Source organism: Lactuca saligna, chromosome 4, assembly GCF_052625555.1.
Source record: "Lactuca saligna cultivar CGN05327 chromosome 4, ASM5262555v1, whole genome shotgun sequence".
NCBI classification, from domain to species: domain Eukaryota; kingdom Viridiplantae; phylum Streptophyta; class Magnoliopsida; order Asterales; family Asteraceae; genus Lactuca; species Lactuca saligna.
Genome location: NC_136420.1, coordinates 41,940,264 through 42,012,352, shown reverse-complemented (window position 1 = coordinate 42,012,352; position 72,089 = coordinate 41,940,264). Strand labels below are relative to the sequence as shown.

At 31.1% G+C, this 72,089-nt stretch overlaps 2 non-coding genes and 1 pseudogene across 2 annotated transcripts; all 3 read left to right on the top strand.

The window, feature by feature from the left end:
- The first annotated feature begins 13,523 nt into the window (after nt 1-13,523).
- LOC145039522 (uncharacterized) lies at nt 13,524-18,930 on the top strand (annotated as a pseudogene).
- Nucleotides 18,931-44,629: 25,699 nt separating this feature from the next.
- On the top strand, nt 44,630-44,736 carry LOC145044641 (small nucleolar RNA R71). The gene has a single exon (XR_013681588.1). It is a non-coding gene; the product is annotated as a small nucleolar RNA R71 (small nucleolar RNA).
- A 5,285-nt stretch (nt 44,737-50,021) lies between these two features.
- LOC145044591 (small nucleolar RNA R71) lies at nt 50,022-50,128 on the top strand. The gene has a single exon (XR_013681540.1). It is a non-coding gene; the product is annotated as a small nucleolar RNA R71 (small nucleolar RNA).
- The last annotated feature ends 21,961 nt before the right edge of the window (nt 50,129-72,089 follow it).

The following is a 72,089-nucleotide window of genomic DNA, read 5'->3' as shown; positions in this document are numbered from 1 at the left end:
TTGATTTGGTGATTCTTCATGTTCTTATTGATCTTAGTGATTAGAGAGTGTTTTGTGTTCTAGAAGTTGAATTTTTCCTTTATTTGATCCATAATTCGACTTTCTCTCTCTAAAATACTTGTTAGTGTCTCTTTCTCTCTCTTGAAAACTCATTCGAAATTACTTTCTCTCTCTAGAAATCTTCAAGTTTTTGTGATCATGGTGAATTTGCCTTACAATTCTTGGATTGTGACCATTAAAGATATCAAATACAAAGTCAATAAAGATCAATATTATGGGTTGGTGTTAAAAAAGTTGATATATTGGAAAACTATTGTTTCTTATGGAGGATTAAAGGATGATCATGGAAGCTTGAAATTTCAACTACTTTGTGAGATCAAATGGTTGGCTAATCTTACATGGTCCATATCAACTCGTAGTAATGATAAGAATGGAGAAGAAAAATATTTTTTCGATAAGAAATATGTTTCTCTTACTGAAGACCCAAATGATCTTCGTGCTCTTAAGTTTGTTGAAGTTCTTGACAATGGAGTTCAATGTGATGTTCTTGATATTCAAGAAAAAGTTGATTTTCAAGATGAAAAAGTTTTTTACTCAATTGGAGCTCAAACCAATGATATTGTGTGTTCTTATGATTCGTTTGAAGGAATGATTCCGTATCGGAAGCCAATGATTCAAGAAGTTCACAAGTATCAAACTCCAAAAGATGTGATTCAAACTCACAAAGTTCAAGTTGTGGAAAGTGGGTTTGTTCATGAGATCAAGTCTTCAAGATGCAAAAAGATGAGAAAGAAAAAGAAGAAGAAGATTAATCGGAAGAACAAGTGGGTTTATTCACAAAAATCGTTGAATGTTGACGTGAATCCGAAATCCGTGAAGAAAATTTGGGTTCCAAAGCAACAATCTCCAAAGGTTGCATTGAATTTGAATTCAACACCCAAAGTGTTGGTGGTTCTTTTGAAGATGTTCTTAGTTCATTAAGGAACACGAAGAACACAAAGAACGAGTTGTACATTATGCAAAGTGGGTGGTACAATGTTCAAATTGGACATTTTCTCATTCCGAAAAAAGAACCAAGATCTTCTAAATTCGATTCGTTCATTGAAAATGGAAATCGATTCGTCAAAAAGGTATCACAAATTCTTCAATGGATTCCAAAACGTTCATAAATTTAAATCGTGTGTTGCGTTTTCGAATTTTGATCGTTTGACTCATTGGATCAAATTTTTCTTGAAAAACCCATTTGTAGTGATCCAATAATTTTTTCGTTGATCAAGTTCCGATCCAATTTCTTATCAGTTTGTTCGATTTGATTCTTAATTTGCAATTATTCTTTTGAATCAAAATATGACCCAAAACCAAATCAATGATGTTACTATTCATTAATCCATTATGGAGCCCATGTTTTTCATCCGTTTTCGAATTCGTTACTGTTCACCAATCAAGTTAAGCCCAGTATATTGATTTGATATCATTTGCGTAATTGTTAGGGATGTTTTGTTGTAATTATTCGAAGCATACTTTGTACACTTCGTATGAATTGTAATCTATTTTACTAGGGCGCTTTTATTCGAAGCTTTAGAGTTAATGCGTTAGTATATTTTTGTATGTTGTATGTATCCTATAAATAGGATCATTTACTAGAGTTAAACAACTTGAATAGCCTTGTCTATTTTTCTCTGTAAACACACAAAGCGTAATTGAGCTGAAACAAAATCTTATTTACATCTTGTGTTCAATTACTCATTCTTTCTTTCATATCAACTTTGATTAATTTCATACTCGATTCATTGATTCATCAGTTGGTATCAGAGCAGGAATCATCTCTATGATATGATTTTCAATTGTTCAAAAAGTTTTTGAATCAACTTTTTGGTACAAAAGTTTCTGTGCTTTTTGAAATTGAAAAATTATCTTAGATCTAAGATTGTGATTCGATTCTGTATTTTGATTGTTGAATCGAGTGTTTTACTAGATTTTCTGAATCGTTTCATATAATTGTTTTCAAATTCTCATTGTTAATTCAAAAATCACGAAAAACTTCAACTGTTCATCAATTGCGAATTTCAATATCAATTCAGTGACTTCGTTTTCTCATCTGCTTGGATCATCAACCAAAATTCCAATGTTAATTCCTGGATATTATGATCAATGGGTTGATCGTATGCAGGATTATCTTAACGGGATTGATGAAGAGTTATGGACTTGTATCAGTGGATCAGTTCAGCCTCCAGTAAATGTTCAAACTTTAGGTTCATCTAGAACTACTTCTGCTATTGAATATCAACAAACAAGACCGAAGAACAATGAAAAGCGATGCATGAGAGAGTTGAAAGGTGCTTTGCCACATGTTGTTTACAACTACATTCGTGGTTGTAAGACTGCTAAGGAGATTTGGAATACTCTCAAAGAAAAGTGTCAAGGTAGTGAAAAGACTAAGATAAATTCTGTAAAGCAGTGTTTGGTCGAACTGAAGGAGTTTAGATAGAAGGAAACATAAACAATTGAAGTCTATTATGATCATCTGAATGAGTTGATCTACAAGTGCAATCGCTATGGAATTACAAGATCCTTAAGGGAGTATAATCTTACTTTTGCTATGGGATTGAGGAAGGAGTGGAGGCGTGTAAGCATGATGATAAAAAATCAGCAGAGCTTCGACTGTTCATCTTTGAATGATGTTTCCAATCAGCTAAAGACACATGAAAGTGAAGTTTCTGAAATAGTTGAAGAATCGAAGCTAAGTTTAGGAGGACCATTGGATTTAGTTTCGAAAGCGTCTGAGCTGGAGTCTACTGAAAAGGAGAATTCGGATGAAGAAGGTTTTCTTTTGAATTATGATGATGAAGCTGTAGCTTTTTACTCGAATAATCGAGTTAAAAAGTTTTTCAAAAAGCCTTTTAATCCTAAAAGGAAGAAGAGTGAACTGAAAGGAAGTTTTACAAAGTCTGGTGAAAAAGAGAAAAAGAAGTTTGAAAAGTCTGAGAAGAATGATTACAAGGTGAAAAGAAATTCAAAGGGGATTCTGGCATAGACTGTCATTATTGCAATGGTGTGAATCATTTTGCAGTTGATTGTATGATTCTCAAGAAAGAAGAAAAGAAGAATAGAAACAAGGACGAAACATATTATGTGGAAAAATTGGAGGAAGTTCGTGAGAAGGCGAAAGGTTTATCTCTAGTGGCAAGAAGAGAAAGTGAAGATGAAGAAAGTGGCACTTATCAGATATGGTCATCCTGGTCTGATGATGAGGAGATGAGGCATCCTACGCATGGTGCCATGTTTGCAAGTTTTGAGGAGGAAGAAGAGGATGAGATATCTGGACGTTCCTTTGTTACGAAGTCTAGTGAAAAATCTCCTATGACAACCAAGGTATGTTCTATACTCGAATCTTTTTAATATTCCTTTACATATGATTCTGAAATAATTGCTTTTGATGATATTGTTGCTTACTTTGATGCTGTTGTTGTTCCTGCTAGTAACGAGGCAAAGAAACTTAATAATCAATTTCTTGAGACACGAAAGTTGCTAGACACGAAACGTATCAGGGTAGAGCATCTAGAGTTACAGTTACAAAATGTCAATAAAGATAGAGAGAATCTAGACAAAGATGTAAGGATGTTGTTGGCACAACGTAACATATACTATAATTCAGCCAAATGTTTGTATGCCAAATTAACTGCTTTACATCATTCTTCTGACACTAGCAAAGAACAACATCATAAATTGTTACCTTTTCTTGCATTCGAAAGAGAAAAAGTTAATGTCATGTCATATGATTGTGAAAACACAATAGCTGATTTTAACAAAGTACCAGAATAGGTTTGCATATAGCATTGTTATGATAGATGAGTTTTTAAATGCTAATGAATTGGTTAATATTGTTAATGAAAGTTTGACAAAAGATGAGGAAGCGAAAATTTTGAAACAAATTGAACATTCGAAACTTGATTCACAACTCAATTTTGCTGATGACGATGAGAATTCGGATATTCTTAGCGAAATCAGTGAAATTGAAGAAGAAGAAAGTATTGATTGTTCTCAGTTATCTATCATTCATATCACATCTAAGGTCAAAGGTAAAGAAATTGTTAATGATTCGATGGTTAGGATGACATTGGAAAACCCTCTACTTCAATTTTTTTTTGACTTTGATGATGTGGAAGTCCGAGGCAGTCAGACAGATAGTAGTGATGATGATGAGGACGAAGATATAGTTTCGAATGATTGTAAGGTAGAAAAGAAAGTTTTAAGTGAAAATTTAAGTCCAAGAGTTGTTGAACAAGTGTATGGTGACACTGAAAAGTTTGACAAAGTGATGAGTGATAAAGGAGCACATTTTTTTGAAACAAACACAGTTGTATATCCAAATTTTACATGTACTGATAATGTTGTGTTTCCAAATTAAGCCTTCGTCACCATTGGAAAATATAGAGAATATAAAGCCAGAATTCAACAAATTGGTCGAAGAGGACAATAAGCGTTCAACAGACGAAGGATTCTTTGCGAATCAGAACGTCATTGAAAACAACCTCACTAAAAATTCGTATGTTTTTCAACAACAGAAACCAAAACAAGAATGGGTTGTTCAATCTGAAAAGGAAAATGAAGTTGTTACAAAAGAAGTTGTTAATTCAACTCCAATTGTGAAACTTAATTCAAATGAATTCAAAGTGCTTGTTGATAAGTTTTCTAAAGATCATAAAGTTTCAAAGAGAAAGGCACGAAAGGTAATTTTTTGGCAAGTTGTGTCTAAGGAAAAACTTTCTTTAACCAAATCCAAAGTTTCATATGAGAAAAACAGTGTTTCAAAATCCAACTCAACATATATTTCAAAATCAAATAGTTTTCAAAAGCCATTAGTAACAGATAAACCACGAAACACATCTTTTCATCAACCAATGAATGTAATAGACACATTTCCAATTAATCAAAAGGTTTTATATGTTCGAAAATATGATAACATTCGAAAGTATAAGACATCACAAAAGGTTGTGAATGATCGAAAACTTAACAATGTTCGAAAATCAACGAATAGTCAACCAACTTCACACGAAGCTTTCAAATCATCCATAAAATTAACACCATAAAAGCCAAATTTTCCAAATCCTCCAATCACAATACCAACAAAGGTTTCAAGCACAAAAGGAAAATCAAAAGTTCATTCAGTTAATCATTGGCTTGAGGGACAAGGAAAAAGGTTTCAGTCTGGAAAGTTTTCTCAAGGTCAGATCAAAACAGCCTATGAAAAGTATTTGAATGAATCTACAACTGGCACTTTATCTTCTCAAGATTCGAATAAACCAATTCAGAGATGGAAACCAATCAACAAATTAACAAAAATTGAGCAGCCTGAGGTGCAATCTAGTGAAAATCCAAAACTATCGAAAAATTACATTTCAATATCTTTATAAAATGAGGTTGATTTAACTGATAGAATCAAGACACAAGTTCGAACTTGGGCTTTCAGTTCTAAAATTCATTCTTTGTTTCAAAATAATAACCAAAGACCTAAAAAGCCTTGGGTACCTAAAATTTTTCAATAATTTCAGGTACTATGTGACGGGCAATACGATAATAAATGGTACATTGATAGTGGTTGCTCTCGTCACATGACTGGGAAGAAGGAGAACTTAAGAGATTTTCAAAGCTTGAAGAATGCTGGAGGGGTTAAATTTGGAAACAATCAAAAGGGTCAAGTCAAAGGATATGGGAGAATAACGAATGGTCAATTCATAGTGAATCGGGTTGCTTATGTAGAAGGTATTCAACACAACTTGATAAGTGTATCACAACTTGTGGTAGGCACTGGAAATCAAGTACTTTTTAACGAAGAATGAAACATTATTTCGAATGTCAACGCAAAAGAAGTTTTGATTAAATCCCAAAGGAAAGGTGACATGTTTACATTGGAAATCAATCCAATTGTGGGTAAACCTGTTGTTTTTCTACTTTCGAAAGCTACATCAGATCTTAGCTGGCTTTGGCATCAAAGACTTTCACATCTCAACTTTCGAAATATCAACAAACTTGTTGTGTAAGATTTGGTACGAGGTTTACCTGTACTTAAATTTGATAATGACTCTTTATGTGCAGCTTGTGAAGTTGGAAAACAACATAAGCAAGGTCATCCATTCACGATTGATTCGAAGATTGTTGAACCTATGGAGCTTTTACACATTGATTTATGTGGACCATCAACTGTATCTACTCTCAACAAGAAACAGTTCATTTTAGTAATTGTTGATGATTTTTAAAGATTCACGTGGGTTTATTTTCTCAGGTTTAAATCTGAAGTTGCACAAATCATGATTGACTTTATCAAAAAGACGGAAACGACACTGAAGAAGACGGTTCGAAAGATAAAGAGTGATCATGGAACTGAATTTAAGAACAATGTTCTTGATTCATTTTTGGTGGACAAAGGAATTCCGCATAATTTTTCATCTCCATATACACCATAACAAAATGGTGCTGTTGAACAAAGAAATAGATCTCTATGCGAAGTCGTAAGAACTATGTTGGCATATGCGAATCTTCCAGAATACCTTTGGGTTGAAGCTGTCTCCACTGCATGTTTTACTTAAAACAGATCTTTCATCCATCGTCGTTTTAATATCACTCCATATGAAATAATCAATAATAGAAAACCTAATGTGAAATTTTTCCATGTTTTCGGATGCAGGTTCTTTACTATGAATCTTAAGGACAACCTTTCGAAGTTTCAAGCAAAAGCTGATGAAGGGATTTTCCTTGGATATTCGCATAATTCAGTCACCTGTCGTGTGTTAAACAAAAGAACATGAAAAGTGGAAAAAACATTCAATCTTACATTTGATGATTATTATATCAAACAAACTGAAAAACATTTTGAAAATCATCCTATTTTAGAAGAAATTCATGAAGAATCTGAACCATCACAACCATTTGATATTGATTATGTTTTGATTTTTGGAATTTCAGATCATGTTGTTATTGCTGAAGTTAATGCCAATGACAATCATATCTTTGAATCAATGCAGCTCAATGATAGTTCAACATCACATCATCAAGCAATGGACGAAAGTATGCATATTAATCCAGTCGAGGGGGAGCACTTTGATTCGAACACTCTTGTAGAGGGGGAGCATTCTTTCGAGGGGGAGAATGAGAGAGTGAATGTTGATGTTGAGGGGGAGTATCGTGTTGAAGGGGAGCATGTTGAACAAAAAGAAGATTTTCATGATATTAATGATGCAGGTTTAGTACATGATGATTTATACGAAGATGCACCTTTGGAATTTGATTCAGCCTATCCACCAATGGAAAAATGGACAAAAGATCATCCAAAGGAGCAAATAATTGGTAATCCACAAGAGGGAGTACTAACATGAGATCAAAGTCGTGCAAAGAATGAGGTATTAAATACTCATCAAGAATTTCGCATGTTCAATGTTTATATCTCTAAAATTTAACCAAAGACAATTAAGATTGCAATGGAACACTCAAATTGGGTTGTTGTAATGCAATCTGAATTATCTAAATTTGAACGAAATAAGGTTTGGAGATTAATTCGTAAGCCAAATGATGTTTCGATTTTCAGGTTAAAATGGATTTTCAAAAATAAAACCAACAAAGATGGAAACATTGTTCGAAACAAAGTCATGCTTATTGTTAAAGGTTATTCTCAACAAGAAGGAATAGATTACGAAGAAACTTTTGCCCCTGTTGCAAGGCTCGAGGTTGTTCGTATATTTCTGGTTTATGCAGCTCACAAAGACTTTGATGTTTATCAAATGGATGTGAAGTGTGCATTTTTAAACAGAGAGCTTGAAAAAACTGTTTATGTTGAACAACCCCCAAGTTTTATTAACGAAGAACATCCTGATCATGTTTATATCTTAGATAAGGCAGTTTATGGTTAGAAACAAGCACCATGAGCATGGTATGCAACGCTTACTTCATTTTTGAAACAATCTAAATTTAAACCAGGATCAGTTGATCCCACATTATTTCGAAAGAAAGTTGGGAATCATCTAATGCTTGTTCAAATTTATGTTGATGATATAATTTTTGGCTCAATTGACCCTGCTTTGTCTAGTGAATTCGAAAATTTGATGAAAAACAAGTTTAAAATGAGCATGATGGGAAAAATCAATAATTTTCTTGGATTGAATGTTCATCAAAACAGAGAAGGTATTTTTATCAATCAAGAAAAATATACGAAGAATTTGCTAGAGAAGTTTGGATTGACGAATAGCACAAAATTACGAGTTCCGATGGCAACTAGCATAAAGCTGACACCTTCATTAGATAAACCTACAGTTGATCTAACTCTTTACAAAAGCATGATAGGTTTGTTACTTTATCTTACTGCTAGTAGACCTGACATCATGTTTTCTGTGTGTAATTGTGCTAAGTATCAGTCAAATCCACGAAAACCACATACACTGCTGTGAAGAATATATTTCGTTATCTTAAAGGAACAATTTTGTTAGGATTGTGGTATCCTTCGAAAGCTGGGTTCTTTGTTCAAGCTTATTCGGATGCAGAATTGGGAGGTTGTAGTCTTGATAGGAAAAGCACAAGTGGTGGTTGTCAATTGCTTGATGGTAAATTGGTGAGCTGTCAGTCGAAGAAGCAAACATGTGTATCAATTTCAACTGCTAAAGCAGAATATGTGGATGTTGCTGCCTTTACTTCACAAATCATTTGGATTCAAAGCCAATTGCGGGATTACGCAATTAATATGAAAAAGATTCAATTATATTGTGATTCTCAAAGTGCCATAAGAATTTGTCATAATCTTGTGCAGCATTCAAGAACTAAACATATTGCTCTTTGTTATCATTTCATTAAGGATCATGTGGAAGATGGAAATATTGAAGTGCATTTTGTGAAAACAACAAATCAGTTAGCTGATATTTTCATAAAACCTTTAGATGAAAAATATTTTGTAAGAATTTTGGAAGGACTTGGAATGATCGGTGGAAATTCAGTTCCATGCGAAAAAAGGAGAATGATGGTAAAAAAGGAATGGTTCATGGACACGTCATCAAAGAAAAAGGAATGTCATTCAGTATTCAACGGTTATTGTTCATAATCAACTCTTCGAATCCTTTAAATTCGTATATTTGTCATTTTTTTGGGTGTCTAAATTTCGTATGTTTGCAACAACTACATTTTTGTTTTCTTTTTTTTATTTTGGAAAAATCAAAAATTCCAAAAAGATTTTTTGTTTTGTTTTTCAAAAATTCAAAAACAACAAAAATATTTTGTTTCTCTTTTCTTTTTCGTTGTTTGTTGCAGATTTTTGTACTGAATCACCTGGTGTAGTGCTTGCAGTACTAGGGTCAGGTATTTTTCACACACTTTGAACTAGTTAAGATGTCCCTAGAAGCATGCTGCAACATGTTGACCAAAGCCTCTAATTGACTCAATGTGTATGTTCGAAAGCCTTTATGAAAATTTTCATACGAAGATTTCTTCCCAATCAGGCTTGTATTCAGATTAGTCATTTGAGCTACCTGACTCTTCTCACATGAGTTAAGAGTTTACTGTTTGGTCCAAAAATAATAGAGGTACATTTTGTTTCTTATACCAATCTTTTTCATCTCAAAATTCTTACACAATCACACACGAAGACATATGTCCAAGAGGTATCTTATCGAACCAATCGAAACCTAGACATATCACAAATCTGTGTTTATGATCAAACATCATGAGACCATGATGAAAGTGAAACCCAAATCTCTCAACATTTAAGGAATTGACGGGGAACTATGTTCCAGGTTTTAACAAAACATTTGTTTCTGTACCTACATTCGAAACTCCACACCATATTCATTTCTTATGAGTGGTCTTGATCAAACATTCGAAACCCACAATGTTTGTTACCCAACAGGATCTGGTACACAAATTTTCTTGAATATGATTTCAATGCGAGTTTTATCCGAAATTCAATGTCATTTAAAAGTTTTCCAAAGCAAACTTGTCACTGACTACACTGGTCAAACAAGTAATTTCTGTTACACATACTCACCTTATGTTTAGGTTGATATGTAACGAAATTCATTAAGCCACCTCAAAAGATTTTTAAAAGAAGCCCTTTGATACTAATTTACAAGTATTCGATTGTAATTCACGAGAACACACAAGCTGTTGATTATCTCTCTTGATGATTAACGAATCAATCTTTTCCCGGGGTTTTAATTGCCTTCGTGTCAAATTGAATTTTTGACATCACTGAATATCCAATTTTTTTTCTTGCTTCTCATCTACATTCTTTGAAACACTACACATACAAATTCCTTGAGGTTCTGAGTAATACCAACTCAGGCTGATGATTTCAAAAATTTGGCAAATGACTTTACTTTGAAACCCTAAAGTAATAGAGCCAGACTTCCATACGAAGTGTTCCGATGGTTACTATTCCATTAGGGCAACCAAACCAGCCTGTTTGAGGGGACGTTTTGTATTCTGTCCGGGTTTTGAGGAGACGTGATAATTACTTTATCACGCATGGTTACTTTATCATCATCATGACGCGATTTTCTCCGTGACACGTCAAAATTTCATTAAATGCACATCCCACTTTTATTTCAAAATCAAGGGTTACATATAAAAGGGGATTCAAGGGTTCATTATTAGTTTACGCTTTCAAACTCAATAATTCCCAAATACTCTCTGATAAACATCAAGCTTTCAAACCCTAACAATGGCAATTGCTGCTAATCCTGATGCAACTCTTTCTCACACCACTGATGATGTTACTTTTTTGCCGATTATGAAGATTCATGGTACGAATTATCAAGTGGAGGCAAATGTTTCTCAATACCCTAAAGAACTCAAGATGCTAATTGTTGCTTTGAAGAGTTCTGTACTATCAAAAGCTATGTTCAACTCATTTTATGTTCCACTTTCATGGCTCTCTCAAGATGGATCAACTGCTACCAATTCAAAAGCTTTGGATGCAGTTACTTTCAATTTGGTGATTGATAAAAAGGTTAGACTATCCAAGAAGCTTTTTTGTCAGATTCTGGACATCCCTAATTCCTCACTACATGTCAATTTTACCTTTCCACAAATTATACATATGTTTAATGAAATGGGCCATCAACCTCAACTATCAAAGATAAGTGATTTCAAGAAGTCTGGTCTTCCTATTGTTTGGAATTTCTTGTTTGGTATTTTCTTGAGGTGTTTGATTGGAAGAAAAGTTGGTTTAGACAAGGGTAGAATGGAGGTTTATGCCATGGTAGCCGGGCTTTATTATGATCTTCAAGTGGATTACTCTGCTCAATTGTGGAAAGAATTTTTGAAGAGTATTGAAAACAAGAATGCTCTTTATGGCATTTCGAGTGTGAGATACTGGAGCTTGATCTTGCAATATTTCTATGAGAAGGAGGGTATTATGGTTCCTGATGATGAAGAAAAAGTTGTTTTCATGTGTATAGTTGTCCGAAGGATGCAACTAATGATGCTGAGGAGTTTCCAGTTGTAGCTCGTATTCCTGATGCAATGCTCAAACGAGTCGATCAAATGAATACTGTCCTAGTGACTTATTTGCAAACAATTGATACAACTGTTGAGACTGGAATTCTTTTAGCAAGAGAAGAGACGAAGTCCAAACGTACGAAGAAGACTGATGATGGTTCTTCTGAGAAACAAATCAAAGAGTCTAAATCTACAAAGGTTCCAAAGAAGTTACCAATTATTGAAGCAGAGCCAACTATACACGAAGTTTCAGTTGTTGATACACCCTTGACTCAAAAAGAAATTATTCCTTCAAATACCGGTGTTTTTTGAATAATCAAAATGAAATCAAAGCACAAGAGCCGATCTCCACTCACTAATGTTGTCCGAACCATAGGTTACTCATCAAGGACTTCTATTTCGTGAAGTTCCAGCACCTGCTTCACCCTCATCAAAGAAATGAAGGGCTTCTGATATGGCTAAACACATTTCCAAGAAGAAGAAGAAGAAAAGAAAAATAATCATCTCTTCTGAGTCTACAGCTGGTGAAGATGAAACTATTCCAGAGACTCCTGAAGCCAATCTTAACAAAGATACTTCTACTCCTGCACAAAAAACTGTTATACCACCCGAAGATTCGATTGCCAAGTCATTATCTGAGGAGGCCCAAACTTCTGACATTCTTGTAAACATATCTAATACGGATGCAAATGTCATCATGGGTGAGGATGACCCGAAGAAAGAAAACCAAGGTAAATCTTTGACTGTTACCTCAGAAACCTTCGTATCTTTTCCTCCACAAATTACACTTGTCATACCCACTACTTCCACCACTGATTCTCCTACTTTCGAAAACATTATCAAACAACCAATTAGTTCTCTTTTTTCTTCACAATCCACTGATCCACCCACAACCACTTCACCAATTCAAGAGTCTATTTTTATGGAAACTGAGCATGAATCGGAAGGTTTTGGAGGAACTTTTGAGAACTTGGCGTTTGATGAAAAAAAAACTGATTTCCCAGATCACATGCTTAATGAAGTAGTTCAAGATCTCGAATACAAAGCTGAATTCAATTCTTCAATCACAAGCAGATCTTGGGGGAGGTAATTCTATAACAAGTTTAGAAGTTGATGGTTTGTGAAAAGTGTTAGAAGGAAGGATCACCTCAAAAGTTTCAGGCATGATCAAAGATTCTGAGTCTCATCTTTTGGAGAAAGTTGATATTTGTGATCATAACAATGAGATAAGGGTGAATTCTCAGAAGTCTGCATTTGAAGGTGATTTGAAAGAGTTGAGAATGGCAAAAAAAGGAACATCATGTATTGTTCATTCAAGACATTAAGAAGGTGCAAGAGGATGTTAATTTTAAACTTCAAGAGCTTCTCCAAGACATGGAAAAAGAGATTGCAGTTTTTAGCACAGAATTTGCATCTCTAAATCAGAAGGTGGACATAATTTGTGATGTTGTGACAAATTTTGCTAAGTTGTATGAAAGTTTGAGTCCTCAAATAGCTCAACTTTCTACAGCTGAAACAAAAATTTTATGGAAGTCCTCACATTCTTAAAGGAGCTCAAAGCCTTATCATCAAAACTAGCTTCATCTTCTCAACTATCTTCGGATGATCTCTTCCAGAAATTTTCTCAATTCGAAGCTCTACTTCTCCAACAGTTGGCTCCTATTTCCCGTATATCCAGCCTTCTTCCAACAACAAATGCCCCGCCTGTTTTTACAGGGGTGCTAGGGGGAGAAAAGAAGGGTGAAGTTTCGAAGGCTGGAGGTGATGATGCGAAGGTGGTAGGAAAGGTGTTTCCTTCGAAGATTCCAACTATAAAACCACTTATAGCATCTGCTGGTCCAATTTCTTCGACATTTTTAACCATTGTGCCAATTACAAGACCAATTTCGAAAGGAATTGTGAATTGGTAAATCTACTGATGTTGGTGGGAGTGATTCAAAAGTTAAAGAAGTAATAGAAGACTCAGCTTCGAAGGCAAGAGGAAAATCTATTTTGATAGAAAAGTCAAAGGAAGAAAGAAGGCTGAGGTTAAGGCTGAACTAGAGAGGATGAGATTAGTACAGAGTATACTGACTCAAAGAGCAAATGATCCTTCAGGTATGAACAAAGGTGATCCATCAAAGCATTACAACTATGAAACAATTGAAGCCAAGGTTGCATTTAATCACATGTATTCCTTCGAAAAGAAGCCAAAACAGAGCTACATTGTCATGAATACTGATGCAAGCCAATTGGACTTTCCAATCAATGAGATGATGTTCATCATGCCCCAGTTCAAAGCCGAAAGAAAATTCAAAGAGAAGGATGAAGGAACTTATATGAAAATCAGGTTTCATGCAGTTCTTGCGAAACCAGCTGAATGGGTGTGGTCATTGGTAAAAATAAAGAAAGTAATCAGCATAAATAAGGATGTTGTTTTTGAAAATACAGTCCAAAATATGAAGTATGTGGTGGCCAGGGCGAATGGGAATGTTTGTGATTTTACAATTGCTGATTTTCCTTTAATGAACTTGTATGATCTTATACAAGTTGCATTATTGCTGAAGGAAAGATCTTTCTCTTATCTTCAGAATACTGATCCAGATAAATTCAAGCTTGGACTTACTCACATCAAGATCTTTATTGAAAATTATTATGAATGCTTAGCATTAACTGATGTGGAGTTAGCTACAACTAAAGGATTGGAAATTACAGCTCCTATGGCTCCTTCGAAGACTCTAGTAGATTTAAAGAAGTATGCTGATGGTGAAATTTGCTTGAAGCCTTTTGGATTAGTCTTCTCAGGGAAGGACAAGTCTGGAAAATCAAAAAGATTTTTGTTCCAGGCTGGTGAGGTGGAAAGGTACTCAACTTCTCAATATACGAACTTAATCGTTTGTATGAATCATTGTAAGAAGAATAATGAAGGAGATAAAAAGGAACTTAAGAAGATTATCTCATGGTACACTAATATACAAAGAGTGATGTTGTATTCCATTCAATTGCTTACGAATTAAAGTAAAAGGGGGAGATTGTTAGGGTTTTTTTGCTATAATTAGTCGAAGCATACTTTGTATTCTTCGAATGAATTGTAATCTATTTTACTAGGGTGCTTTTATTCGAAGCTTTAGAGTTAATGCATTAGTATATTTTTTTACGCTTTATGTAACCTATAAATAGGATCATTTACTAGAGTTAGACAACTTAAATAGGCTTGTCTATTTTTCTCTGTAAACACACAAAGCATAATTGAGCTGAAGTGAAATCTTATTTACATCTTGTGTTTAATTACTAATTCTATCTTTCATATCAACTCTGATTCACTTCATACTCGATTCATTGATTCATCACATGGATGGAAAAAGCTAACAACTCTGAGCTTCTATAACCCAAAAGTACTTAGATCTGAAGTCTTCTTCGTCCTCAAAGTCACAATACTTGGATTGGCCTTGGAAATGGCCCAAAAGTGACAAAATACAAACTAAGGAGAGGATCTACATGCAAAATGGTCAAGGTATGAGCTTCATACCTTCCAATGGTCTGAAATAGCACACTAACTCTGGATCTACTACCAATTCTTGAATCACCAAGGTTCCTTTCTTCCTCCTAGCTTTAAATCACTCAAATATGGAAAGGATACTTCAATGGAGGCTTAGGGTTTCGAGAGTACGTCAGGAGGGTGATGGAGGTTGGGTTGGAGGCATCAAATGTTCTTTAAATAGGGTGCTGGAACCTGAAATTAGAGTTTCCTAATCCAGACCGGACTCGTCGAGTCAGTCCCTCCGACTCGCTGAGTCGGTCACTTAATCTCGACGTGGAACTCGCTCCGACTTGTCGAGTTATCCCATGGAATCGAAGATTTGACCCCTTTTACTTAGGGTTTTTCTTTCCTTTCTTGGTCTTCCGGATTCCGGGTGTTACCGTGAACTAACAACTGCTGGCCTCGGACGTAGCACCACCATTCTCGCAATACATAGTGACAAAAGTGAGTGATACTGATTCATCTAGAGGGATCACATATATCACAAGTTTCCTGGTCTTGTCTCACCCTTCCTCGATTCAAGTACGAATCCTCTGCTTTCAGTAGTACGGGCCCATATGACCTTCCACATCTATCCGTACTTTCCTCAAGAATTACCTCGACTCCACCAAGTCCCTTCTACTATTACTAATCTCTTCTATTCTCATCGTAGGCTTGACCTACGGCACCTTTGACTCCACCCAAATCAGTCCTTAGCTGCTGAAGGCCTCTTTATAATGCCAATTATCCATTACCTGAATACAATCTCATGCAATGAGGCCCGAATAACCCTTCGAGCAAGGGTCTCATCCCTACAACGGTTAGGACTCAAACAAGAGCTGCGAAATAGGGTCAAATCCAATCCTCTAAGATTATTCAAACTTGATCACATATGACTTTAACGTATTCACCTAATAGCTAACTCCCATCAATCATAGTCTCACAAAGCACAAAGCAAGCAACATTTAGACAAAAGGGAACGATCTCAAGTAATTCTATTCTTATAACAGGAAACTGTACTAGCATACAATTCTAAGCTCATACTATCAGACGTAACCTAAACAGGCTATCCTACTACTGTCTACTCAATACTCGCATGCAATTGTCATAAGCTGAAACACATAAAGCAGGCGCAGAAGGCATCCTTCCTAGATCATTAGTCCTATTCTAGCATGTTGTTCTACTGCAACTAATAAACATAACATAAACTTGTATGAGTACTTTGGGGAATACTTACTTGAGCTCGGCCGGTCGCGCACATCACACACCTTGTTCTTAAAACTTTTAACTTAGCTTTTAGAAAACCATTTTCTTTGTAAAAATATTTTAGTCCCTCAGTTTGTTTGAATCCCTCAAACCAGGGCTCTGATACCAACTTGTAACATCCCAAAATTTCATGTCTAAAAATTTCATTTTTAATTAACAGATTTGCAAAACGTTTGTAAGTAACAATGTGAAATCATGTCATCTCATAAACAACGTATCATGTCTGAAAACCCAAATATTGAAAATAATAACATGTCAAAGTACAATCTCAGAATATCTCATAATGCGGAAGGTAACGAGAGTGAGTATGATGTGCAACTACCGCGCCAGCTCCTTCCTCTTTGCTAAAGAGGTACCTGAAACCAAAACTGTAAACCCTAAGCACTAAGCTTAGCGAGTTCCCCCAACGTACCACATACCATACAATCACATAGCATACATACTGTCGGACAATTCTTAGGTGCCCGACCTACTCGGTACGACCATTCTGGGGTGCCGACCTACCCGTGTCAAGCCCTTCTGGGATGCTGACCTACCCTTCAATCCTAACAACCGACCCTCGAGGACTATTTCACCCCTACTGCTACTATCACATATATCATAACATAAACATACTGTCAGACATATCTGGGGTATCCGACCAACCCTTCGGTCCTAACAACCAAACCCCGGGGACTATTCCCCTCCTAGTACTACTATCACATATAACATATCATGCCAGCATCTATCTTTTTTTCATCTTTTGATTTTATAAAATTGTAGAGTGGAACAGGGTTCTCAACTCCTCTAACAACATCATCAATGCTACAATTCAAATCTCCACAAGAATTGTTTTGAATTAAATATATTCAAACAAAAAGCTGACATAGATGTTATGGGTATCATTTTTTTTGTAAGTTGGTTCACATCTGAAATCTAGCAATTTATCCATTTTCCATAAAAGAGCCAAGGTTGTATGTCTTTTTTCAGTCGACTTAAGCATTACTTGAAGTATTTTCGAGCAGATAATATTGTAAATGATGTTGAATTTATTAGAAAACATCTTGTTCCTGATGCTGCTCCTTGGAAGCTCTTGGGCTACGTATGAAAAAGATGAAAATACCCTTTTTATTAACAGGTTATATTAGCAAATGACACCTCACCTCTTTTGTTTTGTTAATAGAGTTTTGGTGGTTTTTGTGGAGTGACATATCTAAGTTTTGCACCTCAAGGGCTAAAACAAGTCTTTTTGACTGGTGGGATTCCACCAATTAAAGATGGATGCACAGTTGAAACTGTGTATAAAGCTTGCATTGACCCTATTGTCCTCCAAAATGAAAAATATTACAAAAGATACCCTCAGGATATTCAGATCATTCGTGATGTTGTAATCCATTTGGCAGAGCCCGAAGGAGGCGGGGTAAGGGTATTTCCGTAAATAAATAAATAAAAACTTTGAATCTTAATTATCTAAAATATAACTAATCGCTTTTCACCTTCACTGTGTGTTTTGTGTGTGTTATTATTATAGGTTCCTCTTCCATCTGGTGGTATATTAACCCCGCGGGGCTTTACTGGCTTAGGTGCTAGCGCAGGCTTCGAGCGTTTGCACTATTTGTATGTTTGACTATTAATCATATATCTAAAAGACTAAAATGCCCCTGTCATATTATTGTTTTTGTTTTAATTATAGGTTTGAAAGAGTGGGATCCGGTAATAGTTCCAGGGTCAATGAAGCAAATAAGCTATTACTTCTTAAATTGTGTAAGAAATTTTTTTCCTCTTAACATATATATTTATGTATAATGATAGAATTGCCCCTATGAAAACCTTAACATCACTTTATAAAATTAAAATATGCAGTTTGAGAGGTGGCTATCTTTCGATACAAATCCACTATACGCCCTTTTGCATGAATCCATATATTGTCAGGTAATCTAATCGTTTCAATTTCAAGTTTCATCATAAAATAAACTCAAAAAATAAATAAAATTTAATTTACATTAAGTTTTAAAAGGGAGCTGCATCACAATGGGCTGCTCACAGAGTAAGACTTGAAAATGAAAGTAAACTTGATGCAGTAAAAGCCGCTAAAGAAAACCCGCCCTGTTTTTCTCACACGAGAGGTAAATATTCCGATTAAGTTTTTATTTAAAAAAGTGAAAATGTTTCTATTTATATTTAAAAATAATAATAATCATGCAGATGGTGTTCCCATGGATGTTTGATGAAATTCATGCATTGAGGCCAATTAAGGAGGCAACGAATTTGTTGGCTGAGAAAAAAGATTGGCCTCCTTTATATAACAAAACAACATTGAATAATAACAAGATGTGTTTTAACTTTTAATTGTATAATGTCAATAAAAAAATATAATGAACATATTTTTAATAGTTTATTTTTTTTTAAATAGGTGCCTGTTGCTGCTGCGGTTTATTATGAAGATATGTTTGTTAATTTTAATGTGACAATAGAAATGAGTAAAGAGATTGGGGGAATAAGGTTATGGGTAACTAATGAATACATGCACTCGGGTCTTGGTGATGGAGCAACTCATGTTTTGGATCATTTGATGGGTTTGTTAAATGGTAAGAAGCCACTTTTTTGACATTGCGACTATATTTAAAAGTTAAATAGTTTTTTTTTTTTTTTTTTTTTTTTTTTTTTTTTTTTTTGATGTTTGAGGATTTATATTGTTATATTTTTATGTTTGATAGTTTTGGTAGTGTTTTGTTAAATGCTACGTTAGTTAGTTATTGGATTTGGAAAATTTTATTTAGTTTTTGGGTTTATAATAACTTTTTGGATATACTAATTTAAATATTAAACACCTTGATGTGTGCAATATTTTGAACTATAATATATTTTATTCTCATATCCAAAAATCTGTTTCCGCTACGACTCATATGGTAAATGTAAATCATGCATCAACCCAACAACAAGATCACCAATAAGATTCATATGAAAGCAATTAGTTGGTTTATGATGAAATTACAAGTGTTTGTTATTAAAGATAAATGTTATTGAACTTTATGGTAAATGTAAATCATGCATCAACTCAACAAAGATATGATCACCACTAATATTCATATGAAAATAATTAGTTGGTTTATGATGAAATTCATAAGTGTTCTGTTATTCAACATAAATGTTACTGAACTTTGTATTAGTTTCTAGATTCATTTTATATAAAATTTGAAGTGTTTACTAGCAAATCTAGATTTTGTTTGTTTATCGGTATGAAATTTACAGAAAAATAATATATATATATATATATATATATATATATATATATATATATATATATATATATATATATATATATATATATATATATATATATATATATATATATATAGGGTTAAGTTCATGTGAGACGGCTTAATTTTGTGAGACCGTAAAACGTATTTTTTTTATTTTTTTTTTTAGTTAATTCAAGTTCCGAAAATGATATTTAAAAAAAGAATTTTTTGATTTTCTCATTTATTTTGCATTTTAAAATTATTTTTAGAATATGTACAGTGTAATATTCTATTTAGAATATTTCACGTATTTTTCAAAAAAAATAGGATTTTTTTTTATTTTTTTTATTTAATTCAAGTTCTGAAAATAATATTTAAAAAATGAATTTTTGGATTTTTCCATTTATTTTGCATTTTAAATTATTTTTTAGAATATGTCAGTTTAATATTCTATTTAGAATATTTCACGTATTTTTCAAAAAAAAAAAGGGATTTTTTTTATTTATTTTTTATTTTTAAAATTTTTTTTTAGTTAATTCAAGTTCCGAAAATAATATTTAAAAAAAAGAATTTTTGGATTTTTCCATTTATTTTGCATTTTAAAATTAATTTTAGATTTGGTCTCACGGTCTCACAAAATTAGTATGGTTTCAAATGAACCTGAATATATATATATATATATATATATATATATATATATATATATATATATATATATATATATTGAAACTCGTAAGACTATTCAAATTATACAATTTAATTTATGATTAATTGAAATGTTATGATTTGTAACTCCCAAAACTCTTCAAATAATTTTATTTAATTGATATGTTAAATGAAATATTTAGTCTATATAATAACATTGTAGCTTTCATATTTCATTGTAGCTTTAATAACAAAATGATAGATTATTTTGCTACGGTTTGAAGATTTATGCGAGTGGTTCTATGGATGTAAGAGAACAATCGTAACTTTCCAAATATAAATTCAAGTAAATTCAAGTTGGGATCATATAAAGAAAAATTGCAACTATTTATCGGTTGGAACATTTAATGTTGTCAACATGTATCTGTCTTTATGTTGTCTTTCCTTTTATGTCAAGACAATCTATTTTTTTAATCCAAAATATTATTATTCAATATGTATTTTATGCTATTAATTACATATTATGTTAGTTTCTATCGCTTATTTTGTTATAAATAACATCGATAGAATTTTTGTTACATGATTTTGATAAAAAGAGTTTACAATTATCATTCCAAATTATTAGTGATAATGGCTAATTAAAACGAATGATTTTAAGTATGATATGACTTTATTGCTAAAAAACAATGATTATTTATGTCTTATAAAATATACATTCTTTATGTGCTCGCAAAACTAATATGAATGATGCACGCATTTTTTAAATATTTTTATAACAATAGAAATAAGTAATCTACTATATCGTATTACATTTATTAATTTTATTTTTTTCCATTCATTTCTTCATCGTAAAGAAAAAGTAAAATATGGTATGATTTTATTGATAAAAATCAAGGATTATTTATGTGTTATAAAAATATATTTTTTTTATGTTTTCGCAAAACTAATATGGATGTACCCATTTTTAAAATGTTTTTATAATATTAAAAATAAGTAATCTATTATATCTTATTAGTTTTGTCAATTTCATTTTTCCCTATCAATTTTTCACTTTAAAGAAAAAGTAAAACAAAAAAATATTAATACTTTCACAAGAAAAATATAAATGATAAAAATATAACTCAAATGTAACACTTTCTCTTTCCCATAACCTACTTTTAACATGCATTTTTCTTAAAGATTTGTCTTAATACTTGACAATTACTATAACTTTGCAATTCAAATCACTATTTTACTTGGACAATTTATTCCCTTCAAATACCACAAAGACTTAAGGATAAAAATAAAAATACAATAGTAAAATCAACAGTTTTATTTTAAATATAATAATGAAAATTTCCAAACATGTAGTTTTTAATTAAGTAAAAATAATAATAGTTTAAAATAACATAAAACTAAAAAACAGATTATATTATATTAAAAATGATCGTTATTTGAATAATATAATAATAATGAATGAAGTATAAAATGTTCAAATAAATTATTTTCTAAATTAATTAAAAATACTTATAACTAAAAAAATATTAAATCAAAAACTTTATTTAATTCAATTTAAACACAACTTATTATACATACTTAAAAATTATAGTATTAGTTGTGACTTAGTATAAAAATCATTATTTCAATGATAAATGTCGATAATATTGTTATTTTAATATATAATTGTGAGTATTCATATTACATTATTGTGCACAACTCATGAGTTTGAAACTCCTATTACATCTTAAGAGTTTTCTAATTTGAATGAAGTTATAATTTCAAATTTAATGTAATTAGTCATGCCTTTTTATTTTCAACTACATTCAAGAATTTTTTCCAACTTATGGTTATTAATATGTAGTTCATTTTTATTTTCTACTTATTTATACACATTGTAGATATATTAGTAGCATATAAGTAAGTTTTCATAAATAAAATCATATGTTTGAAATTTTTTGTGATTCAAATATGAAAGAGTTGAAAAAAACGAGTTATAACCCATCAATGGTTATTTTAACATCATTTTTAATAACAATCTTTTTATATATCAAGGTATGTTGATTTTTAAATATTCATTTTGAACGATTTATAAGTGTTTAATAAATTTCATTTGATGTAAACATTATAGTATATGTTGTAGTGTTTTTATGTTATTAAAACTTGTAGTATTTTCCAATACTATTTGTTATTTGTTTTATATACAAATCAACTCATGTTTTACATATAATTTACACAACTTAAATCGGTCTATAAAATCCTCAAAAGTTGTAGTATTTTTTTTTCATACTACTTTGCATTTGTTATATATAGAAGTCAACGTACGTTTGATATACAATTTACACAACATAAAAAAGTATATATAAAATCACCAATCTTTATCATTATCATACATACTTATAAAGCTAGCATTTTTTCTTGAATCTCATGCACTTGAAACCCCATTTTTTAACTTTCTCAAACCACATTCATTTGAAACCCCCTTTTTTAACTAATGCAACTCAAAAGTTTTCTTAATTATGATTTAACACTCAAAAGTTTTATAGCTTATATTATGTTTAATTAACATTTAGTGAAAAGTTTACTATAAAAATGTCAATCTTTTGTGTCTTTTGTGTTATATAAAATCTTACATGTAAGAAGGATTTGAAGATCTTGTGATTCAAAAGTTTTCATATAGTTGAAGCATTTACGATCCAAATATGATGATTTGAAGTAATGAGTTATGTCGCATCGATTGTAGTTGTAATATGATTTTTTTTTTCTTTCAACCAAAACAACTGAAGTTTTTCTATTATTTCTTTATAATCAGTTTCTCATTTAATCTTTATATGTGATTTGTGTGTATTGCTCAATCTTGAATGCGACTCTCCAAACATCAATGTTTTGCTTGGAATATCTTTATGATTCTTCTTTTTCAAGAAAAATATTTTGATTGCAGGTTAGTGAAGAATTATTATCAAGTTTCTATGGTTGAATGGTGTTAAATGAAGAAAGAAGATTCACAAAATGGATATAAGTTTTTTTGTTTGAGCACAGTTGACGAATGTTATTTTTTCTTTTGATTTTAATGTATCTTGATGTAACATCTTTATTTATATATTCAACCACTCAATGCTCTTCTTTATTTGATTGTAGTTTTTCTATTTTGATTATGTTTATTTTATATTATTTTTTTGTTGGGTTATCCTACACAACATATTTAAAATACAATATTTAAAAGATAACATAATTTTGAACATTTCATGTGTAATTATGATAGACTCATAATGATATGTTCTTTATAATAAAGTAATTTATCTATATTACTATGACAAGAATTATATATAACATTTACGAAAATATATATATATTATATGTGATTTGTTTAACATGTATATGCACCTATGTATGTTATAAATTTATAATTAAATATCTTTATGATTAATAATTGAAGGGATTAAAATGATGCATCAAAACCAATTATTAGACGAATAATAATAATAATAATAATAATAATAATAATAATAATAATAATAATAATAATAATAATAATAATGCATTTCCAAGTACCGTATTCATTTGAAACTCATACTACAACTCAAGAGTTTTCTAATTTATGTATATTTATTAGTTACAAGTCAAAAGTTTTTAACTTATGATTATTAATTAGTAATCACTAATAACTTTTTGTTTTCCTTTCTTTTATAAACGTTGTAAAGTTTTGCTCATTAAAAACATTAATGTATTTGAAGAGATTTGTGATTTAAATATGAAGAGTTAATATCAATGTTATAATAGATATTTTAGTGTTTTTATGTTCTTAAAAGTTATAGTTTTATTTTTCATATTTTTTATTATTCGTTATATATATATATATATATATATATATATATATATATATATATATATATATATATATATATATATATATATATATATATATACATTTTTTAATACAAATGTTATAATAGATATTTTTATATTTTTATGTTACTAAAACTTGTTGTTCATATTTTTGTTCATACGTTTTGTTACCCGTTATATTATCATTCATTTGATATATAATTTACACAATTTTAAACGGTTTATAAAATTATCAAATAATTGTATATATAACAATGTCTTAAAAATTAAATTATAATGTTTAATAAAACTAATATGTTAACTATATGCTTGATTTATTACTAACATTTTGTTTCAAACTAGAAATATTAAATAATAATTTGATAAAAGTTATTATTTTAACTATATAATCCAATTCTCGCACAACGCGCATGTATTCGCCTAGTATACTTATAAAGGAAGAATTTTTCCTTTCACCACATTCATTTGAAACTCTCATATATTTTTCCTTTCACCACATTCATTTGAAACCCCCATGACTTTTCAATTTCTTTCTAATAATAATTATAATTTAGTTAATTAGGTTAAATAAATATCAAACCTAAAGTGTAATCATATATAAAATGAATTTCAATATTAAAATAATATCTTTACTTATACTTATAAAGTTATGTTTTTTAACTTTTAACATATTATACTTAATTTATTAGTTTTAATATATTGTTGGATGTAAACATGACTTTTCAAAGTCTTTCTAATAATAATTATAATTTGGTTAATTAGGTTAAATAAATATCAAACCTAAAGTGTAATCATATATAAAATAAATTTCAATATTAAAATAATATATTTACTTATACTTATAAAGTTATGTTTTTTTTTTAACTTTTAACATATTATACTTAATTTATTAGTTTTAATATATCGTTGTATATAAACCATTATCATTTGTATCAAATACTTAAATTATTAATTTAAATACAAGTTAGAGGGTCAACTTAAAAATAAATTTTAGTTTAACTTAAACAACTCAAAAAATATTTTATAAATAGTTAAACGTAATAAATTGTAATGCCTTTCTAATAATGATTATAAGTTTGTTAATAAGATGAAATAAATATCAAACCTAAAGTGTAACCATAAATAAACTAATTTCCAATTTTAATATAATATTTTTACTTCTACTTATAAATTTAGGTATTTAACTTTTAACATGTTATACTTAATTTGTTAGATTTAACATTTGAACAATTTGGACAAAATACTAAAAATTTTAACTTAAATATAACATTACAATGTCAACTTAAATATAAATTTCCGTTCCACTTCAAAAACCAAAGAATATTTTGTAAATAGTTAAAAAGTGATAAATTGTATTGATAAATGCAAAAACTAAATTGTAATTTCAATTTAACTAAAGGATTTCCTAAATGTATTATTATAATCATTAAAAGTTTTCAAATAAATGACTTAAAATAACTTACAATAACAACAGATAAAAAGAACTCTATATAAATAATTATATCATTACTTTTAAAATCAAAAAAATAATGTTTGATGTTATAAATAATTATATTGATAGAAATTAAAATATTAAGCAAATAAATTTTAAAAAATTAATTAACAATAATAATAACTATAAATAACATAAAACCATATATTATATTTAATTTTATTCGTGAATAAATCGCGGGTAAAAGTCATTCAAATGATTAAGATTATGAAATTATAATATATATATATATATATATATATATATATATATATATATATATATTATCATATAATTCAAAATAATCAATATATTATATTAATTTAGTATACAAATTATTATATCAAATTTAACAGTAATGTTGTTGTTATATTTTAAAAAATATATATTTGTAAAGAGTTCAACTATATTGTTTCTGCGCATTACAATGTCAACTTAAATATAAATCTCAGTTCCACTTAAACAACCACATAATAGTTTGTCAATAGTTAAAACTAATAAATTGTAGTGATAAAGTGCAAAAACTAAACTATGATCTTAATTTAACTAAGATATTTCCTAAATATATTTTATAATTATTAAAAGTTTCCAAATAAGTAGGTTAAAATAACTTACAATAACAATAGTTAAAAATAACTCTATATAAATGAATATATTGTATCTTATAAATCAAAAAATAATGTTTGATGTTTTAAATAAATATAATGATAAAAATTAAAATATTAAGCAAATAAATTTTGAAAAATTAATTAACAATAATAGCAACTATAAATAACATCAAACCATATATTATATTTATAATTTTATTCATGTGGAACTTGCGGGTAGAAGTCATTCAAACGATTGATATTATAAAGTTATAATAGAGGTATATATTATCATATAATTCAAAATAATCAATATATTATATCAATTTAGTATACAAATTTTATATAAAATTTAACAAAAACGTTATTGTTATATTTAGAAAAAACATATATTTGTAAAGACTTCAACTATATAGGTGTTTTTGCGCAACTCACGGGCATTCGTCTAGTATACTTATAAAGGAAACATTTTTTCCTTTCACCACATTCATTTGAAACTCTCATGATGCATTATACTCAAACCATATTCATTTGAAACCTCTTATTTGAATGAATACCACTCAAAAGTCTCTCAATAATGATATACCATTTAAAGGTTTTATAACTTATATAATATGTTTAATAAGCAATTAATGGATAGTCTACCATAAAAGGCTAATCTCTTTGAGTAGACACACAAATACCAATCACATATAAAATTCACAATGAAAACAAGTCTAAAGGTTATTGCATTGGTTTGAGGGGTTTAGACCATTTTTCGAGCCATGTTATTATGTTAATGTTTTTAATTTGTAAGTTTGTTATATACTAATTCTTTTTTTTTCTTGGTTTAAGTATTCTTTTAAGACAATCATTGTACAATGTAGTTGAAATTTTAATGTAAATTAAATTAGATTAATGTTATTGATCATATGTTATGGAATGTGATATTTATAATATTTAATTAAATATTGTATATATGATTGTGTGTTTGTGTTGCTTCAAAGCAATATTTGATTAAAAATCATGGATATGTCATATTATCCATATAAGTCTCTTTTAAATGCAAATTGTCTATCTTATCACTTTATATTTTAGTATATGTTTAGCATTTTAAGTATAATAATAAGTGCTTTTTAAAAGTTTCATTTCACTTATTAATAATAATAAGTGGTCTTAAAATTAACAAATAATAGTTATAAATAAGAAAATTAAATTATAAAAATCATGGATACGTCATATTATCCATGCATGTCTCTTTTGAAATGCAAATTGTCAATCTTATCACTTTATTATTTGCATATGTGTCATATTTGAATAATAATATTAAGTGTTTTTTAATAGTATTCTTTAACTTAATAATAATAATAAGATGTTTAAAATTAAAGAACAACAATTTTAAATGATAACAACATCAAATTGTAAATTAGATAACGTTAGCTACAAATAAATTGTATTTTAAATGAACATCATTAATGAAATCTTTATCTTTATATACTTATAAAGGGAACATTTTTCCTTTCACCACATTCATTTGAAACTCCCATGATGCATTTTACTCAAACCATATTCATTTGAAACCTTTTATTTGAATGAATACCACTCAAAAGTCTCTTAATAATGATTTATCATTCAAATGTTTTATAACTTATATAATATGTTTAATAAGCAGTTAATGGATAGTCTACCATAAAAGGCTAATCTCTTTGAGTAGACACACAAATACCAATCACATATAAAATTCACAAAGAAAACAAGTCTAAAGGTTATTGCGTTGGTTTGAGGGTTTTAGACCATTTTTCGAGCCATGTTATTATGTTAAAGCTTTTAATTTGTAAGTCTGTTATATACTAATTCTTTTTTTATTGGTTTAAGTATTCTTTGAAGACAATCATTGTATAGTGTGGTTGAAATTTTAATGTAAATTAAATTAGCTTAATGTTATCGATCATATGTTATAGAATGTGATATCGATAATATTTAATTAAATATTGTATATATGTTTGTGTGTTTGTGTTGCTTCAAAGCAATAAATAAAAATCATGGATATGTCATATTATCCATTTAAGTCTCTTTTAAAATGCAAATTGACTATTTTATCACTTTGTATTTTAGTATATGTTTATCATTTTAAGTGTAATAATAAGTGATTTTTAAATGTTTCATTTCACTTATTAATAATAATAACTGGTTTTAAAATTAACGAACAATAGTTATAAATAATAAAATCAAATTATAAAAATCATGGATATGTCATATTATCCATGCATGTCTCTTTTGAAATGCAAATTGTCAATCTAATCACTTTATTATTAAGCATATTTCTCATATTTGAATAATAATATTAAGTGTTTATTAAAAGTATTCTTTAACTTAATAATAATAAGATGTTTAAAATTAAAGAACAATAATTTTAAATGATAACAACATCAAATTATAAATTACATAGCGTTAGCTACAAATAAATTTTATTTTAAATGAACATCATTAATAAATCTTTATCTTTATATACTTATAAAGGAAGTATTTTTCCTTTAACCACATTTATTTGAAACTCCCATGATGCATTTTACTCAAACCATATTCATTTGAAACCTCTTATTTGAATGAATACCACTCAAAAGTTTCTTAATAATGATTTACCATTCAAAGGTTTTATAACTTATATAATATATTTAATAAGCAGTTAATGAATAATCTACTATAAAATGCCAATCTCTTTGAGTAGACACACAAATACCTATCACATATAAAATTCAGAAAGAAAACAAGCCTAAAGGTTATTGTGTTGGTTTGAGGGTTTTAGACCATTTTTCGAGCCATGTTATTATGTTAACACTTTTAATTTGTAAGTTTGTTATATACTAATTATTTTTCCTTGGTTTAAGTATTCTTTTAAGACAATCATTGTATAGCGTGGTTGAATTTTTAATGTAAAGTAAATTAGATTAATATTATCGATCATATGTTATGGAATGTGATATCGATAATATTTAATTAAATATTGTATATATGTTTGTGTGTTTGTGTTGCTTCAAAACAATAATTAATTAAGAATCATGGATATGTCATATTATCCATGTAAGTCTCTTTTAAAATGCAAATCGTCTATCTTATCACTTTGTATTCTAGTATATGTTTAGCATTTTAAATATAATAATAAGTGTTTTTTAAAAGTTTCAGTTCACTTATTGATAATAATAAGTGGTTTTAAAATTAACGAACAATAGTTATAAATAATAAAATAAAATTATAAAAATCATAGATATGTCATATTATCCATGCATGTGTCTTTTGAAATGCAAATTGTCAATCTTATCACTTTATTATTTAGCCTATGTCTCATATTTGAATAATAATATTAAGTGTTTTTTAAAAAGTATTCTTTAACTTAATAATAATAATAATAATAAGATGTTTAAAATTAAAGAACAATAATTTTAAATGATAACAACATCAAATTATAAATTAGATGACGTTATCAATAACCATATAAACACATAATTATATATTTTTAACTTGCGTCACGCAACGTACGAGTATTCGTCTAGTTAATTGTATAAATAACCAAGGATATTAGCTTATGAATTACAGTTAATAAAACTAATAGGTTAACTTGATGTTTTTGTTTTGCTACTATCATTGGTTTTCATTTATAAATATTAAATCAGAATTTGTTAAAAATTATTATTTTAATTAAATAGTTATATTCGCGCGCAATGCGCACGGATTCGCCTAATATCTATATCTATATCTATGTCATCATTATCATGATATGCTTATAAAGGAAACATTTTTCCTTTCACCACATTCATTTGAAACTCTCATGTATTTTTCCTTTCACCACATTCATTTGAAACTCCCATGACTTTTCAATTTCTTTCTAATAATAATTATAACTTGGCTAATTAGATTAGATAAATATCAAACGTAAAGTGTAATCATAAATAAACTAAATTTCAATTTTAAAATAATATATTTTTACTTACACTTATAAAGTTACGTCTTTAACTTTTAATATATTAGACTTAATTTATTAGAATTAATATATATATATGTAAACCATTATTAGTTTAAAGCTACAACTTCTGAATAGTTTAGACAAAATACTTAAAAAATTGTTAACTTAAATATAACATTACAATGTCAAATTAAATATAAATTTTTGTTCCACTTAAATAACCAAATAATATTTTTAAAAGTGATAAATTATAGTGATAAATGCAAAAAAATAAATTTTAATCTCAATTTAACTAAAATATTTCCTAAATATATTTTTATAATCATTAAAAGTTTCTAAATAAGTAGCTTAAATGAACATACAATAACAATACTTAAAAATAACTCCATATAAATGATTATATTGTGACCTTTAAAATCGAAAAATAGCATTTGATGTTTCAAATGATTATAATGATAGAAATTAAAATATTAAGCAAATAAATTTTAAAAAGTTAATTAACAATAACAACAACTATAAATAACATTAAACGTTATATTATATTTAATTTATTAATGTGTAACTCGCGCGTAGAATTTATTCTAATGATTGAGATTACGAAATCAATATATTATATTAATTAATATACAAATTATTATATCAAATTTAACAACAATGTTATTGTTATATTAAAAAAAACATATATTTGTAAAGACTTCAACTATATAAGTGTTTCTGCATATTAAATGTCAACTTATATATAAATTTCAGTTTCACTTAAAAAGCGAAAGAATATTTTGTAAATATTTAAAAGTGATAAATTGTAGTAATAAATGCATAAACTAAGTTGAATAGGTGTTTCTACGTATTAAATGTCAACTTATATATAAATTTCAGTTTAACTTAAAAAACCAAAGAATATTTTGTAAATAGTTAAAGGTGATAAAATGTAGTGATAAATGCATAAACTAAATTGTAATCTTAATTTAACTAAATTATTTCCTAAACATGTTTTTGTAATTGTTAAAAATTTCCAAATAAGTAACTTAAAATAACTTATAATTAGAATAGTTAAAAATAACCCTGTATAAATGATTATATTGTTACCTTTAAAATCAAAAAATAATTTTTGATGATTTAAATAATTATAATGATAGAAATTAAAACATTAAGAAAATAAATTTTAAAAAATTAATTTACAATAACAACAACTATAAATAACATTAAACCATATATTATATTTAATTTTATTCATGTGTAACTCGTGGGTAGAAGTCATTTAAACGATTGGAATTATAAAGTTATAATAGATTTATATATTATCATATAATTCAAAAGTTGTCTGTAAGTCTAGTTCGTGGTTCACGGGTGAGGTTACCTGGATAGGTGGGCATTTCCTATCAGTGGAGCTAAGACACCTTCGAGAGATATAGCTCTAGCTTTTGATGGCACGGGCAAAACAGTTCATGAATGAATGACGATTTTTCTATTTACTAGAATATCTTTCCTGCGAAGGAAGCTTCTTTTTAGAATTTCTTGCATGAAGAAATTGAATCAACGACATTGAATGCAAGCTCTGATAAAGTTTGATAAATAATCAATATATTATATCAATTTAGTATACAAATTATTATATCAAATTTAACAACAATGTTATTGTTATATTAAAAAAACATATATTTATAAAGACTTCAACTAGATAGGTGTTTCTGCGCAATGCGTGGACATTCGCCAAGTATACTTATAAAAGATGCATTTTTACTTGCACCACATGTATTTGAAACCTCTATGACTTTTCAATTTCTTTCTAATAATTATTATAAATTGGTTAATAATATTAAATTAATGTAAAAACTAAATTCTAATCATGAATTAACTAAACTACAATATTAAATTATCATAATTTAATTCTATTTATAAAATTATGACTTCAACTTTTTAACATATTATAGCTGTTTTATTAGCTTAAATATATTGTTATATGTGAACAATTGTCATATTAAACTCACTATTTTTGTATAATTTATGATTTAATGCAAAATAGTTAAATTATTATTATCAATATAATGGTAAACGGATAACTTAAAAAAATCCAGTTAAACATAGAAATTTCGAGAGACTATTAATAGATAAAAGTTATAAATTATAGTGTTAATATTAATTTCAATATAATATTAAACAGTTAATAACAAGCCATGAACTATTTTTAATAATCATTAAAAAATTTCAAATAAGTAGCTTAAAAGTAACTTACAATAAAAATAGTTAAAATTAATATTATATAAAAAAATATAATGTTATCTTTAAAAACAAAAACAACGATTTGTTGTTTTAAATAATTACACCCAAAGAAACTAACCATATTCATCGAATAAGTTTTAAAAAAGTTAAACTTCTGGAACCAAATGAAAATAATTAAGAGTTTTCAAAGATGTCATTTTAAATAACCTACAACAATAATAGTTCAAACTAACATTATATATTAAAATTATATTGTTCCTTTAAAAACAAAAACAATGTTTGATATTTTAAATAATTACAATAATATAAATTAAAATTTCAAGCAAATAAACTTTTTCAAATTAATTAATCATAACAACTGTTGGATTAGGTGTTTAAGCCCATAATTATTTTTGGTATATTGATGTGTATAAAACGCACTAGTTTTAATCCTATTACTTCAAACACAAATTAAACACACTAAAGGCAGTGAACCTATCGATTAATAGTATAGTTAAAGCAAGTACGGTATCGAACACAAGGAACGGTAACAATCAAATTAAGTACTAGTATTACCTAATTAAAATCAATTAATAAAAGAGGGGGGTTTTCTCTTTGCAAGACTAGAAACTTAATCAATCAATTAACTTTCAAACAAAGACAATTAACAACTAAGAAGAACAAGAAAGGACAATTAGATTCAATGATAAAAGAGACTTCTGTTTTGATTTGATTCACTTATTTCTATGGTTGATTTCGTGGCAAATGCAATGAATTAATATGTTAATGGTTACCGATTCCTAATATGATTTGGTTCATGTTCATTATTACCAATCCTTTGGTAGACAAGTTAATTCAAACAGTGATCAAGTGATTAAATTAATAAGTTTCCTAGTGTTCAGTTCGTATCAAGCAAGACTTATAACAATAGTTAATCAAATTTGTTCAATTCAATCAACTCATATATGGTTGTTCATCACACATGCTCACACTTTGATTTACACATTTTATGGTTAACCCTAGTTTCATATTCACTATTCCTAGGCATACAATTTTATATTCATAAAACTATACGAATCAAGCAACCAAGAAGATATTCATGCAACTCAATCACTTATTTGTTAACTAAAAACATTTATCATCAATACATAAGGATCTTTAATAAGCTTAAAAAGATGAATAACCAAATTAATATCAATTCAACCACTTAATCAAACCATGTTCATAAGATTATCTCATCTAAACAGAAGTAAAAAGCTTTTAGCTCATATATACAGCAAATAATAACCTAACTTCAAAACCTAATGATTCAAACATGGTTCAAAACAAAGAGTAATAAAATAAGAATGATTGTTTGCCTTTGATTCTCTTTGAAATTGTCTCTTATATTGAAATCTCGAAAATAGCAGCTCCAAGAACCCTTCTGATCTTTAAAAGTCGCAGCTAGCATTCAGAAAAATTAGGTTTCCACGCCTAGAAGTTATCTATTTATAGTTACCAAAAATCGATCCAACTCGTCGAGTTTTTTAGAATAACTCAACGAGTTTCTTCAATAATTCGCGTATACAGCGTGTATGGGAAGGCATCCTTAAATCAAGAATATTATAACCAACTCGTCGAGTTCCTTCTTTTTTTCAGCTTCTTTCTTTAACCTTCAATCTCTAAGCTCCCAATCACTCAATCCTCTTCCTTTTTCACCCAAGCATGTCTTTTATTGCTAAAATTGAAATATTAAGCTAATTAAGTACCTTTTGTCCATAAAATGCTATAAAATCAACAATAATTAATAAGATAATGAATGATTTCTATGACTAAATAAGCCCATACCAAAATACCCCACACTTGACTTTTGCTTGCCCCCAAGCAAAATCGAATTTTAGCACGCTAATATCACATAAGACAATCCCAATCGAACCCAACCATTATGCTAAGACCGCAACGCATGCATTTGTGTCTAAAATTTTCCTAAGGAACCTCCTCAATTCTAAATACTCAAAATCCTCATAAACATTCGCCCACTTCTTTTGAACAACGCTCATTTTATGCATCCCTCCGAAACCATCCCCAGAAAACTTTCTTAACCTCAAGTCATTTTTGGTTAAATCCCCAAGCATACATACGATAAAATAACCTAGAAAAGAAAATTACAAATAAAAAACAAATATAACTTTTGATTGATTCTTTTATACTTTGTAGCTTTTCTTCATGATATTCCTCTTTGTCTTCATAGCTTTGTAGATTCTTTATTCAAACACTTCATCACTTTTTTTTTCAACCTTTTTTTTTCAACGCACTTTTTCCACTCAAAACTAAAAACCTAGAAAAATATATGCTTAAGCAAGGGAATTTAACTTCATCCTTTATTGTTTAAGGCATTAGTCTAGTGTGAAATGACTACTTGAGCTTTCCTGAATATATTTCTGATACATGATGCTAAACATATTGCGATCCTCAAACTAAGCGACGTTGTGTTTTTGTCCCATGATTTCACTAGAATAAAGGGGGGCACAAATGCACTATAACGTATGTTGGCTCAACTAAACATTTGGGTCATCATAAAATCATCAAGCACAATACTAGCATGGAATCCTAATTGCTTTTACCATAATTTTCTAAAATTAACCCTAGTACTTTTTATGCAGTTTTTTTTCAAACCAAGCAAGGATTCTAATTTTAACCAAATGTAATCAACCCCCTACCCCACACTTAATTTATGCAATGTCCTTATTGCAGGTTAAAACAATTAAAGAACACAAAAGTAAAGAGAGAATTAGAACAGACTTCCCTGGGATAGAAGTTGCGAGGTTGATATTCTTCATATTAAGCTCCATCTTCAGTTGACTTTGGACATGGGAACAGCTCATCCACGCATTGGGTGTCAAATCTCGTGTGGTTATGCTCTAAAATATAGAGGAAAAAGATCTTGTAAATGCTCGGAAAATAAACATTGATAGCACAACCAATTGCCTCCTTAGAATGTAGTCACATCACCAACTCAAAGGTAAGAGAAAGAGCAACTCGTCGAGTACAAAGTGAACTTGTCAAGTTTAGTTGCTAAAACTGGCACAATCGGGCTTCTTCGACGGAACTCGTCGAGTTTATTTAAGGAACTCGACGAGTTTTGTTTACTGAAAGAACAAAATATACCCCAACTTCATTTTTCGTTTCTGGTTTTGAAGGGAATGATTATGACAATATTTACTTTCATTCTTCTTCAGCAAAAGCACATCTTTTCAGTTCTTTTGTTCACCGCTCTTGCGAATACACTTAATTCTCTCACTCTTCTCGTTTTAGACTCGATCTCACGTCATACCCCTCACACTATATTCTTTCACTCTTTCCCTCAACTTATATTCTGAAAACAACAAAAGAAACAAAAACAAAGTAATAAAAGGAAAACACACTAATAAAATCCTAAATTACTAGAAGTTTAAACATCAAACAAAAATAAACACACCAAACAAACAAACAAAAATAAAAAAATAATTCAAACAAGCCAAACAAAATAAAAGATAAGGAAAGGATACTTAATCTTCATCTTCAATTTCTTCTCCTCCAAACCAGCTTCCTTCGGCTCCACTTTGAGGCATACTCCATCTCTCGCTCCAATTCCTCACATATGGATAATCCGGTTCATCTTCCATCCTTGGAATGTTCAAATGAGGCATCATATGAGCCAAATTCCTATGTCCATAATTCAAGCTTCTTGCTAAATCATCTTGAAACACCCTTTTCTCAACATTATAAGGATCCATGGAAGCTTATCATTTAATGGAGTGACGGGAGCACCTTCTTGCATATGTGCTTATCGTGAACGAACCCGTCTCCCTGGTTGTTCTGGTAATTCCGCATCATCCACTCCTGGATTACAAACATGGCCCCCGCCATAATCTACAATAATTTTAGCCCTTCTATAAAGAAGATGACTAAACGCAGGTTGTGGCACCATTGTTAATTGATTTCCAATCCTCCCTTCAAGGATTCCATAAGACCTTGCCAATTTAGTTATGAACATTCCACCACATATTCTTGAAGTTGATCTTTCCTTTACCCCACTTTCCGCCAAGTACTTTGCTAAGCAATATGGGATATTACAAAATGTGTTAGGTGTAAGAATACACCATAGAAAGAACACATCTCGGCTTGGCACTTTATCATCATCTCTTATCATATTGATGGAGCTTGCGATGAGGCGGTGAATAAGACGATGGATAGGTGATCGGATACTTGCTTCTTGAGCCGTGGATGGGATATAAACTCCATTGGCAATTGTGTTCCACCACTTCGCTGCATCCTCACTATTTGGAAAATCCTTGTGACATGCTTCCAAAAAAATCCCAAAAGCTTCCATCATTGCCACATTCCGTTCATAAAAACCCATTCGCCATGCTAGTTCCCTAATACTACATTCCTTAAACTCACCTCCAAGCATAAAAGTAAGAGCATGTGTATCAAAATAGTCTTCACCCCCACGGAATTTAATAGTAGAATAAAACTCCCAACATAATTCTTGGTATACCGGCTCTTGCAATCGAAAAAGTATCCTCCATGCATCACATGTAATTCTAACTCCATCATGGATGAAAACCTTAGTGAGATAAGGATTCATCTCTCCAACCAACCCCTATTGCTCTAGACAAGACCAATCTAGTTCATTTGGCAAGTAGAACTCCCTCTTTTTTTGTTTCTCCAATTTCCTTTTCCATGCTAATAGTGTGGATTTTGAACCAATTTGTGGAAAATCAAGCCAAGGACAACTCCATTGACTTCCTTGAGAACTTTGGCCCCTATTTCTTGATATGATTCTGAAAACCAAAAATCACAAAAAACCAAAAAAACATAGAGAATGTTAAAAAAAAATCTGCATCACAGGCTCATGAACTTATCGAGTTCATACAGAACTCGTCGAGTTCATACAGAACTCGTCGAGTTCTGAAGCAGGTCCGAAAAAATATCCTGATTCGATCTCCAACTCTATTTAACTCAAAGATTACTTAAGGGGTTTGTCTGAGATAGAAAATTAAGCAAGAATTCACGGAAAGAACTAGCAAAACCATCGTAATTTAGTCTAAATTGAAACCCTAATGTTTGTATGAAAACTCAAAATCGAGTCTTTAAATCAAATTGGGTCATGTATCTACTAAAAATTGGAACTTTAACAAGAATAAGAAGAAAAAATCTTACCTTGAGAAGCGATTGGGAAGAAAAAGCACAAAAAATTGAATAACTTGCTTGGGAGGTTTTTATCGGCCGATGAGGGGAAGAGGATGAGGGGGAAAATTTTATCTTTTAGGGTATAAACCTTATTTCCAGTAAAAATATTTAATAATTTATTTTTTTCGGTGATAATAGAAACTCGTCGACTTTTCATAGGTTTGACTGAAATTGCGCGATTTTTAAGATGGACTCGTCGAGTTTTTTTCTTGGAACTCGACGAGTTTTGCTCTCTGTATAAAAACAAAATTTGATTTCTGTTGAAAACAACACAACACCCTAAACTCAACTTTGATAAACCTCCCAACAATCATTTAAGTAAAATTTGAAGATAAAGACTCAAAACACAAAATAAAATAAATGACTAAAAGGAAAAAAAAAAAAAAAAAAACAAACTCAATTGTCGGGTTGCCTCCCGCAAGCGCTTCTTTTTTAGGAGTCTTTAGCTGGACTCCTTTCCGCCCTACGTTGTAGTGGTTGCCTCTAAATCGAGTCCTTCTTCAATTTCTGCTTCCTTGGGCCTGCCCTCCTCATATCTCTTAATCCTATGCCTATTTACCTTAAAACTTATCCCATCTTTATTCCTCAATTCAACTACCCCATATGGAAAAACATGCTTAATTGTGAAGGGTCCGATCCAACGAGTGCGTAATTTTTCCGGAAAAATTTTGAGTCTTGAATTATATAAAAGTACTTTTTCCCTTCTACAAACTCCTTATTGCCCTTCAATCTCGCATCATGCCATTTTTTGTCTTATCCTTATAAATCAATGAGTTAGTGTAAGACTCGTTTCTTAATTCCTCCAAGGCATTCATGTGTAAGAGTCGATTGGTACGCAACTCATTGGGGGAAAAATTACAAGTTTTCAAAGCCCAATAGTCTTTGTGCTCCAACTCTACTGGTAGATGACAAGTTTTTCCATAAACCAATCTATAAGGTGTGGTTCTAATAGGTGACTTGAATGCAGTCCTAAATGGCCACAATGCATCATCTAACTTATCTGCCCAATATTTCCTATTACTGCCTACCGACCTTTCCAAAATTCTTTTGAGGTCTCTATTCGTTATCTCAGTTTGCCCATTCGTTTGCGGATGATAAGGTGTGAAAACCTATGGTGTACACCATATCTTTGCAATACCTTTGCTAGTTGCTCATTGGAAAAATGGGTGCCCCTATCGCTTATCAACGCCCTTGGTACTCCAAACCTAGAAAATAATTTCTTCAAAAATTTCACCACCACCCTTGCGTCATTTGTTGGTAACACTTGCGCCTCGGCCCACTTCAATACATAGTCCACCGCTACAAGTATGTATTTGTGACCTTTTGATGACAGAAATGGCCCATAAAATCTATACCCACACATCAAAAACTTCACACACTTGGATGCTTCTTTGAGGCATTTCATTCCTTGCAGAAATATTTCCTGATCTATGGCACGCATCACACTCTCTAACATAGGTAGCAACATCCTTGAAAATTGTGGGCCAATAGAATCCTGCATCAAACACCTTCTTAGTAGTGTATTGAACCCCATGATGTCCTCCTATAAGCCCATTATGGCAATGATCTAGAATGTCGCGGATCTCTTTGATAAACACACATCTTCTGATGATTCCATCTGCACAACTCCTAAAAAGATATGGATCATCCCATAAATAATATTTAATTTCTGAAATGAGTTTCTTTTTCTACTGATGAGTTAGCCCTTTTGGAAGAAAGTTCCCTGCTAAAAAGTTTGCAATGTCTGCATACCATGGTTCTTCTCCTATGATCACCATCAAATATTCTTCTGGAAAACTATCCCCAATATCCTTTTTGTCTGACTCATCCCTTTCTGGATTCTCCAATCTTGAAAGATGGTCGGCCGCTACATTCTCCATTCCTTTCTTGTCCTTGATCTCGATGTCAAATTCTTGAAGCAATAACACCCACCGGATCAACCTTGGTTTCGCGTCCTGCTTAGCAAACAAAAATTTAATTACAGAATGGTCAGTAAAAATAGTGGTTTTAGACAATATAAGATAAGGACGGAATTTATCAAAAACATAGACCACGACCAATAATTCTTTTTCAGTTGTGGTGTAGTTTTCTTGGGTCGGGTTCAAGGTCTTGCTAGCATAATAAACTTGTTGAAAATGTTTATCAACTCTTTGACCATGCATAGCACCCAAGGCAAAATCACTTGCATCACACATTTCAAATGGTAAATTCCAATTCAGCGCGATAATGATCGGGGTGTTAGTTAATTTTTTCTTCAATATTTTAAAAGCATTTAAACATTATTTTGAGAAATTAAAAGGTGCATCTTTTAAAAAGTAGTTGAGTTAAAGGTCGGGTTATTTTAGAAAAGTCTTTTATAAAACGACAGTAAGAACCCGCATGACCTAAAAAACTCCTAACACCCTTCACTTTAGTTGGTGGTGGTAATTTAGCAATAGTGTCAATTTTCGCTCGATCCACCTCAATCCCCGCCTTGGACACTTTATGACCTAACACAATGCCTTCTTTAACCATGAAGTGGCATTTTTCCTAATTCAAAACTAAATTGGTCTTTTCACACCTAGCAAGCATTAAATCAAGTTTAGTAAGACAATTATCAAAAGAAGAACCAAACACAGAAAAATCATCCATGAATACTTCCATAAACGTCTCCACCATATCGTGAAATATTGCCTTCATGCATCGCTAAAAAGTAGCAGGCGCATTGCATAACACAAAAGGCATGCGTTAGTATGCAAATGTTCCATTAGGGCAGGTGAAAGTGGTTTTCTCTTGATCATTCGGGTTGATTGGTATTTGGAAATAACCCGAAAACCCATCTAAAAACCAATAATAGCAATGATCGGATAATCTTTCAAGCATTTAATCAATAAAGGGCAAAGGGAAATGGTCTTTGCAAGTAGCATCGTTTAGCTTTCGATAATCGATCCATACTCGCCAACCGATTACCGTTCTTGTAGGAATAAGCTCGTTCTTTTTGTTCTCCACGACTGTCATCCCTCCTGTCTTCGGTACTACTTGAACGGGACTTACCTATGGACTATCAGAAATTGAATAAATGATCCCCTCATCCAAGAGTTTTACCACCTCCTTCTTAACCACCTCTTGCATATTTGGGCTCAATCGCCTTTGATGTTGCACCACTGGCGTTGCTCTTTCTTCAAGATTTATTTTATGAGAGCAATAAGAAGGGCTTATACTCTTTATATCGGTGATTTTCCATGGAATGGCGTTCTTCCTTTTCTTCAAAATCTTGACTAATTGATCTTTCTCGATTTGGGTAAGATCTGATGCAATGATCACAGGCTTCTGCTCACCCTCCTCAATAAATACGTATTCTAAGTGTTCTAGTATAGATTTTAGCTTCATTTGTGTGCTCTGAACACTAAACACGTCGAGTTCTAGAAGAAAACTCGTCGAGTTTAGATCAAAATTTTCCCCAAATTGCGATTTTTCGTAGCAACTCGTCGAGTTATTGCTATTAACTCGTCGAGTTTCCTGTTCAGCAGATTTTATTAGTTCTTCATATTCTGATTCTTCGAGAAGTGTTTCTAACTCCTTCAAATCTCTCTCAGCATCAAAATCATCTTTTGGAGCCAAAATGTGTTCACTTGTTTCGTCTTCTCTCCATTCTTCTAATAGTTCTTCCAAGACATCCACCGAAAAAGTAGTATCATCACTAAACTTCAAGTGTTTCATGGCTTGGTCCATTCCAAACATAACTGAGTCTTCTCCCACCCGAAGGGTAATCTTTGAGTCCCGTATGTTGACTATGGCACCCGCGGTATTAAAAAATGGTCTTCTGAGGATTATTGGCACTTGATGGTCCTCCTCCATATCTAGCACAATGAAATCCACCGAGAAGACAAACTTATCAACTTTTACCAATAAATCTTCACATATGCCTCTCGGGAATGTCACTGTCTTGTTCGCTAAGTGGATTGCCATTCAGATTGGTCTCGGTTCCGGAAGGTTTAGATTCTTAAAGAAAGAGTGTGGCATGAGGTTCACACTTGCCCTCGAATCGGCCAATGCATAGCTAGTGGCTGAATTCCTAAATTGGCAAGGAATGGTTAGGCTACCCGGATCACCCATTTTCTTTGGCAGTTTGTTTAACATTGCGGCTGAACAGTTCTCATTTAGGACCATCTTGGATGCTTCCTCCATCTTATTTCTATTTGTGAGAAGTTCTTTTAGGAACTTGGCATATTTTGGCATTTGCACGACTGCTTCGATGAAAGGGATGTTGATTTGCAAGGCCTTTATGTGCTCCAGGAACTTTTGGTAGTCTTCATTCTGCTTCTCTTGTCGATCTCGGCCCGGGAATGGTAATTGTGGCTTATATGGCTCAACTTTTGACTTATTTTTCTCATCAGGTACGGAACTCGTCGAGTTTTTGTCTAGAACTCGACGTGTTTTTTCTGCTGGTTGCGATTCCGGGTTTTCTTGATCTTTTTCTTGTGCCTCCTTTAGATCTGTACTTGGTATTGGAGTGAGGGGTGTGACTATCTTCCCACTCCTTGTTTTCACTGATGGGTTTTGAGAATTCTAACACTTCCTAAGTGTACATGGAACCCTAATAACCTTGGATCTATGTTTGTCTAATAATCATGCAAAGTTGTTTTCCAAGGTTATGAACCTATCTAGCATACATGGGGTACAATTTTCTTTGTATAAAAGATAGAACTACATACCTTGTTGTTGAAAGTGTTCCTTGAAACCTTGTGAGCCTAGCACCTCAAGTGTGATGCTTCAAATGCTTCACACAACACCAAATGCAAAGAATAAACTTGAGAGAATACTCTAACACATGCAAAATCGGCCAAGCCCTCTTGTTTCTTAGTGTAGCCGATTTTGGGGAGAGTTACATTGCTTATATAGTGTGTTACATTAGGTAAACCCTAATGTTCCATGACTCTTCATTTCTTGATCCATGGGTTAACTCCTCTCACAACAAACCATCCTTTTGGAGTTGGCCTATGCGTTTCTTGCTTATATGTCCAAGACAAAAATGTCATAATGATGCTTTATCCAAGTTATTATTATTAACAAAATCAATGCACAATACATTATTTCCTGAGTTATCAACCACAGATACAGTTTCATACACGCCATCACAAGGTAATGCTTTAAAATAAAGAATATTATTAAAGAAAACATTAATCGAACCAACTTCATTATCAAATGAAAAGGTGAAACCTTGTTTATACAATGCATGAAAGGAAATAATATTTCTTTCCATTTCTGGCGAATAACAACATTTATTCAAATCTAAACTAAACCCACTACTTAGCGATAAAGTATAAACTCCAATCTTGGTGACAGGTGAAGCTTTCCTGTTTCCCATGATCAAGTTTATTCTTCCTTGCTCCACATTCTCACTTCTTCTTAGTCCCTGCAAATCAGAACATATATGAATACCACAACCGATATCAAGGACCCATGAGTTAGAATAGGGTGAGTTATTAGATAAGATAGTGTAAATACTTGCATGGTTGGGTTTAACTTTCCCATCCTTCACATCTTGCTGGTACTTTGGGCAGTTCCGCTTTCAATGTGCCTTTTCATGGAAATAGAAGCATTCAGCCTCTTTTGGGTCAGAAGAAGGAGTGACGAAACCTTTCTTGGTTCCACTTGAAGAAGAGCCATCAAGGGTCCTAGCCTTGGTACCCTTCGAATAACTCTTTCTTTTCTTCCCTCGTCCTTTCCCGATTGCCAAGATAGGGGCGGAGTTGGTAGGAGTAAGAGTAGTAACAATCGTCTTACCCTTAAGACCACTTTTCGCGGTCTTTAAGAGTCCTTGAAGTTTGCTGAGAGTGACCTCTTCCTTGTTCATGCAAAGTTGTTTTCCAAGGTTATGAACCTATCTAGCATACATGGGGTACAATTTTCTTTGTATAAAAGATAGAACTACATACCTTGTTGTTGAAAGTGTTCCTTGAAACCTTGTGAGCCTAGCACCTCAAGTGTGATGCTTCAAATGCTTCACACAACACCAAATGCAAAGAATAAACTTGAGAGAATACTCTAACACATGCAAAATAGGCCAAGCCCTCTTGTTTCTTAGTGTAGCCGATTTTGGGGAGAGTTACATTGCTTATATAGTGTGTTACATTAGGTAAACCCTAATGTTCCATGACTCTTCATTTCTTGATCCATGGGTTAACTCCATGGAGCATCTATGGAGTATCCTATGGGTGGAACCCAACTTGAAAATCCATAGAGCCTCTTAGCCCACTATATAAGATATGGAAGATTTACTTAATCTACCCATATATCTAATTAGTTATCTTTTGATCACTTAATTAATTCTAAATTAATTCTTTGATAAAAACTAATTAAATAATATTATTAATATATTCTAAATTATAATATATTAATAAACCATATGTGTTATTTCTCTCATTTAGTTTATCCAATTGCATAGTGCCATGCAACCCAAATGGATCATGCTAGGTCGAGTCAAGTATTTACCAAAAATAGTTATGGACTTAGACACCTTATCCAACAGTCACTATGTTAATGTGTGCACCCTTTGGATTTTTTTTCGTATCGCTCGGGAGTCCGCCCGATGTTCTTTCGTTGAATTGTTTAGCAAGTTGCCTTTCAATATTTAATATTGAAGCTTGCTGATTCCGGAGCAGAGATTGTTGATCCAACATCATTAATTGGTGCTCCTTCATCATCTTTTGTTGATCTCTAATGGCCGCATCGGACTCGTCATGCCTTTTTTCAGAAGCACTAACAAATCAGGATAACATAACTTCAAGATTCGTCTTCTTCTCTTACACTGGTTCTTCTTTTTGATAAAACCCGCATGCCTTTTGCTTATACTTCTCCTCTTTTTCCTTCTTGTACTCGTCGTAGGGGAGCCACTCCTTCTTCGGCTTTCACCAATCATCATCAAATCTATCGCCACTTGAATAACAAACTTGTGCCTTCCGGTTTCCATTCTCATCAAAATCGCAATCCTTAGTAAGATGGGGACCGCTACAATTGTCACAACCTACCCTAATGGCATGGATGGATTGGTACATTTTTGTCATCCTTCAATCCATACTTTCTAGTTTGGCCATCATTGTCGCCATGTCATCGGAAACTGAGTTAAACACGCCTCTAGTTGTATCATTCCTTGGATTATGGTAATCTCTTGAATGTTTGGAGAATTATTCTACCAATGTTTTAATGACGGCCGGTGATTTCTTCGTGAAGGGTCCTTGGGAATCGAGTAATTTCCTAGTTGTAACGTTCACACCATCATAAAATATGGAAACCTCTCGTTGCACGTTTAGGTCGTTTTGAGGGCAATTTCTTATCAACCCCCTGTATCTCTCCCATGCCTCATAGAGTGATTCTCCGGGAAATTGCTCAAAGTTAGCTATTGCTTTCTTCAATTTTGCAATCTTGGAAGGTGGAAAAAACTGGTCAATGAACTCTTCGCGCATCTTTTGCCATATTGTAATGGATCCGGGGGGTAAAGATTTCAACCATTCCTTCGCGGCTCCTTTGAATGTCACCGGTAACATCCGAAGCAAAACGGTATCGCGAGGTACATTTGGCATGTGGAAATAGTCAGCAATGTTTATAACTTCTTCAATATGCTTATAAGCATCTTCATGCTCCTTTCCATAGAATGGAATGTCTTTTAGCTGTGCGAGTATGTGACCCTTCAGCTCAAAGTTCGGTAGTTGGGATTGCTGGTTGCATGAGTTTTGGCCCGGTACCATCTCTTATGCGCTTCTTGTAGTCTCCCATTGGTATGTCGGCGATGTCGACCATGTTGTCTTCTTGCTCGGATTCTCTTTCTTCACCAAATGTGGGTGTGTCGGACTTGTAACCTTCTACCTTCTCATTGTGGATTTTGTTGAGATCTTTAGGTTCTTCGATTTCTTTTCCCCTTTTTGGCGAATAATGAACTCCGGATCTTCCACGGGTGGCACTAGTGTAGAACTAGAGCCTCAGGTCATAAAAATCTGAAACAAAATAGAAAAACAAGCGTAAAACGAAGAACTAACGAAACTGAAAATAGAATAAACTCGTCGAGTTCTAAGAAGAAACTCGATGAGTTTAATGCAAAAACATAGAAAATCAAGAAGATTAAATGATAAAAACATGTAACTTTATGCAAGAAAGATCTAACACAAAGGATCGATAATACCAGCAAATAAGATAACTATTAGAACCGTTTCTCGGTAACGGCACCAAAAATCTGATGTGTGTAAAACGCACTAGTTTTAATCCTATTACTTCAAACAAAAATTAAACACACTAAAGGCAGTGAACCTATCGATTAATAGTATAGTTTAAGCAAGTAGGATATCGAACACAGAGAAGGGTAACAATCAAATTAAGTACTAGTATTACCTAATTAAAAACAATTAATAAAAGAGGGGGGTTTTCTCTAGTTTTGCAAGAATAGAAACTTAATCAATCAATTAACTTTCAAAAAAAGACAATTAACAACTAAGAAGAACAAGAAAGGACAACTAGATTCAATGATAAAAGAGACTTCTGTTTAGATTTGATTCACTTATTTCTATGGTTGATTTCGTGGCAAGTGCAATGAAATAATATGTTAATGGTTACCGATTCCTAATATGATTGGGTTCATGTTCATTATTACCAATCCTTTAGTAGACAAGTTAATTCAAACAGTGGTCAAGTGATTAATTAACAAGTTTCCTAGCGTTTAGTTCATATCAAGCAAGACTTATAACAATAGTTAATCAAATTTGTTCAATTCAATCAACTCATGTATGGTTGTTCATCACACATGCTCACACATTGATTTACACATTTTTTGGTTAACCCTAGTTTCATATTCACTATTCCTAGGCATACAATCTTATATTCATAAAACTATGTGAATCAAGTAACCAAGAAGATATTCATGCAACTCAATCACTTATTTGTTAACTAAAAACATTTATCATCAATACATAAGGATCTTTAATAAGCTTAACAAGATGAATAACCAAATTAATATCAATTCAACCACTCAATCAAACCATGTTCATAAGATTATCTCATCCAAACAGAAGTAAAAAGCTTTTAGCTCATATCTACAGCAAATAATAACCTAATTTCAAAACCTAATGATTCAAACACGGTTCAAAACAAAGATTAATAAAATAAGAATGATTTTTTCCTTTGATTCTCTTTGAAATTGTCTCTTATGTTGAAATCTTGAAAATAGTAGCTCCAAGAACCCTTCTGATCTTCAAAATTCACAGCTAGCCTCCAGAAAAATTAGGTTTTCGGGCCTAGAAGTTATCTATTTATAGTTACGAAAAATCAATCCAACTCATCGAGTTTTTTAGAATAACTCGACAAGTTTCTTCAATAATTTGCGTATACAGCGTGTTTGGCAAGGCATCCTTAAATCGAGAATATTCTAACCAACTCGTCGAGTTTGTGCTAAAAACTCGTCGAGTTCCTTCTTCTTTTTTTCAGCTTCTTTCTTTAACCTTCAATCTCTAAGCTCCCAATTACTCAATCCTCTTCCTTTTTCACCCAAGCATGTCTTTTATTGCTGAAATTGAAATATTATGCTAATTAAGTACCTTTTGTCCATAAAATGCTATAAAATAAACAATAATTAATAAGATAATGAATGATTTCCATGACTAAATAAGCCCATATCATATGTACTTGATTTGATTATGAGCATAGTCCTTTTGGGTTGCCTTCACCATAGTAACTGATATGATGAATTATTTAATTAGTATTAATCAAAAATTAATTTAGAATTAATTTGGTGATCAAAAGAGACTCATTAAATTAACAGGGGCTGATTATGTAAATCAGCAATATTTATAGTTTGGGCTCATGGACCTTATTGATATAAGGTGGAAGAAATATCTATGAGATTCCATTAAGATTTCATCCAAGGCTTATCCTTTCTGAGTCCATATGTTGCTTAGGGCATAAGCAAGGGAAATACGGTTTCCAAGTTGACAACCCTAGAAGCCTCAACTATAAAAGGAACCCTAAAGACCCTAAAATTTTCCCAATGAGTTCCAAGTTGACAACCCTAGAAGCCTCAATTATAAAAACCTAGATCCAAAGCAATTAGGGTTGCATGTACACCATAGGATGCTGTTATACTCAAAACCCAACAGTGGTATCAGAGCCTAGGTTGTTTTTCTATTGAATAGATGCAAAAGTGAACTGTCAATGGATAAAAATCGAAGATTTTGTTGTCCGACAGGAAGACTCGACGAGTCCATGTATGGACTTAACAAGTTGCATTAACTCGACGAGTTTCATAGTGGACTGGACGAGTCCAATGTCCTGTTGTTGGGACTTTTGATTTTTTGACCAGTTTTTTATTTGGATAATTACCAAAACTCATTTTTCTTGCCCAAATTCAATTTTTTTATGATTGGTATGGATATCCTTATGAAAATTGGTGGATATGGTTAAATATGGATAACATAGGATTATTTTGATTAAAATATTTGACCTAGTAATTTTAAAAAAAATTCAAATCACACCCTTTAGGTTTTATAGTTTAAATTTGAACTTAAAAGTTTTAATTTTTGAAATTTAAATAGTTAAACCCTAATATTTTGAAAGGTTTCAAAATTTGCCCTCAAGGTTTGGAATTTAAAATTTGATTAAAAGGTTTTAATTTTGAAATATTAAATTCTAAAACTCTAGTATTTGAATAGTTTACATTACACCGTTATGATTTTATTAAATTAATTAAGTTCTTAATTAAAAGAGAGAATTAATAAATCCATAGCAATATGGCTTAAGATTAATCAAATTAAAAGTCTAATTTATTAATAGATTAAACCACTTAGTATTTTAAAAGTCTAATATATTATATATGTATAAGTAAAATTCAGTCTTACCGTTAGTAGGCCTCATTCACGAAGCTGGTCTATAAGGGGTGTTTAAGAAAACGTCCTGTAAAATGACCGACATTGGGTATCAACTCTTACCCACCACACCCTTGACTAGTAGAGGGTCGTTAGCCGAACGGGTAGGATACGAAACAAACATCAATTATAAGTCTAATGAAATACGAAGTAACTAAACACTTTTTATAAATTCCTAAATCTTAGTTACTTTAGGAAAAATGTGAATTTGGTGCTAATCCAAGAAATTGCACATTGCAACTTGTTGGTCGTTAGTGGAGCATGTGTGGTTAACCAACACACTAATATTGGACCAATGAAGGATGACAATGGGTAGCTCGTAGATTATCATAGATCAATGGAGTGTGTGTGGTTAACCGACACATTGATTAGGCGATAAATATCTTCGAGAGTACCAAGCTAATTTGTATGGTTATTCACACATTGTTTGTGATCCTCGGTATCCCAGTCACAAACTTGAAGGGCATAATTGAGATTAAACATGCCATTGAAAAGTTCAATGAATCTCAAAAGATATAGGAGTTTCAGTTCATTTAAAACCTAATATTCTTTTTTGTTTTTTCTTGGTGGAATTGGTAAATCATCATTTACCTACCGACAAATAGTTTGCAATTGGATTACGACATCCCCCTTCTGAATTGTAAATTATTGTGTTGGGTCCTAGCCTTAATATTTCGCTTGGTGTTAGACTAAGGATTAAATCAACTAACTTGAATTTTCTCCCCTTGTAGATGTCTAGTTCTGACAACTATGATCCTCCCGAATCTTTTGGAAAAGGTTTTCCACATGAAGATGATACTTCACTTCCTCCACCTCCTCCAATTATTCTCCTCGACCCACGTGTTCGAAGACTTGAAAAGTTCAAGATCACTCAAGCCCTATTGACAAGCAAACACGAAGATGGAAAGTCTGTGTGTGCACGTACTGAAGATGAAATCACATATTGATAAGTTAGGAATGTTAGGTGTCATCTTTGGTAGATCAATGTCCATCGGGTCATGAGGTACACGACCGCGTCTATAAGCCGCATCTGTATAGTACTCCTACTAGTAAAAATGACGAGTAGCAACACTATAAGTGTTGTCAGCTGTAATGCCAACCTATCACATTTGCTTAGTAAGATCAACTAGTGTTGTGTCGACACCCTCCATCCATAGATTTGTTCTCCCCATCTAAGCCTACACCTCCTGGTTATGCGTGTTTTGCCTCCCTACAAAGTCCTCCCAAGCTTCCTGCATGTTCCATCCTTGACATGCTACTTATCCCTGTTGCTTCCACTGATCCCCTTGAAAATCACCAATGAATGGCTCCTCATCCCCCACACTGAGTGGTGTCGTGTATGTCAGATTTGTGGCAGAATCCCTCAGAGTATGCCTTTCATTTTCAACATGAAATGAGATGTGTCTGAAAGAAGTAGCAGTGGGGCGAAAGATACGCTGGTATGATGTAGCTCGTGGGACCATGATCCTATTCCCCAGCTCCTTAGTCACAAATATCGATATCAGGGCAACATGGGGGTGGTGACTCTGTGCTGGATATCAAAAAAGGACCATATTTTGCATATACCATTATATGCATAAGAGATAAAGATGGATCCTATCATCAATCCATATAATACATATAAGTCCTGTGTCCTCACCGCCTTGGGACCACTATTCCTCGTGTTCACATTTTCTGTGATAATGTTATGCAATGCCTTTGCTATCATGATAGTTCCGCCAGACGAGGCATTAATCATAGTTTGATTGGCAGTGTCGACTCCATCATAAAAGAAATGTATAAGTTGCCAATGGGGAAATTCATGGTGGGGACATGAACGTAACAATTCCTTAAGGCGTTCAAATGCATCATGAAATTCTTCATTGGGTTTTTGTGCAAAATCTTGTATCACTTTTCTTATTTCCGTTGTTTTACTAGCAGGGTAAAACTCTTGCAAAAATTTAGAGGAATCTCTATTAGTTCCTCGTGGAGTATTCGCGTTAGCAATTGCAAGGAACTCATACAGGTGATTGTATAGATCATCAGTTTTATGGCCTCTAAAGACGGGTAAGATACTAATTAGTTGTGGCCTAACTTCCACATGGTGTTCATTTCCTTCCGCGAAGAGTATAGGTGAAGCATCATCATACTCTCATGGATGAAAATGAGACGCCACATATTGTCTATTAGGTTGTGGGAAGTAAAGATGAGGGAATTAATTACTTTCGTTGTAGTATCCTCCATTTTCATTGTTGAATCCACCATTTGGATTCCTTCGGTATTGATTCCCAATGCCTTGATTTCCGAACCTATCAATGTAGTCATTATTACGACCATTGTGGAAATTTTGGTTGTTCCAGTTGTTGTAATTTCCGTTTCCACCCCGACCGCCTTGATTCCGTCTATTACCACCGTTGTGGTTTTGATTCCAACCAATTCCATTGTCACTTCCATCATCAAAATCCCAATCATCCTCATTACTGAATTGGGGACCAATATTTATAGGATTTTGGTTCTGATTTCTACCATTACCACCATTAAGGTTTCCTCCATTACCTCCCTTATTATGTGCCCAATTTCCTCCGTTTCCACCATTTTGGCCATGGTTGTTTCTATTCGGTTGTGGTTGTACTAGTTAGATGATTGGTGCACCGATATTGTTGTTATTCCCATTGTTTCCATTGTTGTTTGGGAATTGAGGAGCTGGTGGTGGAACTAGTGGTGGAGGATTGTTGACTGCATTCTTATGCCCTCGACCACATCCTCCATGACAACATTATCTACACTCATAGTGTTGATGTTCTTTCTGGCAACCCAATTTGAGCGAGTTGTTCGTTCGATTTCCGGTTAAATGCAAGCGAAGAAGAACGTCCACTATATCTTGATTTCATGCACTAGTGTGCCTGCACAACACAAATAAAACAAACGTGAACTGCAAACGAGAATTGAAAATGAAAGTAAAAGGCTATAACTACTTAAACACAATTGTTCAAGTGCACAATCTCCCCGATAATGGCGCCAAATTTTGATAGATGTCGTTGTATCAATAAAAAAATAAACCAACTAACCTACGTAGATATGGTAAGTCGGGTCGAATCCACAAGGAGTTCGTGGTTAAACTTTGTGTCTAAGCAATCAATATAAAGAAAAGTATTACTAGCAATTGTCATGAAAAAAGATTAAAGAAAAAATCAAACAAAAGCTTTCAAATTTATTAATTAAAAATGAAAATCTCATTGAGAAAAATATAGTACTCCCGGTTCAGTTATGGACAGTTAGATTCACACGATTTCTTCCCTAGAACCCTAATTTAATTACATAGATGCAATTGCGGTTTATTAACTTATAGCACATAGTTTTGGGCACACAATATGTTCATTCAACTAGTTGTCTTACTCCTTATATATAAATGGATTATGAACAATTAGTGAACTAGCAATAAAATGTCTTACAACTACCTATTACCACATTAAGATTAAATATCATAAGTTGGAATAATATATTTTGATTCAATTACTTGTATTTATTCCTAAGCTAATTGAACTTGGAACAAATGATGAATTGACAATAAACTATCTTAATTATTACATCAAACAAATTCATATAGCCCAATTTTAATCATTTTTACCAAAAGATTATCATATGAAATGAAAAATAACAATTGAGATTAACTAGAATCAAGTAATAATCAAGTGTGTTCATCCAAAAGACCTAAACATCCCCGGAAGCAACCCTAACGGTTTAGCCTTCCATTGAGTTCATAAAACAAATAACTTGAATGAAATGAATAAAATGCATAACATAATTCATAAACAAACGTAGAATCATGAAACAAATGTAGCCTAATGATTATAAAAGTATAGAACAAATAAACCTTGGGGAAAAAGAAATAATTCTGGAAAATAAAGAATTGATGAAGATTAACCAATGAAATGATCTTCACTTATAGCTTGATGATGATTTGAATTGAATCTTGCTTTGAATTTGGATTGAAATGGAATGAATCTATGTTTCCTAATGTTTCCAAGGGTTTAGAAGCCTCAAAAATGCAGGAAAAAGGTCTCTAAATCGGAGGTGGGAACCCTAAAAACGAATGCATAGGTTCCTATTTATAGTGTGTGACAAAAAATAATGAAACCAGATGATGTGGAAGGTTAGACTTCCTAAGAGACATCTTAGACGTCGCGTATAATGCCGATGCGTTCTTTGTACATCTTTGCATTCTTTCCATCATCCTTGAAATACACTAAAAATGGCCAAAAACGTCAGACGTCTTAAGGGACGTCTAGACGCGTTCTAGGACGTTCATCTTTGAATGATATGATTTCCGAAACACACCGTTCCAACACGAAACACTCCTAAAATGCCAAGACGTCCTATGGGAAGTCTTAGACGCCTTGGAAGACAATTGTCAAGGACAATCTGAGGTTCGCTAAGGATTGGTCGCTTGTGGGCAGTTGGAAGTATATTAATGGATGGATCATATTGGAATTATTATGAATAGATAGGATTTTATTAAGAATGAGTTGTCATATGGGAAATATGGAAATGTTTCCATAATGGGAGTTGGATATTGAGAATCTAAGTAGATTAGAAAATTTTATGCTGGAAGGATGTCCAAAGGAATGTACTTTGAATGTGAGACTTCATATCTATGGAGTTGTCTTGTAACAATCTCCAATAGAGCACTTTGTAATTTCATTGGAAAAGTCTTGGTGACTTTGGTGTCGTGACATTACAAAAGGATCATTGCATAAAATGTTAGAATGTAACATATTCTAATAGTCGCAAGAATTTGGTATTGTTACACTTGTGATAAGGATTAGGAATTGTAAAATGAGCATCATTGGAAATGTGTACAATTGATCTATTTCACAAAGTAAGGACCATATGTAAACATAGTGTGCATGCTTGGAGCATGGGATGACTATTGTTTCAATTCAAGTATTAAGTTGATTATTCGAAACATTATACAATGAATAATATGTAATTTATATGGTGATTAAATAATAAGTGTTTTATTTATACTCAAAGTTTGAGACCATATTGGATTCGATTATTATTATGTTTCACTTTCCATGTTTTGACTTCCAGAATAACTAGGTTATTCAAACATCCACAGCCAATCATATTTTGGAAGTAGGTAATGAGGTAAGATTGTCATGAATCTGACCGTAGATTGTCTAAAGTGTTTAGACATAGCAAAAGTCTGTTGTAGTGTTCATGAGTGCTCCTGAAATAAGATTTGAGTATTGGATTAAACCCACGCTCACTTGAATCACTTCATGTATTTTATCATGAGTGATTAGTGAGACAATAATATCTCAGATTCTTGAAACTGAGAGATATGAGTTGCAGTTTACAAGTCGGTTGCACATTGATCATACGTAAACGCATCACTAACTTGGTGTTATAAAACGTATTATTGGGTGTGATTTGATGAGTAAATAGAGCAAGCATATGAGTCGAAGTTTATCCGTTCCGTTTACCCTAAGAGGATAAAAGCAATATTTGTGGGGCCCTTGATGATTTAGTGATGACACCCTAAGCGCTTGGCCAAGCCTGGACTAAGATAATGTGTTCAATTGTAGTCTGTTGCCAGTCGTCATAAATCGGAAATCGAGAAACAACACATAGATAAAGAGAATGATTATAATCCATGCCTTATGTCTATATGATATATTGAGAATGGAGGAATATATGATCCCTTATCTAAAGGACGCGTTGCTGATAAGATCAGAGTTCGACAACGACTTTTGAAAGCTACGATTGCTAATCAGATTTAGTAGTTGTACTTGTAATAATAGTTATTTGACTTATCCAAGTGGGAGCCAGTTGGATTATGTGTCTAAGCCCATAACTATTTTTGATATGTACTTGATTTGATTATGAGCATGGTCCTTTTAGGTTGCTTTCACCATAGCAACTGATAGGATGAATTATGGAGAAAGAGGATTAATTATGGTTTATTAATATATTATAAGAATAATAAATTAATTTAGAAATCATATTATTTAATTAGTATTGATCAGAAGTTAATTTGGAATTAATTTGGTGATCAAAAGAAACTGATTAAATTAACAGGGATTGATTATGTGAATCAGTAATATTTATAGTTTGGGCTCGTGGACCTTATTGGTATAAGGTGGACGAAATCTCTATGAGAGTCCATTAAGATTTCGTCCAAGGCTTATCCATTGGGAGTCCATATGTTGCTTAGGGTATAAGAAAGGGAATTAGGGTTTCCAAGTTGACAACCCTAGAAGCCTCAACTATAAAAGGAACCCTAAAGACCCCAAAATTTTCCCAATGAGTTCTAAGAGAACCCTAGACGTTTCAGAAGCCTCCTCCTCTCCCTCTTATTCTTCCTTGTTGCCTGTGATGTTTGTGACTCCATTAGAGGTGCAACACTTGGGGCACTAGGCTTTCAGAAGTCAAGATTAAGAAGGATTAAACTTGTTATTGGTACACAACAAGATAGGTAAAGATTATAACCCTAATCATATCTATTTTTCAGAATATGTATGCTAGTTATAGGGTTATTGCTTTGGTATTCATAGTTGTATGTTCAAATTAGAAAAACCTAGATCCAAAGCAATTAGGGTTGCATGTACAACATAGGATGTTGTTATGCTCAAAACCCAATAACAACAACTTTAAATATCATCAAACCATATATTGTATTTAAGTTTATTCATAAGTAAGTTGCAGGTAGAGACCATTGATACAATTGGGATTATAGAATTTTAAAAGATATCTACTTTACATATAATTAAAAAACCAATATTTTTACCAACTTATCATATGATTTATTATATAAAAGTTAACAACAACTTCAATGATATATTAAGAAAAACATATATATCTAAAGATTTTAAATATATTGTGTATTTTACGCAACATGCGAGTATTCGTCTAGTATATTATAAAGCTAACATTTTTCCTCGAACCTCATGCATTTGAAACTCCCAAGACTATATAGATTTTGCTCAAACCACATTCATTTGAAATCCCCATATTTTGACTAATACAACTCAAAATTATTCTTAATAATAATTTAACACTCAAATGTTTTATAACTTATATTATGTTTAATAAGCACTTAATGGAACGTTTACTATAAAAAGATCAATCTTTTGGGTAGATATGTATAGAAATCAAATACAAACTTCATAAAGAAAACAAACTTCAAGGTTTTTGTGTTGGTTTGAGGCCTTATGACCACTTTTCGAGATATATAATTGTGTTATAGCTTTTAATTTGTAAGCTTGTTATATACTAATTATTTTTATATTTTTCTTGGTTTTGGATTATTTTAATACAATTGTTGTATATTGTGCTTTAATCGTTAATATATATTAGATCATATAGATGTTCTCGATTATATGTTATATACTGTGATATGGATAATATTTAATTAGATATGTTAAATATTATTGTTTGTTTTGTACCACTTCAAAAAAGTAACTAAGTAAAAGTCGTGAAAATTTTAAAGTTTCCATGTAAATCTAAAAGATATATTTTTCTTTTTACCGCATGTATTTTAAACTCTTATTTCTTTCTAATAATGATTATACATTGATTAATAATGTTAAATATGTGTAAAACGCTAATTGTAATCCTAACATTAACTAAACTTGAATATTAAATTAACATATTTTACTTGTACTTAGTTTTGATATGTTATTTCTTAAATTGTCAGTTTAAGGTCACAACTTTTAAATAATTTGTATAAAATACTTAATGTTAATTTAAATACAGTGTTAAAGTATTAACTTCAATGATATTTCAATTAAACTTAAAGAAAATCCAATGACTATTTTGTAAATAGTTATAAGTTATAAATTATAGTGTTAAACGTAAAAACTAAATTGTAATCCCAAATCAATTAAAATATTTCATAAAACTATTTTATAAACATTAATAATTTATAAATAAGTATCTTACAAATAACTTACAACGATAATAGTTAAAAGTAATATTGTCACCTTTAAAAACAAAAACAATATTTGGTGTTTTAAATAATTATACTAATAGAAATTAAAAAGTTAATCAAATGTAGTTTTTAAAATCTATTTTTTAAAACTAATTAATCATAACAACAACTATAAATAACATTAGTTCATATACTCTATTTAATTTTATTTATGAGTAACATGTTGATAGAGTCCACTAAGACGATTTACCCTATATAGTTTTAATAGATTTAATATGATCATATAATTCAAAATAATCAATATTTTATACTAAATTAGTATAAAAAATATCATATCAAAGTTAACTATGACATTTTTATATTTAAACAACATATATTTTAAATTTATATAAAGGATACATTTTTACTTGCACCACATACATTTGAAACCTCCATGATTTTTTATTTTCTTTCTAATAATTATTATAAACTGGTTAATAATGTTAAAGTAACAAAAAAACACTTCCAATGAAACTAAATTACGTGTGTTAAATCTAAATTGTAATCCTAACTTAATTAGAAATTAAATTACGTGTGTTAAATCTAAATTGTAATCCTAAAGTAACAAAAAAACAATGAAACTATTTTTTATAATCATTAAAAATTTTCAAATAAGTAGCTTAAATACATCTTACAATAAGAAAAGTTAAAAGTAAAAGTATATAAAAAAAATTATAATGTTATCTTTAAAAAAAACAATGTTTATTGTTTTAAATAATTATAATAAAAAAAACTAAAAATATTCATCAAATAAATTTAAAAAAGTTAAATTTCGGAAACCATATTAAAATAATTAAGAGTTTTCAAATAGATTATTTAAAATAACTTACAACAACAATAGTCAAAAGTAACATTATACACAAAAAGTATATTGTTACATTTAAAAACAAAAACAATGTTTGATGTTTTAAATATTTATAATGATAGAAATTAAAAACTTAAGCAAATAAACTTTTTAAAATTAACTAATCATAACAACAACTATTATTGTATTTAATTTTATTCATGAGTAAGCTGCAGGTATAAGCCACTGAGACAATTGAGATTATAGAATTTTAAAAGATGTCTACATTATCATATAATTCAAAACAAACAATGTTTATATCAACATATTATAAGATTTATTATTTAAGAGCTAACAACAAAATCATTAATATATTTAAATAATATATATTTGTAAATATTTCAAATATATTGTTGTATTTTGCGCAATGCATAGATATTCGCCATGTATATCTTATAAACTAGCATTTTTCCTTGAACCTCATGCATTTGAAACTCCCAAGACTCTTCAACTTATATAATTTAATTTCTAATTAATTGAAATGTTGTGATTTGTAACTTCCAAAACACTTCAATTCATGTTATTTAATTGATGGGTTATATGAAATATTTAACCTATATAACAACATTGTAGCTTGCATATTGTATGTATGTCAACACAAAATGATAGATTATATTGGTAGAGTTTGAAGAGTTATGCGAGTGGTTCCATGGATGTAAGGAGAAATTACAAATATTCCAAATATAAATGTAAGTAAATGCAAATTTGGTGTAATTGATGGGTTAAATAAAATATTTAGCCTATATAAGAACATTGTAGCTTGCATATTGCATGTATGTCAACACAAAATGATATATTATATTGGTAGAGTTTGAAGAGTTATACGAGTGGTTCCATGGAAGTAATAAAAATTACAACTTTTCCAAATGTGAATGTAAGTAAATGCAAATTTGGTGCATGTAAATTTTATATATTAACCAAACTTAAAATTTGGGTATGTGCGTAAAGGTATACTTGAGACAATTTTTTTAATTTTATGTGTTATGAATCTTTTTATAATCACAAGATAAGGAAGTGAGACTGATAATTACTTTTCACGAACTTTTGGTAAATCAAGCTTTAAGCTATTTATCTGTTAGAGCAATTAACTTTGTTAACATGTATGTATCTTTATGTCGTCTTTCTCTTTTATGTTAAGACATTATATTTTTCTATCTAAGAGAACATTATCCAACATGTATTTTATGTTATTAGTTATATATTACGTTAGTTTCTATCATTTATTTTGTTGTAAATAACATCGATATAATTTTTGATGATTGATTTTGTTAAAAGGAGTTTACAATTATTATTTCAATCTGTCGGTGATAATGACGAATTAGAACGACTGATTTTAAATGTGATATGACTTTATTGTTGAAAACCAATGATTATTTATGTGTTATAAAAATAAATTCATTTATGTTCTCGCAAATATGTATGTATCCATTTTTGAAATGTTTAGATAGTAATATAAATAAGTACTCTATTATATCTTATTATATTAATCAATTCTTTTTTTTCCTATTCGTTCTTCACTGTAAAGTTAAAGTAAAAATAAATAAAATATTAATACTTTAATAAGAAAATAGACAAAACCGCAAGATTAGTCTCTGTGGTATTCAAAAAACTTTGGATGGGGTCCAAAAACTTTCCAATTTGCATGAAAGATCCAAAATAAAGGTTTTTCTGGATTTTTGGACGCAAACTTAAGAAATTTCTGTATTTTTGGTCCATGGAGCACTTGAATTGACTATTTTAACCTTTAAATTTCTTTTTTTGTATTTTTTTATATTTTTATTTTATAAACATTAATGCAAAAAAAGGAATTAAGTTATCTCTCTCTCTCTCTCTCTCTCCCCACCATCTTCCCCATCCCTTTATCTCTTTCTTCTCCATTGAATCTAAATCTAGAAGACGATTAAAACATAACTCAATTGCTCGAAACCTAAATTCAAAAAACTTGTATTCCATCTATAACATGATACCATTTATCATCGTCTTCCCAAAACCATCATTAAAACACAATTGAACTGCTCGACACCTATGGTGGCCAAACAAGAAGAAGAAGGAAGTGGGAGCATATGGTTTTATAAAAGTATTAATATACTTCACGCGTAACACTCCCCACTCCCTAAGTCACTATTAATATGTTTTTTTAAGATTGATCTTTGTACTTATAGTTTGAATTTCAAATCACTATTTTACATGGACCTTTCATTCCCTTCTAATATTTCATAGATTTAATGAAAAAAGTAAAATTACAATACTGAAGTACAATAAACTTTTTTGAATATAATAATGAATTCTTTTCAAACAAATAATTTTTAATTAAGTAAAAAAGATAGTTTAAAATAAAGTAACTACACAATATATTATATTATATTAAAAAATGATTGTATTTGAAAATATAATAATAATAATAATAATAATAATAATAATAAATGAAATTAAAATACTTAAATAAATTATTTTGAAATCATTTAAAGTTACCTATAATTATTATTAAATTAGATACTTTATTTAATTCAATTCAAACACAACTTATTATATCTATCTTATTGTATACTTCAAATAATTATAAAATTAGTTACAACTTAGTGTAAAAATAATTATTTTATTGATAAATCCCAATAATATTGCTATTATAATATATAATTATCAATATTTATATTACATTATTGCATACAACTCAAGAGTTTTTCTATTTTAAATATAGTTTTATTCCAAATTTAATGTAATTAGTCAATACCCATTTATTTTCCTCTACATTCAAAAGATATTTTATTTTTATTTTTTATATTATGATTATTATTGTTCAATGTTTTTTTTCCCACTTATTTATATACACTATAACTATGTTTGTACTATATAAATAAGTTTTGATCAAAATATTTGTGATTAAAATATGAAAAAAGTTGAAAAAATGAATTTTTATTGCATCAATATTTATTTTAATGCGATTTTTTTATAACAATGTTTTCTATATATATCAAGTTTTGATTTCAAATTTAATGTAATTAGTCATGCATTTTTATTTTCCTCTACATTCAAAAGGTTTTTTTTTATTCTTTAATTCTTTTATTTTTTTGATTTTTAAGTTATGATTATTAGTGTTCAATGATTTTTTATTTTCCACTTATTTATACACATTATAACTATATTTGTACTATATAAATAAGTTTTGGATCAAAATATTTGTGATTATAATATGAAAAAATTGAAAAAATGAAATTTTGTCGCATCACTGGTTATTTCAACACGATATTTTTTATAACAATATTTATAAATATCAAATGTATGTTGATTTCTAATTGCACAACTTAAAACGGTGTATAAATTTATCAGAAGTTATAGTATTTATTTTTTTATACTACTTTGTTATTTGATATATATATATATATATATATATATATATATATATATATATATATATATATATATATATATATATATCTTTACTACTTATAAAAGAAATCTAACTATTTCTATAAATAGATTGAATATAATAATATTATTTTTTTAAGACGTCCAAACTATTAAGCTTGAAGTACAACCCATTTATAATATAATAATATTAAAACTTTAACCCTATCTTTTATCCCCTAAAAATCTGGTATCAAATTAATATAAGAATTCATTTGTAAATTGAACCCGCCAATCTCAACACTTCAGCCATTTAAAGCGGTCAATGTCAACAATTTATAGAGGATCTCTTCTCTCACATTGGTAACAAGTCATCTCATAATATCTATCTTCGTAATCCCTTCAAAGTAAGAAATATACGCACACTCTCTGGAAGAACCCTAACCAGTAACCAAGACAGTATAACCACCACCACCACAGCCGCTCTGCCTCCTTCCGCCTTCAACTAACAACTATCATGACTACCGCCCTTCCTCTCACCCACGACATGAACTTTCTTTTGGAACATAACATTTTTCTTTAAAAAAAATATCGTTGAAAGAAGCTATTTGTCCCCGCTGCTGTGCGCGGGTAACGGCTAGTATATATATATATATATATATATATATATATATATATATATATATATATATATATATATATATATATATATATATCAACATACGTTTGATATACAATTACACAACATAAAACGGTCTACAAAACATCAATTAATAGGATAAATAACAAATGGTGTAAACCTATTCTAGTTAATAAAACTAATAAGTTAACAACATATTTTATTTTGCTACTGACATTGGTTTTTGCATGTATAAATACTAAATCACAATTTGAAAAATTTTATTATTATAATTAAATAATTGTATTTTGAGTGAATGAGTCATGAAACAAAATACGCACTCATACATGAAAACTATATGCGAATTCATTTTGAAAGAATATATTGTTGCTGATATTAATGACGAATTTAATTTGTTTCCATAAAATGTTAATTATAGTTATGGATATCATTTAATATACATATAATTATGGAAATCATTTAATATCTATCTTTATTTGATTAAATAATAATTTAATTTTGAGTAATTCCTTATTGATGTATTCTAGCATAGAATAGATGTGGGAAACATTTAATCTTAGCTCTTTCTCTCTCTCTCTCTCTCTCTCTCTCTTTATATATATATATATATATATATATATATATATATATATATATATATATATATATATATATATATCCTCCCTAATAAATAAATAACTTTTTGCCACTTGACACACTCTCATTGATTTGACCATATGTCATTTTGTGGTTTTTTTAATTAAATTTTTTCTACATGACATTTTTTGGTTGTTTCATTTTTATTAAATGTATTAATTGCAATAAATCCTCTTTAATAAATAAAAAACTTTTTGCTATTTGTCACACTCTCATTGATTTGGGCACATGTCATTTTGTGATTATTTTCATTAAAATTTTCCACATGATATTTTCTGGTTGTTTCATTTTTATTAAATGTATTAAGTGCAATAAATATAATAATAAAGACATTTCAATTTCATTAATTGACTTTCCTTTTAATTTTTAAATTTCTAAATTAAAGTCCATTAGTTTTCTATGTTTATTTATCTAAATTATTTGTTTTAATTTTAAAGAGAAAAAAACAATTTAATTTTCATAATTTAATATTTTTCCATTTTCTTATAAATTCAACTTCCTAAATGTTTATAATTTTATATATAATTTTTTTAAATAAACCCATATAATAAATGAGTCTTACATCTAGTGTGTGTGTATATATATATATATATATATATATATATATATATATATATATATATATAGACACACACACACACACACACACACACACACATATATATATATATATATATATATATATATATATATATATATATATATTACTTAAGGCGACATTTTGTCAAAGCTTGATGGCAAGTACAAGCCTCGGAGTCATGGCACGCCGTGACGAGCTTTTTAGAACATAGATTTTACCGCTTTAAACAATCTATTCTAGACAAAGCTTATTTAATTATTTTTGTGGACCTATATATACATTTATTATTTTTAGCATACGAAGAAACTTAATCAAAAAGCTTATATATTGTGTAGATAATCTAAGCCTTTTATTTTGTTGAGGTTGTTTAGCTGGTATTATATTTTGTTGATGTGACATAAAAAAAATTTGTTATTGTGGATGCTTTGAGTTCATTATTAATAAGTTAAGAGATTCGAATTACCTATAAATCGAATAACCCGAACAAAATAACCAACATCTTATGTGTTTTTTTTTCTTTTTTTTCTAGACACCCTTATTTGTTACGACTATCTAGTGAATACACATCCGTTGTAGCCACAGGTACCATAGCGACAATGCTCCTCGGAGATTTAGAGACTACTAGTTTTCTTTTAGAGATACAATTGTCCTCTCTATAAGTTTATGTTTCTTTTAATGTATGCATTCATGATATGATGTGAAGTGGTTACCATTTGGTAGTGAATATTTTCCACACACCAGAAGATTTTTAAGATCAAACATCAAAATCAAATACATACGCATCATTAATTACTTCCGGTTAAACCTTCTTGCTGCTAACCATGTGTTATTAATAGAAAACAACCTAAATAACATCAATGCTCACCTTAACATAAATATGTTATTTTGTTTTACAATGAAAATGAGCTTTATTTATAAACAACAACAGTTATGAGTTTCAAAACTCCAACCCATACACACACCTCCTCCGACGTATCCTCGAGCCTTGCAGGCGGTTTCACATACTTCATCTGTATAGCAATGTACGGATACACAAACAAGTCCACCCTTTCCCGACAAGGACACTGCCCAAGTTATGATGAAAAAAAGTATATATATAATCAAAATCATGTTCTTATTTGGATAAAAAAAATTCCAAAACTATTTTTGAACTATTTCACAAAATGTGATTTTTGAACAATTTACGTATATCATGCTTTGAACTTAAATGCTTTTTTTTGTTTTGTTTTGAACTTATGACTACAATGAATTATATAAAAGAATAACAAAGGATAATAACAAGCGTGAGAAATATTACAAATACGTTTTACAATTTAAATGCATATCTTAAAATATATTTTTATTTAGCGCCCTCGTGTTTTAGTTAGAAATGGATGGGAAATATATTTTACCAGATGCTTTGGTATGCATGATGTTGATTGCAACAAGAAGACCGAAAACAAACATAAATTTAGTATTCATGTGTTCGTATTTTAAATCTTTTGTTGAAGAATTGTGTTTGAGCTACCTACAGTAGGAGATCATTTATATACAATGAACATTTTTTCTTTTCTTTAAATAACAATTAAATACCGTTTACTTTACCATATTTGTATTGCTATTTTTGGTTTTACCACAAAAAATTGTATTAATTTTATTTTACTCCCTTCATCTAGTTCATTCATAGTTTGTTCATGTATTTCGAGATGTTTACATAATAATGGTCGGTTATGTGTATGTCACTCTTACAAATTAATTATCATGTTACATCAGTGTCGTGTTAACTCCATCTTATGTGACAGATTTTGATTATAGTATATGATAAAATTGTAACATTTACGAAAAACATAAATTAACATGTGTATATAGAGCATTTTCATATGTTTATCAAGTGCCAACATGCAAAACTATTTTTCAAATCTCTATTTTCCTTCTTTAAAAGAAAGAAGGATTACAAGATGATTAATGATTCTAGTTATGACAGATGAATGTTTTTTTGTTTCATTTACAAGTAAAGTTGGTTGTTATAATTATTATAGGATGAACGTATATGTAAGTTTAGATAGGAATTTCAAAATTTTAGTGGCCAAAGTAGAAAAAGAAAAGCTAAAAGGTAGAAATTGAAATTTATATGATTATGCAGGGTGCATTTTGCACTTAACCACTTCACTACAAGAGTATTTATGTATTTAATAGCAACTAATTAAATGTACACCAATATAATCCAATATAATATGGAGCAACTAATTAAATGTACAACAATATAATATGGAGCAATTAATAGGCCAAATATAATATAGAGCTACCAAATATAATATATAGCTATTTATTGGTTATAAAGGGTTTTTAGTATAGTGATAAAGAATGATTCTTTTAATTAAGAGGTAATGGTTTTAAGACTAGTTATAAACATAAATGATGTTAATTTAGGCGTAAATTATTTTGTTGTTCCAAAAAAATAGCCTTAAAAGGTATCTCTACTCTAATAAATGAAGATCTATTTTGTCAAATGTCAATCTCTGATAATTTTTGACACTTGTCATTTTGTGGTATTTTTGAAATAAATAATATTTAATGTTTATATTTTTATATTTAATTTTTTAAATTAACCTATGTAATACATGGATCTCACACCTAGTTTTTTTATATATAAAAGTTTATTTATGCTACAATAGCATTTAACTTAGCTAATTAGTAATCAAGATTAAAATAAGAAAAAATATCCATTTACAAATAATTAGGATGGAACCTCCATATGATTCTAAAGTGTTTTGCAACAAAATAATGTCCTAAATTATGTAGCTAAGTCCTTCGTTAATCTATTGTTTTTGGCTTAGTGATTGATTTATGAAGTAAAGTTCCCCTATTGATCCTTATTCTAGTATGTAAAAAAAACTAAAAATTAAGCCATCTTTAAAATACTTATAACACATGCGAATTCGGGCTAGTCAATTAAGATACAATAAACATTAAAAATGACTTTTTGATAGAAGATTATTTAGAATAAACAATCTTAACCAAAGTTATAGTATATATGTCACAAAGATTCCGTATATATAAAGAACTCTGAAATTCGACTTTCTATGAAAAAGTTATGATTCTTCTAAGTGTCACGATTAAACTGACACGACTCTGCGTATCGTAAAAAGTAAAATTTTGATAAAATACTTTTTAGCCTTCGTGATCTAAACAAAATTCGTAGTAGTCGTCAAACCGATAGTGTGCATATAGAGAACATCTCAATCTGACTTCATTAGAGGAAGTTATGATTTTTCAAAGATTCAACGTAGCAATATATAACTCATAAATCAAATTTTAGATTGATCGATTTTTAGCCAAAACAATCTAAATGAGAATTGAATCTCTCGTTAATAAAAGTTCGACGATATAAAGACAATCAAAAACGGATGTCGGACACCAAAATTATGAATTTTTAACGGACTTAACAGTCTAAGCCTGCTAATATATAACTTTAAAAATAAAATCAAAATTAGCCGAAAGAGTCTAAATCTAAATGAAAGTTGTAGATCACGTCGATAGCTATGCGTTAATAAAAAGAACATCAAAAACGGAGCTCGTATGCGAAAGTTATGAATTTTACAATATAAATAATTTTCGTCAAATGAGGGCAGGACACGTGTCGCGATCTGGCACACCCCCTTCCTCCTCACATATTGCCACCAGATGATGACATGTGGCCCCCCATTATTCCTAATGTACTGCTCCGTGGGCAGCCTATAAATAGAAGAAAATTTTCACTCTTTTCCTCACCCTCTTCATCCAATCTCTTCCAAAACCCTCCCAAGGTCCCTAACCCTTGTTCTAGTACTTCCTAAGGGTTAGTAGCGAAGCTACGGAGCATCAGAAATCCCTGAGAAATAGAGCTTTCAGTTTAGACGTTTTGCCCGCACAAAGTCCGGTTTCTCACTAAACAACCTGTAAGTTGAGTTATGTTTACTATGCTTTAAGTATAACTTATGTTTAAATTGATTATCGTTATTATGAACCTATAAAAAAGACTTATCAATGATTCCAATTCATTATTTTGATTGATTTACTTATGGGGATGAAGAAAAGGATAGATTTAGTGAGGTGTTTAAACTGGGCTTTCCAAACAGTATACTTTGTATACCAAACAGACCCTACCTCCGATATGATCTTACTTGGTTGTCCCTTATCATCTATAAATCAATAGAATTTGAATTAATGATGAATCTACACTAATAATTAGTCACAAGAAATATTAGACTAAAATTTAGTGATAATGATACTAGGTTACGTCAAAGGAAAAGACAGTTGCTAGAAGTTAAGCGTTATCTGAGTTTCGTGTCATCACTTTAACAAGTGAGTGCATAGCTACTTTTATCTTACACATAGATATGAACTATTTAAGATAATTACATACTATATGTGTATATTATATGTGTTCATGATATCTATGCTAGATGAAATTTTTATACATGTTTTACTTGATTTAATCTGCATATGTATTTTTATACCTATAGATATATTGGGTAAAGATTGCTAGATTACAGATGATATAGATGATGAGAGATGAAAGATAATATAGAAGATGAGAGATAAAAGATGTAATATATGATGAGAGGCCTTGAATTTAAAGATGGCATCATCTAGCAGAGTAAAGTTGACAATCAAAAACTATTCTAGATAGTACAGTGGTAGGCAAGCAGGCTCGCAACCTGTAGGTGTTTATGACCCATGTGTTCATTAGATATACTCTAAAAACCGATTGAAATGTATTGTGGGTGGACTCCCTAAAATAATATTGTCAATAAAGAAGATGATCCCTAGGATAACTCCTTAGGAATAAATATAGAAGAAAACCTAGTGACAAGTATCATGGAGGAATCCCTGAACTAGTACTGTCAGCATAGATGATCCTTAGGGTAGATCCTTAAGAAGAACATAATAGGGATGGAAAATTAGGTTAATTTTTTGATGATTGAACATATTAATTATATTATTGTGGGTTGAAAACCCTATGTACTCATCAGGTTTCCCGACCTGACCCATTCAATTTATTGTATCGCAAGTAGCAATATGAAAGATACATTCTGCTGAGTGATTCGGGGAGTATTAGGCCACTAGTTTAATATTTCGTTATGCTTATGTTTTTGTATCACAAGTAGCGATATGAAAGGTACATTATGCTATTAATATTTCGTTATGCTTATGTTTTTGTATTGACGATGACATCCCAATGTTTTAATATAACTATAATACATTTCTTTGGAAATGATTTGATAATATTTGTATCATATTTTTGTGAACAAATTCAGCATTATTATTATTCAAAAAGGATACACTGATTTTATATAAGCATAAACAGATCGGTATTTTCTGGCCAGAAAATTTGGGGATGTCACAGTTGGTATCAGAGAATTAGTTTAAGCGAACTAGGAATTTGTAGGATTTCTAGACTTAAACTTAGAATGCAAAGCAATGATTGTAAGATGATTGTCTTCTATATGTAAGAAGTATTTCTGAATAGACATGAGCACTAGCTTATTTTAGGAAAGATAAATAAATTGCTTTTAGGCTAACCGGAGTGGGAAGGAAAACCACGTGTAAGTGTTGAGGTGGAGGGCCTTAAGACACATGAACAATGCCCCAGGGCAAATGCTCTGGCTGTGGCGTGTGTCAGAAGACGGGGCGAGACAACCAATCGGAGAATTAGTTTGGCAACGGTTCATTTGATCCACAAAAATTCTACCATTAGCAAATTAATTTTTTTTCAATTTATGAACTTATCAATTACAACTATAAATACCCACCATTTTACTAACATTTTACACTAAAAAAAAACACTCTCTTCTCATATATTTTTTATCTTTTACCTATGGATCGAAATCAAAATACCCCATCCACTCTAAACACCCCAAAAACTCCAAATGATCCATTTCTAAATATTATTTACATGCAATTGATAACATCTCCAATCCAACAACAACTTCTCTTCACCAATCTTCCACACCACCCAAACTACTACCAATAACAAACACCACTACCATTCAATCAACCCTAATTTCAAGCCTTTCAAGCACAAGCTACAACACCCTGTTCTGAATCATTTTCTAATCTGGGGTCGTGACTCGACGATCGGTTATCATAAGGATTAGGTCCTTTGAGTAGGAAATATTAATACCCCTTTGGATGTGGGTAATGCATGTTGGACGATTTGGGAGTTTGGTTTGTGATTTGGAGCCCAAGGGTATAACCGTAATTTGGAAAGTATGGACCTTTATGAATTTTGTATTTTATTTCGGTAAGTTTTAAGTCATGGATACGTGGTTATAAGTGTATAGATTCTCATTACCTTTCCGTGGATATAAGGATCGTCGGAATTGGACTTAGAACAAATAAGTTACGGCCTTCAAAAGATTGTGGTTATGGCCCTTATATTGGGTTGAAGTTGATCGTGGATTCCATCCACATTGTAACACTCGAATCCAAGTATTTTCCTTTCAAGTCCTTGAAATATAATATATAAATGCGAAAGAGGTCCCTTCGTATATTGGGTGTACATTTATGTACGTTTATCGTACATTGGCGTGTTTGATCGGGAGTTAGAGCCACGCACGCGGGATGTATGTAACCAATGCCAAAAAACCTAATTTTAGGGCATGAGCCTTATTTAAGCACATTTATGACCTTTGGACCCTTACCCTTATCAGTCTCCACTGCTTTCAACGTCCCTAAAATCCTAGTTTGCCTTTAAGAGTGATATTTGAGCTTGGAAGTAACTTTGGTTGCCTTTTTTGTGTGTTTGCAAAAAGAAAAAGTTGGTGTTCAAGCTTTGGACAGAGCTTCAAGATCTTGAATCTGGATCATCTAAGGAAACTTTTGAAGGTAAAAATCCCATACCTTATTGATCCTTTTGATAATTAGAGTTAAGGTTTGTTTATAAGCTCATTTTGGGTCCATGGATTCTCTTTTGGGAGTTTGGGAAAATCAAGAAGTTATAAATGCTAGATCTTAGTCCCGATGATGTGTTAGAAGCCTAAAAATGTTATCTTGGTGGTTGTCATGAAGCCATGCATAATCTAGGTCCTTTGTGTGAGCCTTGATGAACAAAAATGGATGTTGGACTCCCATAAGACATGCCAAGGCATAAAGTTGCCAACTTTATGCCCTAGGAATCCCTTAATGATCGATATTTGGAAGTTAGAGTAAGTGGCTGCATGGATTAAGCACCAAATGGTTTAAGGCGTTGAAAGCCCAACACGCTGAGCGTACCAAGATGTACGCAACACGTACTGCATGGCGATCGAGTACGCCAAGTGAACTGAGTTTACGCCACGCGTACGCCCTAGTGGGCTTTTGGACTTTTGTTGGACTCTTGGATCTTTGGGCCTTATTTGGTTTTGGTATTTGACCTATTTAGACTAGGTGGGCCTTTGACTTATGCTAATGAACCTTAAGTGGTGTAGTTGGGCCTTTGTGGGACTTAGAGCCCATTATTTTGTTTGGGCCAAGAATGGATAGACCCATTATGCGAAAGGAAATTGGGCCCTTAGGAGTTTAGACTAAGAGTTTAGGCCCATGATTTGGGATTATGACCTAATGTTGATTAGGGCTATTTGTTTGTGATAGTGTAGAACTTTTCTGTTCAACAGTCGAGCGTATTCTGTTTCCAGAAGACTGAGGTGAGTTTTCTCACTGTATCTATGGGATGAAGGCACCAAGGTTGACCCATTATTTGTATTGTAGGCTAAGCTATCAATCGTGCGCTATAGCGGCACTATAACGTTTTGCGGTGGTCAAGAGCCGCTATTTTCAGTTTAGCGTTTTCGTTTCGCGGTACCGCTATTTCCGGCGTTATTCACCGCTATTTCAATAACCGCTATAGCGGGGCTACGGGCGCTATTCAACTTTATTTCAAATTTTGGGCCATTTGGTTACTTTGTAAATGAAAGACTGGTCTTAATGATCTTACTACACTTTCAATTAAAAAATCCCGAACAACTAACATAATTAAAAACATTCAAAGCAACAACGTCTACCGACAACTCTCTTTGTCATCTCTTTCTGTACTCATTTCGACTTAAGATGCTATGGTCAGACTCCATTAATGCTTTTTGAAAATCGGCCCACACCTATGTGGCTACGACTTGGAACTTAACTCCTTAAATCAACCACAACCTACTAATGCAATATTTGTAACGCTTGTTCCATGTATCATTTAATTCTCTCAGTATTAGGGTTTTGTGCTAGGACTCGATGAGTTAGGGAGCTCCAACTCATCGAGTAGAGATCATTTATGAGGACACAGGATTTAGATCCTACTCGACAAGTCGGAAGGCCCCAAATCGAAGAGTAGGCGCTGTAAAGGAAAACCCTAATTTTTAGGTTTTGCACCCTATATAAAGGACTTAATCCGCATCTTTTGGCCTCCCTTATCACCTCATTACCCAAAGAAGGATACCCTAGCCATTCTTTTCTACATTTTTGTGCTTGTGAGGCTAAGAGAGTGTTTTGGTGCATTTGTTGAATAAGTTTGATGGTTGTGAAGTTTGGAATGGGAAGGACCTTGTAGATCCAACATCTACATCGTTTTGGCTTCCATTTGAAGGTAACAAGCTGTTACCTTGATCATTCTAGTGTTAGATCTCCTTATTCTTGGGTCTAAGGCCATTTTTAGTATATTTGCGAATCATTTCGGGTATTGGGCATGATCTGAAGTTGTAACTTCAAATCTGGACTCCTTTAAGTCCTTAGAGTTATAAAGTTACTGAATTTATCAAGCTTTGGCCCTTCTCTTTGGCTTAAACCCATCCATTAGCTTGGTTTTGGCATTTAAGATCTTGCATGCACGTAAAGCTTGCAACTTTATGTGGAAACCATGCCCTAGGAGGCTAGATCTGTAATTTGGATATTTGGGGTAGCTTAAAAACGTCTGAACATAAAAAGGGATGAAGGGACTCGATGAGTTTCTTAGCCAACTCGACGAGTCAGGTAGGGTTTGCCTGTTTTTGAGATTCTGAGTGATTTTGGGGAAGGATTAGAGTTTCCGGTCTACATGAGTTTTCGATCTTCTGGACATTAAGGAACTCGTCGAGTGACTCAGGTAACTCGGCGAGTTGACGGGTTACTCAATTAACTCAATGAGTTGCTGGATGCACTCGACGAGTTGGGGTTAACATGGACTGTTGACCTTGATTGTTGACTTGGACTTTGACCAGGGTTGACCAAGTTGGACTTGGAGGGTATTATTGGTATTTCGGGATTTTGACTAGCGAATCACATGATGGTTATAGGCAGTTGATTTGGAGCTACACGTTGGGACTTATCAGATTCTATCTTATAAGTTCGACATTTTTGAAAGGTGAGTCTCCTCACCATACCAATGGGTTGAAGGCACCAAGGCCGACCCATTCTATGATATGTGGTATACTAGTTAAAGTTATATTATGAGGCATGATAGTTGGTTATATGATAGGAAGTATGCTAGTTGTATATGTGGTATTTTTGTATGGAAGACCATGAGAGAGCCCATGGCACTTGGATGTAAGAACATGTGGAGAGCCCATGGCAACCGGATGTAAGTGACGGGTTTTGAGCAATAAAAAAAATTCTATGGTGCACATGCAAAGATCTAGGTTTCTCTATTGTACATGCAAATTATCCAAAGCTTATAAACCCTAATTCTAGCATATCAAAAATCGAAATCTATAACTAATAAAGTTTAGATGATTACCTTTTGATTGTTGCAAGAATCTTCAAGCTTTGAGAGCCTAGTATCACAAATCTAATACCTCTAATCGATCACAAACACCAAGTCAAGAAGGATGATCTTGGAGAGAGATGATGGAGGCTCAAAATCGGCTCTAAGAATTTTAGGGTTAGGCCTTAAGCAGTCCAATGG